Genomic DNA, 72089 nt, shown 5'->3' with positions numbered 1-72089 from the left:
TGTTTCTATAAATATATTATTACAAAAAACAAAATTTATCTATAATGAAAATATTTAAGGAAACTTTAATTAATTGCAATATTTGGTATTTATCATTAAAAATTACTTATTATATGAAAAACTTGCAAATAATTTTAAAAAATTAAATTATTTTCTTTCCCTTTCTCCTATGTAAGATAAGCTCTTGGTCAAAACTTAAACAAATGGGATGATCTTACCCCTTCATGGTTCACTGTCAAGGAAGTGATATATATGTACTATTGATAGATTAATTATTATTTTCTTTGGAAAATAAGAATAGCTCTTGATGTTGTACTATGTTTTTGTCTTGTTGCTAACCCATGAATTGATATGAACATTTGGAGTGTTGTGCAACTCAAAATTGATCACTTAAATATGCTTGGTGATACACTTTTAGTATTGGATGTATTCAATTTGATTTAATTATCATCTTAGTAAATAGAGATTAAATATTATTTTTATTTGATATGTCAGCTATTGATTGATTATATGTTCATAATCTTAACATATCATAATTTATTAATAATATATGTCTTTTTTATGAGATTGTATTATTTAAGGGTGTATTATTTAAGGGTATTAATTACTGGTCACGGACCTAAAAGGCTATAATCGTTATATTAAGAGATCCTTATTTTTGTATGTAAAAAAAATATCACTTAAATATTTTATTTAATTATTTTATTAATATTAAAATCATTTTTAAATTTCTGAAATTTAATATTTTAATTAGAATGCAATAAATTCAATCATTTATTTTAAAAACATAATTTCTAAATCAACATCTATTCTTAATTCTTTTTATTTTTTTAACATAATAAAGTTTTATTGAAATAATAATGAATGAGAAAGTATGAGAAAATAACGAGATAAATAAATAAATAAATAAATATATATATATATATATATATATATATATATATATATATATATATATATATATATATATATTCTCAATTTAACTAAATTTTTATCTAAAAAATTTAGAGTCAGCTATATGAATTTTCTTTTTTCACTATAAATGATTTTGGATTAAATTCTCATAAATATATAATGCCTTATTTATTTATATATATATATAAAAGAAAAATTACATGCTTAGAAATTTCCAAAATTTATATGAATTTTCTTTTTTCACTATAAATGATTTTGGATTAAATTCTCATAAATATATAATGCCTTATTTATTTATATATATATATAAAAGAAAAATTACATGCTATAAATTTTGGAAATTTCTTATTATCATAGCAAAACATGGCATGTTCCATGTTCTTGTGATCAATGAATCATGAAGATGATAGCAAAAAGACAAGAAACAAACACCTAATTGATTTGGGTCCATGAACAAGCACCCACTTAAAAAAAAAAAATGCTGCTTAGGCCCAGTAGTTTAGTGAAAAAGTGATTGGACTTGTACATGCTATAGAAATTGGGCTTGCTATGTGTCAGTTCCCCCATTTTCAATCCAACAGCCCACAAGCAAATTACAATTTGCTCCTCTCATGTCATGCTTATTTTATTTTAAATAATGTTTACAATTTCATAAAATTTTTATATTTTATTTCACACATTTTTTATAAAGTGATACTTATTGTTTTTCTAAAGTATTAATTTACAGAAAATATTAGATTAACAACAAAATAATGATATTTTATAAAACACAAAAAATCAAGTTGAGTATATTAAATATTATAATTAATAAGTTTTCTCAAGTGATCATTAGATCAAATAGAGATAGAGATGCTATTTTAATAAACTATTCAATACAGGTAATGAGAATGACTTTACAAACTTTAACATCTCTTTGATAAAGAAAAATCTTCATTATACTTGTAGAATTAAATTTGTTGACATTAAAAAGGTCATGAAAAATTATAAAGATAAAAAAAAAAAAAAAGCATGTGGCCTAGATAGTTTCTCTATAGAAGTATGAAGGTGTCTTTGAGAAGTTGGAACAAAGCTATTGAATTGCTCATTAAAATCTTGAGAGATACTAAATGAGTGGAGGAAAAACACTTTAATTCCTATATTTAAGAATGAAAGAGACATTTAAGTTGTGCAAACTATTGAAGCATTAAACTAATAAGTCACACCATCAATCAATGGGAAAGAATAATTGAATACACACTTAGAAATGTTATTAAAGTATCAAGGGAAAGAGAAAAGTTTTTGTGAATAAGAAAGGAGTCAATTTTAAATATATAAATGCCATTAAAGATATGCATGAAAAAGTGATTATAAGTGTAAAAATAGTAAGAGAAGATATAGACGAACTCATAATAATGATAAATTTACATCAAGGATCGAATTTGAATCTATACTTATTTGTCTTAGTTACAGAAGAGCTGATCATATTGAAAAATTGCTAAATTTTAATATAAACAATGAAAGACAACTAAGTTCGAGTTCGTGTTCTCCTAATCCCTACTAAAAAAATATACATATATAAACTCAACATTTATTATCTTATGTATGTGACATTTGGCCCTTTAATTTAATATTTTAAATTCATAATATTTGGTATACAATATTTAAATATTTAATGGTTTTACCAAAGTATGTGTTATGTCCTTAAATCAAGTGTGTATCTATCTTTAAGAAAAAAATATTTAATTAATATTTTTTTATTAGTACTTTAAATATAAAAAAGGGGAATTTACAATTTGATTTTTAGTTTTCCTTGTATTATATTTAATTTTTGAGTTTTGAGAAATTAATTATTTAGTCCTTAATTTTACACTATATTACATTTTAATTCTTAAATTTTTAAAAATAAATTATTTAGTCCCTGTAATTTCAATGTTTATAATAATTTTATTTATTAACAAAATGATAAAATTATTTTATATATTAAAATTACAAGAATTAAAGTGAGTTATAATATAAATTTGAAAATTAAATAATTAATTTTAAAAAATTTATATATTAAAATATAATATAATGTAAAATTAGATATTAAATAATTAATTTTTTAAAATTTAGGACTAACTATAGTATATAGTAAAATTTAAGGAACAAATTATAAGTTTATCTAAAGAAAAAGGAATACTCATGTGGATTGCACTCATGTCTAACACAATATTTTTATTTAATTTTTTGTTTTTTTACAAATGATAAAGGAGTGAGACAGAGCTACTTTATGGTTGGCACTTGCATACTTTTAAGAAAAAAAAAAAAGAAAAAAGAAAAAGGAGAGAAAACAAAGTGGAATCTCACCTTTCCTTTTTGTCAAAATGCTTTTAAATTTAATAAAAATGTTTTAATTTTATTAAATTTAAATTTATTAATATAAGACAAATATTATCTTCTTGTTATTATAACATGCATGAGTCATATAATATAATATAATATAATATAATATAATATAATATAATATAATATAAAATATCAAAACCTAACCCACAAGGAAAAAAGAAAAAGCTTTGACAAGAGCTCAAAATGATCATTGGATGCCAATGTGATCATGATTTGAGTTGGTATAGTTAGGTGCATTATATATCAATTATGAGTTGTAATTTTGGTGAAAATTGGTTTACAATCAATTAAATTATAGTTTATTTGCACCTGAAATATATAAAATTAAGAACTAATCATGCTCAATAATTAGTGTTATTTTATATGCCAACACTAAAAAAAATTTAAAAAAACTATAAAAGTTAATGACCCAATAATTTTAATTAATAATTACTGACTTTTTAATGTTGAAAAAGAGTGTCAAAATAATTAAAATTTAAATTAATTTTTACCAATTAAAATTCTAATGAAAAATTTTTTATTAACTTATTTAGTAGGTAAAAGTGCCGTAAAAAATTAACGATAAAGGTAATTACGAATGATAAAATATATCGACTAAATATTGTGTTGATAATTATCGATTATACTGCACTTGATAGGTAAAATTAATCAGAAAAGTAAAAAAAATAAAATTTCAAAATATTAAAAATAATACATCAACCACAACATATGGTTAGTAACTACAGACCCTAATGAATTTATTTGATAAAATAATATAAAAAATAGAACTTTAAAATGATATAAAAATATACCGACTACCATAAATGATTGGTAATTTTAATATTTAAATTTTTATTTTTTTAGTGGATAGCATTATAGTGGCAAAATAAATATTTTTCTAAAATTTATTTAGTGAATCATTAATTTTTTTTAAATATTTAATTAAATACACTTTTACATTTTGCTTTTCTTTTAACTGATTTAATATCTTTTGAATATATTTATTTTCTGAAAAATTTTTCATTTTTAGGATTTAGAATTTCTAATATTATTAATCTAAACTCTTTAGTTATTTTAGATTTAATCATATCAACAAAAATTATTTGCTTTCTAATTTGAGGAATTTTCAATTTTTAGCAAATTTTATAGCTTTTTAACTGAAAGCAAATTAAGAAAATTTTTGAGATGAAATTAAGTATGATTGATTTTCTCTATATAGCATTAGAATATATCTTACTTCAATATTAGGTTATCCGTAGATGTGTATGTCCGTAAATTTTACATTCTATCATGTCTGAGTGCAAGGGAGTATATTACCACATATTGGTTTGGAATAAGAGTTTTGTACTAAATATAAAATTTAAGCAACTTGTTCTCTTAAGTTAATTTTTGTGATGGAATTAGGTCGGTTGATTTTCTTAACAAACAAGAAATTTTCAATTATCTAATTTAATTGTTTACAAACAAGAATTTAATAATCTAAAAGAAATAAATGAGGCGATTATGAAATAAGTAGGGCTGAGCAGAATTTGGTTCCAACTGAAAAATCGAACCGAATTGAGTCAATTCGGTTCAATCGGTTTGATTTTAAAATTCAATCAGTTCGGTTTGGTTTGATTTTACATTATAAAAATTTTGGTTATTTCAGTTCGGTTCGGTTTTGAAGAGAAAAAAATCGATTAAATCGAACCGAACCGAATAGTAATTTATATAGTCAAATCGAATCAAATCGAACCGAATTAATTTTTTAATTGATTTATTTTTATGAAAAATTTATGAATTATATTTAATTATATATATATATATATTAATTGTTTAATTTCATTGATTAATGGTTATTAGGTTCAAACCAAAGTTAAAATTAGACCAAATAACTTGAAAATCAAGTCTAAATTAAAAAATAATCAAAAATCAAACAATCGGTTTAAACTGAATCGAACCAAAATAGAGCAGTTCGGTTCGATTCAATTCGATTTTAGCCTAAAGCATTTGAAAGATGAAATCGAGAGGAAAGTCAGAGATGGTACACTAAAGCATTTTACAAGGAGGGATGATCGAGACTTTAGCCTTGAGGAAGGGAAGGGCGTTCGAAAGGAGAGAAGGAAATCTGAAAGACAGCAAGACCAAAGGAGGGAGAGGAATAAGTTTAATGATGAAGACCTAATTGGCATAATAAATGTGATCATTGGCAGTCCATCCATAATTAAAGGAGAGAAAAAGAGAGATCAGGCTCTTAATGGGTTAATAAAAATAATAGCAGTCAAACAATTATGCCAGTCTCCCATCACTTTTGGTCCTGAAGATGACAAGGTTAGTGGCCACATTTCGACCCTTTGGTAATCAAGGCTAGGTTTAACAAATATTAAGTGAGAAGAGTCTTGGTAGACACTGGAAGCTCTGTTAACCTCCTCACTTTAGATGTATATGAAAAGTTAAGGCTCCAAGTAAAAAATCTATCCAAGGTCCCTTACCTTTTAGTTGATTTGGGAGACAAGTCAATACCAGTGGTAAGGACGGCCAACATCATGGTAGTATTGGGAGATGAGAAATACAACCGAGAACTATAAGCTGAGTTTGTTGTGGTAAACATCTCATTCTCTTACCATGCCATCCTCAGGAGACCAATACTAAGTGATTGTGGAATAACAATCAACATGGGAATGTTATGCCTCAAATTACCTGCAGTCAGGGGAATACCAATTTGTAGAGGAAGTCAAAAGTCAGCATAGGAATGCTATAGGCAATCAACTAAGCTAGTTGCCCAAATGACTTTTCCCATCAAGTTGTTAGAGCAACCAAAAAAGGTATCTCTCATACCAGCCGACATAGTAACAATAGTAGAATTAGAAGAAGGGAAAAAGGTCAAGCTGGGAACAACTTTGGAAGGATAAGCCAAAGAAGGTGTGATTTGAACTCTAACTCAGAGAATTCAAACTTTTGCTTGGAGTCCAGAAGAGGTAAAGGGTGTTGATCTATTAGTTATGACACATAAATTAAATGTTGATCCTATTATTAAACTAGTCTAACTGAAGAAGAGGTAATTTGCCCTAGACAGACAAAAGACAATAATAGAAAAAAGTAAAAAAAAAAAACTAAAAGACGCTAATATGATCTTTGAGGTTCAATACCCAACTTGGGTTGCTAATGTTATCCTTGTCAAAAAAGCTAACGACAAGTGGAGGATGTGTGTAGACTTCACTTACCTTACAAGGCATGCGTAGAAGACCACTACCCTCTTCCCACCATTGATCGCCTAGTAGATGCCACAGTAGGACGCGCTATATGCTCACTAGTTGATGTAATTTCTGGGTATCACCAGATATTAATGGAACCAGGGGATGCAGAAAAAACAACTTTCATTACGAATGATGGGTGGTGCTATATAGAGTAATGCTGTTTGGGCTAAAAAATACAGGTGCAACATACAAGCGTCTGGTCAACTTGATGTTTAAGGACTTAATTGGCAAAGTGGTAGAAGTATATATGGATGACATGATCATCAAGAGTGGAAGGGTGAAAGACCATACCATGGACATAGCAAAGGCATTTGATGTCCTAGACAAAGTGGGAATGAAGCTGAACTTGAAAAAAATACACATTCAGGATTAAAGCTAGAAAATTCCTAGGATACATGGTATCAAAAAGAAGAATAGAGGCCAATCCAGAAAAAATAAAAGCCATCATTGACATGCTGCCACCCAGAAGCATCAAAGAGGTATAGAAACTCAATAGGCGAATAACTGCCTTAGGCCATTTCATGTCATGCTCAGCGAAAAGATACCTTCCCTTTTACAAAGCTTTGAAAGCAAGAACATAGTTTAAATGGGGAGAGGATTGCCAGATAGTACGTGATGAATTAAAAAAATTCCTCACCCAGTCCCCACTCCTCGACACGTCCCGCCTAAGTGAAACTTTACACCTTTCTATTACTAATGAAACTGTTAGTTCTGTTTTGGTCAGGGAGGAAGAGGGAGAACAATTTCCCATTTACTACACATGCCAAGTACTGAAAAGGGGAGAATTAAACTACCCTACCTCGGAAAAGCTTGCCTTTGCTGTCCTAACATCCATGAAGAAACTAAGATCCTACTTCAAGGCATACACAATCAAAGTCGAAAGCAACTACCCATTACAAAAAATCTTGTATCACCCAGACACAACTAGAAGAGTAACAGAATGAGCGGTATACCTTGGCTCATATAACATTCGATATAGTACAAGACCGACACTAGAAGCCTAAGCATTGATAGACTTTGTCACAGAACTGACCCCTATAGAATTGGAGAAAGCAGACCACAAGGAAGAGTGGAAAGTTTAGGTAGATGGTGCCTCGAGGACAGAGGGAGCAAGAATAGAAATTATTTTAGAGGGGCCATATAGAATAAAGCTACAATATACAGCTAAGCTAGCCTTCCGTGCCACCAACAATATGGTAGAATAGGAAGCCCTGTTAATGGCACTCGAAATTTTAAGGGAAGTCAAGGCCACTCACGTGACAGTACACTTTGATTCTCAACTTGTTATCAACTAGTGCTAAGGCAATTTTCAAGTCAAATATCAAAACTTGGCAAAGTATGGTACTCGGATAAAGGAATTCATTGCCGAAATTCAACTAACAGGAAGGGAAGTAATAGTCCTCTAAATTCCTTGAGAGGAAAACAATGAAGCTGATGCCTTAGCCAAATTAGCAGCAGCAAGAGAGTAGCACCTGACCAAACTGATTCCTTTTAAGGAAATTAAAAGCCCAATAATTGATGAGGAAGAAAGCCTCCAAATTGAAATAGGAAACACTTGGATGAGTCTAATATTTTACTACTTGACTAACGACACACTACTGGAAGACCCACTTGAGGCAGCCAAACTAGCTCGCAAAGCATCAAGATATGGACTTGTAGATGGATGGCTATACCGAAGATCACACCTATAACCTTGGTTAAAGTGCATCACCTAGCAAAAGGGGATAATGGTTCTAACAGACATCCATGAAGGTATATATGGGAGCAATAAGGAAGCAAGAACAATAGCCAAGAAAGCATTCCTCCAAGGATACATCTGGCCCATTGCCTTGGAAGATGCATGGGGAATAATACGAGCTTGCATTAAGTGCCAAGAACATGACTTCATCCCCATGCCCCAGCTGAGAAACAAGCTACCATTGGGTGCCCTTGGCCCTTCCATTAGTGGGGCATTGACATCATTGGGCCATTCCTAAAAGTAGCATGATAGAAGAGGTATGTGATCGCGGCAATAGACCACTTCACTAAATGGGTAAAGGTTGAAGCAACACCAAAAATCATAGCCGACAGAGAATCTACTTTTGCAAAAGAAGCATTTTTGTCAGATTCGAGATTTCTAACAAAATAATCACTAATAACGATAAATAGTTCGACTGCAAAAAATTTAGAGAATTTTATTCATCTTGAAAGATCAACCTATGATTTAGCTCAGTCTACCATCCCCAAACTAATGGTATGACCGAAGTAACTAACAGGACAATCCCACAGGGCCTCAAGAAGAGATTGGATGATGCAAAAAGAAGATGGCCAGAAGAGTTACCTTGCATAATATGGGCTTACAGAATAACTCCCAAGTCAGCTGCAGGGGAGACACCTTTTTCCTTAACTTATGGGGTAGAGGCTATTATCCAAGTAAAATTCTAAGTACTTAGTGCTGGAACAATAGAGCTAGAGCAAGCAGCCAACCCTGGTGACCTTAGATTCACTCTAGAACAATTGGAAAACCTAAGAGATAAAGCATTCGTTTAGATGGCCAAATATAGACAAAAAATGGTTTCGGCATTCAACGCAAAGTCAAAAGATGTGCATTCATAATGGGAGACCTAATCCTCAGAAGAGCCAATCTAGTCAAGGACAAGGCGGGACCTGGAAAACTTCAGAAAAAGTTGGAATGTCCTTATCTAATCTCTAAAATCATCAGCATTAATGCATACAAACTCACTGAACTAAATAGCAAAGCAGTCTCAAGACCATGGAACATTAGCAATTTGAAGAAATTTTGCGAATAGAAGCATTAGTAGCACAATGTTAATTTTTTAACTTAGACTTATATTTGCTCATTTTAATAAAAGATCCATACATGATTCCTCAATAGAATGAGAACTAACCTAAGGCGTTTATCCTCTTGACTACCGGGCCGAATTTACTTGTCCGGCTACCTAACTAAGGCATTTATCCGCTACCTATCGGGCCGAATTTACTCATTCGGCTACCTAACTAAGGTGTTTATCTGCTGCCTACTAAACCAAATCTAATCGCTCGGCTAACTAAGGTGTTAATCCGCTTGCCTATCAGCCTGAATTTACTCGCTTGCCTTACCTAAGGCATTTATTTACCTAACTATCGGGCCAAATTTACTCGCCTACCCTATTGAAGGCATTTATTGGCCTGCCTATCAAGCCGAATCTACTCACTCGATTACATAACTAAGGTGTTTATCTGCCTACCTACCGAGCTGAATCTACTTGCTCAGTTAACTAAGACATTTATCCGCCTGCCTATAGGGCCAAATTTATTCACCCGCCCTGCCTAAGACATTTATCCGTCTGCCTATCGAGCTGAATCTACATGCCCATCCTAACTAAGGCGTTTATCCACCTATCTATTCTACTTCTCACAGATAAATTTTCACCCCATTTTCAAACTCTTATAGAGCAAAAATGTGAGAGTAATTCCAACTCGTTTCCCTGCCATTCCTATTCATACAGCAATGTAAAAAGAAATTTCCATCCGACATTATTGAAAGTTGATGAGGTGGCCTTGGGTCTCCTGTAAAGAGTGAAGCTAGGACATTTGTCAAAGGTTGACAGCCAAAAGCTGATTAGATAAGTTAATATATATTAAAAAAGAAACCACTAGCACGTGCGGCTTGGTTTTTATTGTCTATATCCCTCTGCACATAGCCTTTGTTAGGTCTTCCCTTTTATGGAAAACAACTAGTTATGATAAATTATTGGTGAAAATATATTTTTCTTTTTATATTTATAAATAATTCTATACACTTCTCAATTAATTTATTTTTTTTTTTACTAATTTACAGACAGCTCCATATTCAGTTTGTGAATTAAATTGAATTTAGGGCGATAGATTAAAAAATAAACTTAGCTACTACTTCAACTAATGTTAGTGAGTAAATAATTAAATTTTTAAAATGAGAATATGCAATATTATCTTAAAATTTTTTAAAGGGTATAAAAAATATTTTATATTTTCTTTTTTTAGTAGAAAATTAGAAAGTAAAGACTTAAACCTAACTCTACCAAGTAAATGATATGTATTCAACTACTTTAAAATTAATCTATTTTTCACATAAATTAAAAAAAAAATAGATATGTTCCTGTTATTTGCAAAATTTTGTTAAGAGGGCTCACAACTTTTTTTAACACTTTAATACTCTATGCTAAATTTACAAAATTTTTTCACCTAATTTTTTTAATTTTTTAAATTATAATTAAAAATTATAAATATACACTAGTTTTTATGAATATAAAATATATAGTTTAAATATTATTATTTATAAAGTGTACTTTTACTATTATAGCCCCATCACGTTGCTTTGGTGTCAAAGGTATATTCGTGCGGTTCATTTAGTTGGGAGTAACTTAGTTAGGGTAGTTTAAATTTTTTAAAAGTGTAAAAAATTAATCGATACAATTTAATATAAGTTTAAATTCGTACAAGAATGAGTTTAATTATTATTAGATTAAATATTTATATTAAAATATATATAAAATTAATTAAAAAATATATATATATAATACATAAATTTATATGTAAAAATTTAATTTAATAATAAATATAATTATCCTAATATTAGCCCCAACTCTTCACAAACCCACTCAAATTAATTTGTTTGATTGCTAACTTTCTAAAGAGATAATGAGTTGCACTATCCTTTCCGCAAAGAGAGTGAATTCCCCTTCTTAACCCCAGAAATTTCAACTTACTTGACATCAAATTCTCTTTTAATTCTACACCTCTGACTTTTCTCTATAATTGTTGGAAGAAAAAAAATTCAATAGTATTATTTTATATTCATTGTGTATTATTCACATAAAGAAAAAAAATTTAATTTAATTAAATTAAACTCGAGAATTTTTATATATTTTCTCAAAATTTTTTATTATATTTTGCATAATATTATGTCATAAACAAACTATATGTTGGTTAGTATATGAGCTGAGTGTTTAAGCAGTATAAAGTGTGTTTTATTAAATTGAATTAAATATTTCAAATATTATAAAATAATATAATTAATATTATTGAACAGGTAAAATAGATAAATTATTTTTTAGAAAATAAAAAAAATACAAATCCATGAGGAAAGGAAGGAAAATTAAAATCCCCACAAAACCCATTTTCATTTCTCACTCACAAAACAGTCTTCCTTTTCACAGTTGCTCACTCACTCACTCAGTCTCCATAAACTTCTCCTCTCTGGTCTCTATCCAAAGCCCACAACCCCTTTTCTCCTCCGAGAACGCCGTTTCTGGCAAATACTTTTTGTGCATTTCTAATCTTCTTGTTTGTTTCTTGGAAAAAAGTTTTCGGGAAAAAGAAAAAGAAAAATCACTACTTGGAACATTCTTCAGTCTATTCGTTTGCTTATTTTTCTTGGAAATATTTTACTCGGAAACAGTCAGATCTTTGGCTTCTCTCACTCTAGAAGCCCAATTCATTAAATCTGTGATTTATGTGTGTGACTGTGTGGCATGTTCCTTCTAGATTTATCATTTGTTTCAGTTTTGGTTTTTCTTCTCCTCTTGTTCTTCCTTCCTTTATTTATTAATTAATTTTTGTTTTAATTTTGACTTTCTTCCCCAGTATCATTGTCTAGACTTGACCCTGAAAATGATTGCAGAACTGGTAAGTGGTAACACGTTGGCCTAATTTTGGGTCCCATGTGTGCTAACAGTTTCAATATCAGAACCCATTTTTCTCTTATCTACCACCATTAAAATATGCAGATAGTCTATGCCATCCAATTTCCCATTTTTGGTTACTTAGATATTCATTAATCTTCTTTGCCTGGTCAAATATGTTGGATGCCCTCATGCCTATTTTGTTTACTGGCCCAATAGAGAACATTTGATATTTTGGTTGTGGTCAAGTTGGTACTCTATACTGGCTTTTTGAATTTCTGGCTTCTTCACTGCCCCTTTCAGGTACCAAACTCTGAATATTTAGTTCCCTCTTGAATTGTATCTGATTCATAGTCATAGTCATTGTTTTCTGCTTGATTATATCATACTGCCCTTCAAATTCCTGTATTTAGACCAGATTTTTCCTAATAATTTTTGAAGTGTGATTCATTAGCCTTGAATTTTTATCAGTGATTAACTACCCCTTGAATGATTCCTGGTCTTGAATCTTTCTTATTTTGTTCTTTACATTCTCAGTTTTGAACATCATGAAATGCACCTATCTTTTCCCTTTGTCTTTCCCTCATAATTTGCAAATTTGAAGTTCAATGGCCTTAATATTTACTGATTATTTGGTGGCTTTGTAAGCTTCTTGTTTTTTTTGCATAGCTAAGCATATGAAATATGCTTAAACGGAACAAATTCTTCCATATTTCACCTTTTCTGCTATTTGTCTCTACTGGGTTCTTTCTATTTCATGTTGTCCTCTCAACAATTCCCTTAGGTTCGAAACTTTCTACAGAGGAAAATAACTCATGGGTTTCTTCCAATGGCGATTTTGCTATTGGGTTCTTTAACCGTGCTGATGAGCCTAATCATTATAGTGTTGGAATTCACTTTAATTCAGAATCCATTCCTGTTAGTGAACAAACTATGGTTTGGGTTGCTGGAGCTGAAATCACAGTTGGTAACAAGTCCTATTTCCAGCTTTCTCAAACTGGGGAACTGGTTTTGGTTGATTCCTTGAAGGGAGTCATTGTGTGGACCAGTAAGACAAGCCAATCTGCTGTTGTTTCAGCTCTTCTTCGTGATGATGGCAATCTTGTTCTACTGGATAAAATGGGGACTGTTGTTTGGCAAAGCTTTGACAATCCTTCTGACACACTTCTTCCGGGCCAGAATTTATCTGCTCATAAAACACTTAGAGCTGCAAGCAAAAATTCTGTGTCAAGTTACTACAGTCTTTACATGAATGCTTCAGGCCAGTTACAGTTAAAGTGGGAAAGTGATGTAATATACTGGACTGGTGGAAATCCATCATCATCCAACCTCAGTGCTGTCTTTACCTCCGGTGGAATTCTGCAACTTGTGGACCAAATTTTGGAGCCCATATGGTCCGTCTTTGGAGAAGATCACAATGACACCGTAAATTTTCGATTGCTAAGGCTAGATGTTGATGGTAATCTGCGGATGTACTCTTGGGAAGATGCTTCAAAGTCATGGAGATCAGTCTGGCAAGCTGTTGAGAATCAGTGCAATGTCTTTGCAACATGTGGCCTGCATGGCATCTGTGTTTTCAATGCATCAGGATCCCCTGAATGCCATTGCCCATTTAAGATGACATCTGATCCTAATTCAAAATGTTTTGCACATGATTGTAAATCTGCTTTCAGTATGGTTAAATATGAGCACACGTTTCTTTATGAGATTTATCCGCCTAGTGATTCAGTCATCATAACTAGTCTACAGCAATGCAAAAACTTGTGCATGAAGAACTCAGTTTGTACAGCTGCAACCTTCACAAATGATGGAACTGCTGAATGCCGAATGAAGACAACTCCTTACTTCTCAGGGTATTCAGGCCCTTCTTTAAGTCCAGTATCTTTTGTTAAGACCTGTGCAGACCCAGTAGCTGTTGATCCCCATGCTGCAAGTTCTTCTTCAGCAAAATCTCCAGCCAAGAATTCTTATAGATTGTGTATTCCTTGTCTAGTTGGAGCTGCCTCAGGTACATTTGTTATATTTGCTGTGATGCAGTTAGCACTTGGCTGCTACATCTATACAAGAAGAAATTTGATTTGGAAGAAAGCTGCCTTGGCCTATGCGGGCAGTAATTCAAAGGGTTTGATGATGTTATCCTTTGCTGAAATCAAGGAAATCACAGGAAATTTCAAGCATCAAATTGGGCCAAGGATGTATAGAGGTGTGCTTCCAAACCACCAGCCAGTAGCAGTTAAGGACTTGGAAACAACTATAGAAGAAAGGAAGTTTCGAGCTGCTGCTTCAAAAATAGGAAGCATACATCACCGAAACTTGGTGAAGCTTAATGGCTATTGTTGTGAGTTAGGTCAAAGAATTTTGGTCTATGAGTATGTCAAAAATGATTCTGTGGAGAAATATATGTTAGATGAGGAGTTGAGCAAGAAACTGACTTGGAGAAGGAGAGTTGACATATTCTTAGGTGTGGCAAGAGCTATTTGTTATTTACACACAGGATGTAGGGAGTTTGTAAGCCATGGAAATTTGAAGTGTGAAAATGTAGTCTTGGACAAAAATTTCGAGGCCAAGGTGAGTGAATTTGGGTTGGGGATGGTTCATCCTGACACATCACGTATTCGAGAGAAAGATGTGGAGGATTTTGGCAAGATATTGTTGACATTGGTAACTGGGTGTCTTCAGGTGGAGGAGGTTTGTGAGTGGGCTTATAAGGAATGGATCCAGGGTCACCCAGAGAGGGCTGTGGATAACAGAATTGATGATGGTATTGATTTACAGGAGTTGGAGCGAACATTGAGAACTGCATTTTGGTGCCTTCAAACAGATGAACGAATGATACCTTCAATGAGTGAGGTAGTGAAGGTACTGGAGGGCACATTGACAGTTGATCCCCCACCGCCTCCTTTCACTAGCCGGAGATTACCAGCAGAAGAAGAGTCATTGGAGTCAGGCTCAGAACCATAAGTCCAACTGAACTATGATGATCTATTTTATTTGCTTTCTCATTTTCAATGTGTATAGTGGGACTAACTGTGCATGGCAGTGACAATTTGGCACCATTTTTGAGAAAGGCATACCATTTTTTACCCAAATGGGCTTGATTCTGTAGAGTAGTCTGAGAAGAATATTCCAATGAGATGTCCCTAAAGTGAAATGTTCACCTCCTTCTGCATTCTGGGTTTGGATGTTTGTTGCAGAAATTTATAATGGGTACATTGGCAAGCAAAATTTGCTTTCTTCTCACTCTTTTAGTCAGTAAGTCAGTAAAAGACATATTTTTTACTTGTCTTGTTCAATAGATTTTTTTTTTCAATTTATTGATTAATATTTATGTGATTCTTGATGCTGAGTATGAGCTTACAGTGGAAGCATGATTGCTAAGATGCAGGCAGCATTAGTGGGGCTTAACTTTTCACTAATGAGAACTTGTATGCATTAATCTTTCTGTAGTTTCCAATTAGTTATAGAATCTGCAAAAGGCAGTAATTTTAAGACATCCTAGAAGGCTAGAACCATATTTCCTGAGCAGATGGTAGTTTTCATGTTCTTGCATGGCAAATTACTTGTCAAAATCAGCTAACCAGGCTTCAATTCCAGTGGCAGAAAAGAATATTGGATGGTGATTTTAATTTTTTGTCCCCTGTCTCTCACTGAATCAAGGAGAAAGGCTTCTTATTAGGTTGGAAATAATTATTTGGAGTGTTTGCTCTGTGCCTACATTTACATTAAAATATCATTTGGCTGATGTTATTGTATCACCACCTTTTCTCTTTCCTACCAAAATCTTGTGTTAATCATTGATTGAGAAGGGAAATGAATTTGGGATTTAAATCATAGAAAGAGACTTAGTCTTGCTTTAATTTTTCATGGATGCAACTTAACAAATTCCAATGTTTCTTCTGTAACAGAACAAAGGTTCATCGTTCATTATATTTGTTTCACCTAAACTTATATTTTTGGTCATTTGGTTACTTATTACAAATGGGTGTATGAAAGGTCTGGAAAGTGGTAGTAAAATTAGTTGAGAGGCTCTTTAATTTGTTTCAATAAAATCACTCATTTTTTATTTTTTGTTTACTAGCAGCTACTTAGGTCATAATTCGATAAAATTTCTGATAAAATACCTATGTGGTGTATCTTATGTGGCTTTAAATTATAAAATAAATTATATTTTTACCAGATTTAATTGAAATTTATTTCTTTCTTTGACTTTTTGGATCTAAATCAGAGATTAATAAATGCAATAAGATAAAAATAAGGAGATAATTTTTTTTATGATTTAAAGGCATATAAGGCACGTCATATAGAAGTTTCATTAGAGATTTAACTGAATTATGATACGAGTGATTGCTAATGAAAAAAAAAAAGAGTGATTTTATTGAAATAAATTAAAGTATAATAACTAAAATGAAAAATTAACAAAGTCGAGCGATTGTTGGGAAAATTTATCCTTAAATTGCACTAATTAATGTTCAAAGATGACTCAATTTCCAACAGAACAGACATTGGTCACATTAAAAATTAGCTACCAAATGCATAAAACAGCCATACAATAGCATTGGAAGCTAAAAAGGCTGAAATGTTGTTGCTGAAGTGTACATAAGCTGGAATCATGGATCCAAGAATGGATTGCCAATTGCAGTCTCTGAAATTTAATTTCCATGTATATAGGTTTGCAGAGATGAGAATGTTAAGGTGGATGAGTGGCCATACTAGACTAGATAAAGTCTGTAATGAAAGTATTAGAGAAAAGGTAGGAGTGGTGCATAAGTTGAGAGAAGGGAGATTAAGGTGGTTTTTAGACAAGTAGAGCACATTAGGTTAGAGGATAGAAAGAAAAAAAGGGGTAGAAATAAATTGACTTGGAGGAGAGTAGTACAACATGACTTAGAAGTATTACACATTTCTGAGTATTTAACCCAAAATCGTTCAGAGTGGAAAAAGCGGATCCATATAGCCGACCCCAAATTTTTGGGATAAAGGCTTAGTTGAGTTGAGTTGAGTATAGGTTTGCATATAGCTGTTTCTCTTCCAAAAAGGGCCAATCCTATCAGGATTTGGTAGAGTTTTTGAGTAAAATTCCTCTTCTAGTGGTAGCAGTTGCTCATGCTGGTGTAATATTATTTTGGAATTACAGGATGCCTGGCAGAAAATTTTTCATGATTTCAAATAGTTATTAAATGGGTATCTTGGAATGTTCCTGTTGCTTTGTTCCAATAAAGGTTTTTGAGGGTTCAAACTTTCATATCAAGGATTATTTAATGCACCCGGTCTATATGCACATATATTCTCTAAATACGTAAGTTTATTTTTTAAAAATTAAAGAAAAATTAAATTTTTATATTTAAGGAAGTTTTTTTTTTAAGTATTCCTAATGTATATAATAATTTTTCCTTGCTGCTAGAAGATGTCTACATTTTTTAAATTTCCGCATGAAACCAATGAGTTTTTTAATTAGTACCGGAGTTGTCTCCGGAACTGTGAGGTTTCAAGTTTGAATCCCGTTGAAGCCCTTTGTTTTAAAAAAAAAAAACCCCGTATATAGGAAAGTGCATTACAAGTTTTTAACTCTTTTTCTTTGGATAAAATTAGAACAAGACTGATCAACCTCTCAACAAATGGCACCATCAAATCCAAGAAGAACAAGATACAAGCAACAGAAACAACAAGAACCAGTTGTGTCAACAAGCAAAGGAACATCATCGGATCTGCCTTGTGGTTTCAGTATTATTACTTGATCTTCTTGGAGCTCCAAAGACCAAGATCATGATGATGATGACAGTGGCTCTTCTCCTTCTTGTTCTACACACAGAAAGCTCAAAGATTCAAAATACCTGAGATCTTGTCATGTCCACCAGCTCCAATGAAGAAAAGGGTAGCTCTAAAATACTCTTCAAAAGGATCTCCCTTCACCTTTTTTGCTCCTCCTGATATAGAGCTCTCCTTCTTCTTTGCATTTAGCAATATCAATACAGCTTTCTGTACTCGTCAAAAATAATGATGCCAAGAGGTGACTTCTATATAAATTTTAGTATATACAGTAGTGTGAGAATTAATCAGAAGTAGGGTTTCAAAGGAATAATCAATCCTAGAAGCAGCTTGATCTCATTAAAGTTAATCTTGTTAGGATGTGCTTATTGTTGATTATATGCATGCTAAAAAGTTTAGTTTGCTTGATATTTCAGTTGTTTGCACCTTGCAGAACCATTTTGCTTATTATTGCACTTCTTTGTTTTGTAATTTGAGTCAACCTGAGAAAGCAGAACTAAATGTAAGTATGATAGAAGAGTAGAAAGCTACTTTATAGTGTCATCTTGATTATTGATGACTCTTCTTTCTTTTGAACTTTCACCCAACTTTTTAATGATACTGAAAGTGATCCATTGTAATTTAATGTTGAAAATTCCTATTAATTTCTCTCATCTTACGTTAATTCCCTAGCTACTTTATGAAGCTAATTCAAGGGTAAAAATCAAACCAAAAGATAAAAGGATTTGTTTGGAAAGTTTAAAAATGAAAGAATTTAATTTAATTGATTTTTTTAAAATTAATTTTTATGTTTGAAAAGTTTAAAATCAGTAAAATTCGATTATTTTAATTAAAAAAAAGTTATTTTATGAGAATTCAATTTATTTAATAAAATTTTCTATTAAATACCAAGAAAACACCTATTGAAGTTATATTTATTTCTTTGTAAATAAGGACAAAATATAAATATTAATACATTCATTTCACTTATCAATTATTCTAAATAATAGAATTCAAATAAATTCTATTATTTTAAAAATATTCTGAACACATTAATTTTCTTACAAACTCATTTAAATTGAATTCTTTTAATAGAATAAAATTGAATCCTATCATAAAAATCATTCCAGATGGATGATATGAAAAAAAAAAAAAGAATACTACAAAAAATAATAAGTTTCGCAATCAATTATTGTAATTGACTAAAAATGATTGCTATTAGTAACTAATTTTATAATGGATTTGTGATTTTATTTTTTTAGTAAAATAGTTAATTTTTAAAAATTTAGCAATTTATTTAAGAATCAGTTGCTAAATCGATTGTTATTAATGACTAATTTATAATTGGTTGTTAAAATCGATTGCTATTAGCAACCGATTTATAATTAGTTGCCAAATTAATTGATAATTGATATTAGAAAAATTTTAAATATATAATTAGTAACCGATTTTAAAATCAGTTACTATTAGCAACTGATTAAGAAATCAATTGCTAAAATCTGTTGCTAATAGCAATTAATTTTAAAATTGGTTGCTAAAAATAACCAATTTAGAGAATCGATTGCTAAATTAAAAAATTATTTTAATTGGCTCCAAAGTTAGTAACCGATTTATAATCGATTACAAAAATCGATTGCTAATAGCAACTTATTTGCAATCGGTTGTTATTTGCAACCAATTTCTTGTCAGTTGCTAATAGAAATTGATTTTTACTATCAATTACAAATCGGTCGCTAAATTTTTCCTACCCAAAAATTCCTATCCAATTTTTTTTTATTTGCAACTAATTTATAAATTGATTGTTAATAGCAACCAATTTTTGCAACTCATTGAAATCGATTGCTATTAGCAATCAATTTTTTCCTCCAAAAATTTCCGTTCAATTTTTTTATTTGCAACCAATTTTTGAAACTAATTAAAAACAATTACTATCAGCATCTGATTTTTTGCTCCTTAAAAATTTTTGCCCATTTTTTTTATTTTGATTGCAATCGATTTGTGAATCGATTGCTAATAACAATCTATCTTTGAAATCACTTTTTTTCTTTCAAAATTTTTTTGCCCATTTTATTGTTTTCTTATTTTAATTTATAACTGATTTGCGAATCGTTTGCTAATAATAATCGATTTTTATAACTGATTGTAACCAATTGTCAATCGGTTGTAAAATTCCTCCCCCCCAAAAAAAAAAGAAATTCCCTCCAATTTTTTAAAAGAAATTAGCAACCGATAATTGATTGCTAAAATCGGTTGTTAATTCACTTATGTAAACCAATACTCATTTTTATGTAAACCACTACTCATTTTCTTTCTCAGCTACTCTTTTTTGTCTCTTTCTCTTTCTTCTCTTTTCTTTCATTTTCTTTTATCATTTTTTTCATTCTCATATATTTTATTCATTAATTTTTTCTTTTTCATCTATTTCCTTCATCATTTTTACTCATCCATTTTCTTCATCTTTTTTTTTCTCATATATTTTTTTTATTCATCATCTTTTTTTCTCATCTATTTTCTTCATAATTTTTTTCTTTATCATCCTTTTTTTTCTTCATCATTTTTTTCTCATTTTTTTATTTAATTTAATTTTTTGGCATAAAATAAAAATTTTTATATAAATATATTTTTGTTAGTAAATTATTTGTAGTATTAATTTTTAGTAATTTTTTGGTTATAATATATATATGGTAATTTTTTTAGTAATTTATCTTATAAATATCTTTTTATGTTTAATTTTTTTTATCATAGTTATTATTAATAATTTTTTATAATATTTTTATATTAATTTTTAGAACTAATTTTTCAATAATAATTTATTATTTTAGTAATTTTTGAAAAATTTATTTATTTGGATTTATTTATTTATTATTTGCAAATTTTATTTTTTTAATAATTTTTTAAATTAGCAATCAACTTTCTGGTTGCTAAATTAGTTGTAAATAACAACTGATTTATTAAATGGTTACAAATTAAAGACACTAAATTTTTTGTAGCAATTGATTTTAGTTGCTAGTAGCAACCGATATCTTTTTACAAAAGTATTATTTTTTTTTCAAGTTTACGTAATTTAGCAATCAATTTGATTGTCGGTTACTATTTATCACCGATTCGATTATAACTTACTATTTACAACCAGTTTCATTACAATCGACTGAATCAGTTGCTAAATTGGTTGTTAAATCGATTAGCAACCGATTCAATCAGTTGTTAATCTTTTTTTTTTTAGTGGAATATGTGAATATATGATTTTAGTTTTCATTTTATTAAGTATGACAATATCAAACAACAAATATTTTGGTACATATAGAAATTTGAGAAACAAGAATCATAGGGCTCTAAGTGTCCAAATTGGCAATACCTTAAAATTTTGAATATGATCTATTTTGATTTGGATTGATGTGCCATCATAATCAAAGATTATAGCTTGTCAAAATAATAGAAAATTGATAAGTGAAAATGGATAAGGTGATAAGGATAGATATTAATTTGATATTAATATATTGTGTATATCTACCATGTATATCCTCTGTTTACATCTCCTATTATAACTATACTTGTATATAGATAGACTTGCAATTCCAACCAACTACATTTTACTCTTGTATATATATTGGTTATGCAATATACAATGAGCAGCTTTTCAACCCTACATGGTATCAGAGCTGCAAGGCTTATGCTTATATGGAAGTCATGTCATATTCACAAATTGTTCCAGCAAACACATTTTCTTCTTCTTCTACCATCCCAAACGTATCTTAGTTTTTGCCCATTAAGTTAACTTCCTCCAACTATATCTTATGGAAAGTACAATTGCTTCCTCTACTTCAAGGATATAATTTGGCAAGTCATGTTGCAGATGACTCAACTCCACCTGCACAATACCTTGAAAACAACATGCCAAATCCAACCTATCTCTCTTAGTTTTGATAAGATCAACTTGTGTTGAGCTAGTTCTTTGCTTCTATCTCTGAAAACATCCTACCACGGATCATAGGTGTTACCTCTATAAAGGCAGCATGGCAAAAGCTTGCCAGTATTTACTGTTCTTGTTCACGAATCCAGATCCAATAGCTGCGAAAGCAGCTCAAATACTTAACCAAAGGGCTTGATTCGATTGAAGTTTACATGTAAAAAGCCAAGACAATTTTTGATCAGTTAGTTGCTCTACAGTCGCCCATCACTGAAGAGTCCTTAGTAAGTGACATCTTAGAAGGATTGGGACCTGAGTACATGCCCTTTACAAGGGCTATAGAAGCACATAATATGCCAATTATGTTTAATGATATCTATGCTTTATTATTGAGTAAAGAACAACAACTCAAAATGGATAACAAGGTAGCAAAACCTGCTATACCACTGACAGCCCAAATTGCTACACCTAATTCAAATGCACGTGATCATGGATGAGGACGTGGAAGGGGTCATTCCAATCAATATTATGGGACTAGTTTTATCAGGCAATCAAGCATTACCCCGCCTTCACAGCAAACCATCAATATAATTTGTCATAACTGTCGTGGCCAAGGCCACATTGCAAGATAATGCCCATCACTTAAACTGAATATCAATAATGCTTTTCATCCACCAAGCACCAATCTTGCCATGACTAATGTTTCTCCAGTGCAGAATTGGATAGTGGACTTTGGTGCAAACTACCATCTCACAACACAAGAAGGCAACATCTCTCAAAAGTCAAATTATCATGGCACTGACGAAGTTATAATTGGCAATGATAATACTCTTTTAATTTTTTATGTTGGTAAATCTCTAGTCTCTCTTAATAATATTCCTTTTACTCTTGACAATATCTTATGCTCTCCTTCCATACATTCTAATCTCTCATCTGTGCATTCTTTCACTAAGCAGAATAATGTATCTATTGAATTTTTTTCCTAACTTTTATGTTGTGAAGGATATCCTCACGAAACAGATTTTGTTTCAAGCCCGAGTGAAGGAGGTCTCTACACCATGCCACTTCAAATCAATTCCTTGCCGCCACTGCAAGCCAACACTGCTACTTTGAGTACTTGGCATGCTTGATTGCGTCATGCCAACAATAGAGTTCTTCACAAAGTTCTTTCTCATTATAATTTATCATCTATTAGGAATAAAAGTTGTGATGTCCCTTGCAATGCATGCAGCATTAGCAAAACACATAAACTTCTTTTTTTTTAATCTAGTAATAAAGTTACTATACCTCTTGAATTAATTTGTTCTAATGTTTGGGGACCTTCCCCTATTCCATCTGTTGATGGCTTTCATTTCTATGTTATATTCTATGATCATTTTAGTAAATATTGCTGGATTTATTTTCTTAAGTAGAAATTTGATGTCCTGACTATGCTCATTCAATTTTGAACATTGGTTGAAAAGTATTTTTCGTTGCCAATTAAAAGTTTCCAGGCTGATTAGGTTGGGAAGTTCACGCATTAACTACTTATCTAAGAGAGAATGAGATAACCCAACGTGTATCCTCCTGAACAAAATGATTGCGCTGAGTGAAAACACAGGCATATAATAGAAACTGATCGAGCTCTATTACACCATGATTCAGTACCTCAAAAATACTGGACCCTTGCTTTTGAAATTGTTGTCTACACTATAAATAGGATCTCTTCTACCCACACAACCCCATCCACCCCATATGAAATTCTCTTCAACACCACGCCAAATTACAATGACTTTTGTATTTTCGACTGTCTTTGTTATCCATGGTTAGAACCACATGCCAAATAAATTGGATGCTTGTTCCACCAAATGTGCATTTTTGGGCTATAGTAAATTGCATAAAGGCTATAACTTTTTGAATTTATTAATTGGAAAACTTTATGTATCACGCCTTGTTATTTTTCATGAACAAATGTTTCCTTTCCACTGTGATGAGGATAGTTCTCACCATACCATGACACCACTCTACATGGTATGGAGCACCAAGTTCCTTCGACAATTATACCTCCCCACCACTCATACCCGAGCCACCTTGCATCCTTGGGCCCCCACCATTAAAATAATCATCAACAATTGCATGTCCCATGCAACCCACTTCCCCCACTAGCCTTCCATCAATACCTGTCCATCGAATAACTTGCTCAAGCCCATCCACCACATCACCAAATCAACTATCTGACCGCATTATATCCCACTCATGCACTTCTCGTCATTCCCCACCATCACCAACTGAAGGATTATCATTAGTTGTTGACCTAAAAGATCATCCACCTAATGCTTCTCAACAATACAAAACCCACCACATGGTGAGAAGGTCACAAACTAGCAACCTAAAACCCAAAACATTCTTTACTACTGTGACCTCTCCATTGATACCCATTTGTTACACTAAAGCTATGAAGGAAAAGCAATGGCGAGAAGCCATGCAATAAGAACTGAACACCTTACTTCAAACACAAACATGCAAGCTAGTTTCTCAGTAAGAAGCTTCCAATATCATTGGGTGCAAATGGGTGTTCTGAATAAAACAAAAGCCGAATGGCTGTAATGGCCCGGCCCACTAGTGATATTGTCCACTCTGTGCCGAAGCCCTCACGGTTTTAAAATGCGTCATTAGGGTTACGAACCGCCAACTTATAAACCCAGCATCTCTCCCGTGTTTTGTCGATGTGGGATTTGCTTAGGGTGTTACAATCCACCCCCCTTATGGGACTTAGCGTTCTCGCTGAGGTTTGCCCCACCATCGCCCAAGGTTGCACGCGGAGCGGCTCTGATACCACAAATGTAATGGCCCAGCCCACTAGTGATATTGTTCGCTCTGGGCCGAAGCCCTCACAGTTTTAAAACGCATCATTAGGGGTTACGAACCTCCAACTTATAAACCTAGCATCTCTCCCGTGTTTTGCCGATGTAGGATTTGCGTAGGGTGTTACAATGGGTCTATCGATCTTTATGAAGCAAGACTTGTAGCAAATGGCTTTCATCAATGCCCTGGCATTGACTTTACGGGGACCTTTTCCCCAGTTGTTAAGCTGACAATAATAAGGGTCATCTTATCTCTTGCAGTGGTGCATGGTTAGAACATCAAGCAATTGCATGTCTCCAATACATTCCTACATGGTGAGCTGGATGATTAAGTTTTTCTTGGAACAACCACCAGGCTTCACGGATCTAGATAAGCCAAATTTTGTTTGCAAGCTGAAACACTCCTTGTATGGTTTTCGTTAAACACCTAGACTGAAAGATTAATGCACCTAAGGATGCAAAGTTAGCAATTTTAAAATTTTCACACTTAGGGTTTCATGCATCACATAGACTATTTATGCTATTGCAAAAACACATGGAAACACTTAATTTTGGTCATAACAAATTATGTTTTAATTGCTAACACGTCTAATTGCCATTAGGAAATAAAAATCCCAAATTTAACAAAGTAAAGTTTAGGAAAATTTACCCCTTAGGCACAGAATCAAATCCAACACCAAATCTGGGGAGTGGAGACCACCAATTGTTGGTCCTCTAGCTTGTCCACACAAGCAAAGTGATCAAAGCTTCTCGAAAGAGCCCAAAAACCCCTTCTTGTTCTTCCTTTGGACAAGTATGGAAGCAAGGTGAGGTTTAGGTTTTCTAGGTTTTACTTTTATGGGAGTAATGAGACACTTTCTCAACCTTTAATTCAAGAGTTATAACACTTAACCTCTTGAATTAATTAAGAAAGGAAGAAAGATTGGTTATGGAGGAGAGAGAGAGTGGACGGCCAAGCTAAGAAGAAGAAAAAGAAGATAATTCTTTTGTTTCATCTTTATCTCCTTTTATTAATTTTAATTTCCTAAATTATATATAAGCTTACAAGTGTTTAAATTTGATTTAATTTCAAAATGAGTTTTCTAACACTAATTTGATTGCTTGTCAAACTTAGATTGTAACACCCCTATTTGTATAGCCTGGTATATTTCACTGTTCCGGTGACCGGTGTCGGTCCGGACAATTAAGGAGATTAGAACCACACTTAAGACAACTAGAGAAACCATAAACACAAATAATTAGTAATATTCAATTAGTTAAGTATAAATAAGAAAAACAGAACATAAGAAGTTAAACGAGCCGAGAGTCACAGCGATGGGTGACCTCCTCGGGAACGACTGCGAAGTCATTTTAAACTCAAATTTCGAACCATAAAAAGTGACGCTGCGGTCCTTAGGACCCTTATGAACACAGTGGAAAAGAGAAAATCACGAAAAAGAACTGTTAAGCTACCAAATAATTAGGTCGTGAGCCTAAGAAATATGGAATTAATTGTAAACCGGTTGAACGGTGAAGGGCAATTTGGTCAATTGACCCCGAGAGTGACTCGACCTAATCACAAATAAAAACGGAGAAAAGAAAATTTCGGAATCGAGAATTAAATTAAAGAACTAATAGAAAAAAAAAAGAAGAAAAATGAAAAAGTTAAAAAGGTAATGACATCATGTGGTGACACATGCATGATGCCATAAGTAATTTAATTAAAATTTTATTTAATTAAAATTATGGTCTTCCTAAGACATATAATAACAAAAAGAAAAGAAAAAAAAATGATTTCTTCTCCCCTTTCCCGTCACCTCTCATCTCCTCTCTCATTTCTCTCATTTTCTTAACTTCCTCCATTGAAGCTCACTAAAAAGCTTCTTAAACCCAAGATTTGAGCCATAAAATTTATAAGTTTCTTAATTAAAACTTGAAGTTGAGTTTTGTTAAGAAGATTGGAAGAGAAAAATTGAAAGAAGTTTGAAGAATCAAGAAGTTGGAAAGCTCCATTTGAGCTAAGCTCTCTTCCTTAATTTTAATTGAATTATAAGTATAGAAGTAAGATGAAAGTGGTTGGAAATACATGAAAACATGCAAAATCATGTCTATCTAGAACCCTAGGAATTTTGGCAGCAGCAAATTAATATTGAAATGGGTAATTTTGATGCAAATAATGAAGTGGTTAAGTGTAATTGAGGGTATGAGTACTAAAAATGCATTTAGAATTCAACAAGTGAGTAAGATATGAAAGTTAGGGTTTGAGACCTAGGGTTTTGAGGTAAATTTTGGAGAAATGTATAAATGATATCTTTGACCAATTGTGAACTGAAAAATGGTCAATAATGACCAAAAGAGATGTGTGGAAATTGTGAGAATGGAAGTTAAATTCGTAGGGCAAATGGTTATGCTGCTGGCAGCATGACCAAGCCAACTTTGAAGGACCAAAACAGAAATTTTACAAGTCCAATTAATATGCCATCAATTGGGGATGAAAATAGACGTATAATGGCACAATTTTCATTAAGGAACCATGGCCAAAAACTGACCAAAATTTAGTGAACCAATTGACCAAAGTGAAATGAGAGTAGGCTGCCATTGCACAAACTGTCCAAATGAACAGTAATTGTTCATTTAGTCATAACTCGAGCTAGGAAGGTCAAAATGACCTGAAATTTTACCATTAATTAGATAAGATATATATCTAAAACTTTCATGAAGAACACCAATCCAAATTATGCTATTAACCTAATCAAATGATTGAGCAAAGTTGAGTTGCTGAACCTGCAAAACTGCAGATTTCCATTTGAGCAGTAAAGTTCCAATGGCTATAACTCTCTCTAGAAAACTCCGATTTAGGCGATTCTTGAACCGATGGAAACCTAAGACATAGTAGAACATTTCGTATGAAGGAAATTAGATCAAATTATGGACTTAACTTGGTCAAATTATTGAATGAAGTTGGATCAAAAATCTGCCAGAACCTAAATTGCAGCATGAACAGTGTACGTGAACAGTAATTGTATTTTGGCTATAACTTGAGCTACAAAACTCTAATTGGGGTGATGCAAAAATGAGAATACACTTAAGACAATAAGGAACATTTTCTATGAAGGAAGTTTTGTCAAATTCCAACAGTAGATTGACCAATGGAATAGTGCAACTTAGAACTCCAAAACCGTAAATTGGCAATTTTGCCAAAATGACCTAAGCTTTGAGAAAACGACCAAAACCAACAAGTTAATGACCAAAATGTGGTATGTGGGTGAAGTTGGAGTTCCCATACCTATTAAGCCTTAGAAAGTCAACTATTTGACTTGAATAGTACAGTGAATAGTAACCCGAAACACAAAATTTCAAGAACGTCGAAATTAGCACGTTAGAGCTAGGTATAAGTGAAGTTAAATTTATTTTTGGATTTATGTTAAGTTCTAGTACTGAAACATTATAAAATTGTGTGTTTCAGTTGAAAAGAATATCGGGAAGGAACCCGAGGAGTCGAGTTAAGGCCAAAAGGCGACTCATTTGAGGTTTGTGCACAACATCTCCATGCTTTAAAACTCATTGATAAAGTGAACGAAATATGTATTTTTACTTGTGCTTTGGAATTGTTGAAAGTTATTTGTGACATTATTTATGATGTTTTGATTAAACTGTGAAAGTTATTGTGTATATTTGAAATAGCAATGTTTAGCAAATTGTTAAGATAAGTTTTGAAACCACAGTGTCATGACCATATATTTGAACACCTCACTAGCACGACTAGTGGGGGTAATTAGTTTCGAATTTTGATTCCTTCTCTGGAGAAGTGTTGAGGTGTGCCAGTAGAAGAGGATGTGAATGGATATCCATATATTTGAGCTAGCTAGCCTTGTGATATGATTTCTCTTTAGCCTCTGGCTATTGAGATTCTATTTGTTTCGAATGGCATGATCTAACTGTGGGTTTTATGAAATGTGTTTTGATACTTTGAAATGAACTTGGTTTGCATTAAAATCTCATAATTCATGTTTTGTGTTTAATGCTCATGTTCAGTCAAATTTTTGAATAAATGTGATTTTATTTTTGCATAAAGATTATTTTAGTATGTTGTGTACCACTGAGTCCTAGTACTCAGCGATAGCTTCTATTGTTGTCGCAGATACAGAGACTACAAGAGCAGCAAGCTGAGTTGCTGAGGTGTGAGGAGCATCAGCTTAAAGTTTTCGGGTATAATTTATACCCCAATTGTAAATATTTCTTTTGATGTATATATTGCACATAAATGTATGAACACGTAAAAATGGGTCTTGAGCAGCTTGTACAAAAATTTGTATGAAGTTTGTAATAAAGTTTAGTTATATTTCTTTTGATGTAAATTTTGTAAGAATGTATATAAATTGTGTTGTCACTAATGAAATGTATTGCTAGTATGTTGAGAAATTTATTGAGTTTGATTGTGAAATTTGAAGTAGTGGTTGAGAAAATTTTTAGAAGTGCTTTTTACAGGTATTTGAAGAACGGTTTTCTCAAAATACAGAGGAAACTCTGTCAAAATTTTTATAGAATTTGCGGAAAACTAAAATGGACCAAAATATTAACTAGTTTTAATTTCAACTAAATGTTTTAAGTACTTACTAGAAAATGCTCACCACTTGTCAAAAATAAGAAAATTGTTTTAAAATCCCTTGTAGGGTACTTAATGAGTTATCGGTAGGTGAAGTTCGGTAGTTCATTCGGTATTCTACGGGATCATGTTATGCCTTACAGAGGGGTAAGGTGTGACATAGATAATTAAGAAATTAAAATTTCAATTAATTAGTATAAAAAAATACTTACTAACATACAATCTCTCTCTCCTTTGACCAAGTCAAACTAAGTCAAATTAACCAAAATTAATTTCCTATCTTATGCTTAATTAATTAAGTTTATATTTGAACACTTTAAATAGTAACTTGAATGCTTCCATAAATAAATTTAGTTTCAAGTCATGCTAGGGACTTTACAATCTAATTGCAAACTAAATATATTAATTTAATTAATTAAATAAATAAATAAATAAATAAATTTTACTTTGATTATATTGCTCTTTTGTGTGTGACTTATTAGGTTCATCACTAATTGGCAATGAGAATAATATTAACTCTTAAATATTATTGGAACTATTTCATACTTAAAATGAAAATTTTCTTTTCATTTAAGTTCTCATAAATCATGGTTGACATCTAGCATAATGTACCATTACTACCTAATTAGTTATGAATTATTCTTTAATTCATGAACCTTGATCATACATACCATGCACTAAAATCTCTCTGTTACAAAATCTCAATTCTAGCTAGAGTCATGATTTATATCAAACTCTAATTACTTAGAATCATATGTCCTCATTTTAATTCTAATTATTAATTAATAAGACTTTCCAGTCAGAAATTCTTTTCTTACCAAGTCTATCTGTCCTGATCAGAAATCAGACTTAACAAGAATAATTTAAATAGACATAGGATTTTATCCCTATTTACTTAGGATAACGGATCCCATTTTGACTTAACATCTATCTCCATATATAACTAGCTGGAGCCAACACATGCCCATATACTCATACCTAGTATAAGTATAAAAGCAGTATCAAACTTAAACCATCTATATATAAGATAACTGTGTTATCTCAGGTCAAGGGATTATATGCACTATTATGATCTATATGACAATATATTGATAAGAGTAAACTACATGTACATGTCATATTTGTATCACTGGTTCATCCTTATCTCATAAGTGCCCACCATATTTGTCATATGTCATGAGACTCACTATTTCTATGGATTAGTATCTCACTAATCCATAGAAACAAATAAAAGTGACAATCTATCCGGATAAATCATACCCAATGAGGTATCCTAAATTGTGAACCTAAATTTATAACATTTGTACTAGAATGTTTTGTTACTCATATTCTTAACACCTTAAGAATGAGATATCTAACAACCTGTTAAAGAATATTTTCAATTAAATATAAATAATTTATATTAAAAGAAAAAAATATATGCCATTAAAAATGAAATAAATATTTATAAGATACAATACAATTTTATGATATGCTCTTGGGTGTACTACTAACATAGACAATGGTACAAACGCTTTGCATCTACCTTAGTAAAGCATGGGTTCAAGATGTCAACTGCTGATTTGTCCCTCTTTTATTTGCATAGTGATACATACAAAGCCTTTTGTTTGGTCTATGTGATGATTTATTACTCACTGGCAATTTCGCTCACCATTTACAAAGTCTAGTCGCCTCCTTGCAAAAGGAGTTTATGTTGAAAGATCTTTATTCCCTAGACTACTTTCTAGGCGTGGAAGTGACACCACCTAAAATAGGTATTCATTTATCTCAAACAAAATACATCTTTAATTTATTGACCAAGGCTCGCATAGAAGAATGCAATGGGATTGTAACCCCAATAACTCCTAATGATATACTCTACATGCACGGCGGTGACCTAGTTAAGGATCATAGCTTATATCACACTATTGATGGTGGATGTAGTATTTATCTCTTACAATACTTGACATATCATTTACAGTATATAGGGTGTCTTAGTTTGTTCACAACCCCTCAGGACAGCATTAGTCTACAGTCAAAAGAATTTTGCGTTACCTTCGTGCTACTCCAAATTATGGTTTACATGTAACAAAATCTTCTACCTTGCAAATTCATGCTTATTCAGGTGCTGACTAGGCTTCTAGTCTTGATGACCGCAAGTCCACACAGGTTATGCCATTTTTCTAGGTCTAATATTGTGTCATGGTCCTCAAAGAAACAACGTACAGTGGCAAAATCATCAATAAAAGCAGAGCACCATGCCACTAGAGCAGCTACCAAGGAAATTTCTTGGCTTTAGTCATTACTACATGAAATCTCCATGTCCACAAATGAGACACCTATTATGTGGTGTGACAACATGGGGGCAACATACCTCACTGCCAATCCTATATTTCATGCCCGTATGAAACATGTAGAGATAGATTTCCACTATGTTCGTGACAAAGTATGTAACACCCCTATTTGCATAGCCTGATACATTTTACTGTTCCAGTGACCGGTGTTGGTCCGGACAATTAAGGAGATTAGAACCATGTTTAAGACACTTAGAAAAGCCTAGAATGAAAATAATTAGTGACCATCTGATAGTTAAGTATAAATAAAAAAAACAGAACATAAAAGGTTAAATGAGCCGGGAGTCACAGCGATGGGTGACCTTCCCGGGAAGTGACTGCGAAGGCCATCGTAACCCGAATTCTGAATCGAAAAATGTGATGCCGCAGTCCTTAGGACTATTGCGAACACAGTGGAAAAGAGAAAATCATAGAAAATAATTGTTAAGTAGGTCAAATAATTAGGTTAGAGATCCGGAAGAAATATCAAATAACTTACAAACTGGATCAGACCGGCGATGGGCAATTTAGTCAATTCACCCCTAGAGCTGACTCTTGACCTAACTGTCTAATAAAATAGGAGAAATGAAAAATTCAGAATAGAGAATTAAATTAAAGAAGAATAGAAAAATGGAGGAAATAGAAAAAGAAAAGAAAAAGAATGCTTATATCACTTTAATGACATCATCAATGATGTCATAATAAATTTTTAATTTTGCCCCTTTTTTTTACCAAGTCAAAATTTGTTTAAATAAGACAAATACATAAAAAATTAAACAAAAAAATTTACTCTTCTCCCTCATTAGAATCGGCAGCCCATCCTCTCTCTCTCACCACCATTGTTTCTCCATGGAAGCTTGATAGAAGCTTCAAATCCCCCACTAAACCCTACTTTCTTCTCCAATTAATTGATAAAAGCTTGTTCTCCTCACTTGAAGTGGCATTTGAAGAAAGAAAGAATGGGAAAAAGGAAGTAAAATTAAAGAATTGAAATTCAAGTAGAGGTAAGCTATTTACTTTGAAACTTTGATTTTATTACTTGTGTGTTTAGCTCAATTAACTTAGAAATTCACTTAAAAATCAAAGAAAATAATTATTGGGGGACTTTTAGGGAATTCGGCCACCCATCAAGGGAGTTTGAATTGAGTGATTTTGATGAAATTAAATGGTTAATTTAGGTGAATTAGAGGTGTAGACAATGAATATGTAAGTTAATTGCATTAAATTCCAAGATTTGGTAATTAGTTTTTTTGAACATTTTGAAAATTTGGGAAAAATTGGAGAAATTGGTCAATTGAGGCAATTGACCTTAGTTGAGTTGATAAATGGTGAATTGTGACTATTTGTGGTGTGTGTGAATTGGTAGAACCAAATTGTAATTCGGATTGGTTAGTGTTCATATTCGGACAGCTTGACCTAGGTCTCTTTTAGGGACCAAAACTGAAAATTTACCAACCCAATTGGTGTGAGACCATTTGAGAATGAAAATAGACACATAATGGCACATTTTTTATTTAGGAATTATGCCTAGAAAATGACCATAACATAATGAACAATTAGGTCAAACCCGGGTGTAGTGCACTGCCACTGTACCAAAATGACCAAATAAACAGTCATTTGGCCATAACTTAGGTTACAAAACTCCAAATGGAGTGATTCAAAAAAATGAATTAAAGTTAAGACAATAAGAAACAAGTTTTATGAAGAACACTTTACCAAATTTTCACAGCAACATGACCAATGGATTAGTACAAAATAGGACATCAAATCTGAAAATTTTGAAATTGTACCTAAGAGACCTAAAATTTGAATAAACAATTAAAACCAACAAATTTGGCACCCAAAATGTGGTATGTGGGTATAAGTGGATTTCCCATACCTATTAAGCATAAGAAAGTCAACATATTGACATGAATAGTAACATCGAAATGAAAATTTCCAAGAATATTAGTTTAAGCATATTGGGGCTAGAATTGAGCATATATGAATTAATTATTGGATTTATTGTAAGATAAGATACTGAAATACTGTCAATTGTGTGTTTCAACTGAAAAAGACCCGGAAGGGATGAAGAACTGAGTCAAGGCCTAGAGGTGACTCATATCAGGTCTGTACACAATAATTCTTGTTTAAATATTTTATTCTTGAAAATTTGACTTCTGTGTTAATTATGAATTGTGTTGCCATTTTATGATCGCAAATATGACTTTAGGAATTGATCAGATTTCTCACAAATTATTTGAGTAAATTGTTTTAAATTGATTTTGTGTTCACACTTAGCATAACAGTACCACATTATTTCTCCTCCATTTATGGGGTTGAGATCATTTATTTTCCTCCCTCTCTGGCTTACCAGTTGAGGTCGAGATCGGATGAATACTCATTAGCTAGCTAGCCACCTCCTTTATTGATTTCGATTAGTAAGGTTGTAGATTACTTTATCATGGTGTACAACACGGTATTGATTGAAAATTTTGTGTCATGGCTTAAGTTTTGTATGGATTGACAACACTATGTCTATTAAATTGTTTGATCAAAATTGTGTCATAATGAGTTTTGAAAAATTGTGAAATGTGATTGTGAAATAATTGAACTGTGAATTGATAACAAATGTTTTATATTATGCATTTTATATTTTATTGTGCACCACTGAGTATTTTTATACTCAGTGATAGCTTTTTTTGCTATCGCAGATAGAGACAAGGAAAAAGCAGCAGAGTGAGCTACTGATTGTGGGACTACCCAGAGACTTTATACGGGTATTTGATTAAACCCTTGTAATTTCTTGATGTAAATAATTTTGTAGTCATATGTACTTTTGTAACTGAGCAGTTGTACAGTCATATGTAATAATATGGTCTTTTGACTTTTTATGTCTGTAAACTAAATTGTGAATGTAATCAAATATTTTAAATGCAATGTGAATGGATTTACTTAATTGTCTTGCAAATATTATAAATTGGGGAGATTGGATGGATTTGTGCTGATTGAGTAATTTGGTGGTTGAGATTTGATGAAGTGCTATTATTGGAAGTGTTTTTCCTACAGGCAAAATTTTCGATTTTTGCAAATACTGCCGGCACTCTGTAGAAATTTTTCCAAAATTTGCGGAAAAATAAAAATGGACAAAAATTTTAACTAGCTTTTAATATTCAACTAAATGTTTTTAATTCCTACAAAAAATATTCACCACTTCTAAAATGTAAGTAAATGGTTTTAAAATCTCTTATAGTGTACTTAGTAAGTTATCGATAGGTGAAGTTCGGTATTTCATTAGGTATTCTATGGGATCATGTTATACCCTACAGAGGAGTAAGGTGTGAGAAAGTAACAAAGAAGGAACTGCAAGTCAAGTATCTCTTCTCTTAAGACCAATTTGCTGATGTGCTAACCAAGCCATTGCCAAGACAACAGTTCAATGCCTTAAGACAATAGTTGACAAGTCTACCTTTGGCAGGTTAGAAATGAGGGGGCATGATAAGGTGATAAGGATAGATATTAATATGATATTTATATATTGTGTATATCTGCCATGTGTATCCTCTATTTACATCTCCTATTATAACTATCCTTGTAAATAGATAGACTTGCAATTTCAACCAACTATGTTGTGCTCTTGTATATATATTGGTCATGCAATGCACAATGAGCAACTTTTCAACCTTACAAAAACTCTGATTGATAGTATGAAAACAAACTCATAATGAGTAGAAAAATCTTAATTAAGCAGATAAAATCAGCTAATAATCTTGTTTTAAATATTTGGTTGGAGATGAAATATATTTGAAAATGTTAATTAAATAGATAAAATCAATTAATAATATTTTTTTCAATATTTGTTTAGAGATGAAGCAGATGAAGATGCAATTAGGGATGATCACGGGTAGAATTCCATAATGAGTTTATGAATCAACAAGGATAAGACAATAATTGGAGAAATTTAATTTTCTTCTAATTTATATTTTTAGTGGATAGAAAATGATGCAATTGATAAAATGTTACATAGTCAATTATAAAGCACTTATTCAAGCTAATTCTCAAGTTAAGAGAGTTAGTAAAGTAAGACTTCGGTCCTGTTCGATAACAGTTTTTAAAGTAGTGTATTTTGATCATAATTAAAACACTATCTCTTTTATTTATACTATTCTATGGCATAGCATTTATATTAATATTTAGAGATTGAGAAAATAGTTTATGAAAAGTTAATCCTCTTAGTTTTTAGATATTGAGAGATTATTTTGATTATGATCAATAAAATGATATAGTTTTTTTCTTTTATACATTTAATAGCTAATCCAATAACTATTTTTATCAAACAATTTTACTTTAAATTACTATTTTTACATTTTTACTAACAGTTAATAGCTAATATCTAACAGTTAACGATTAATAAAATAGCTGACAACTGTTAAAATAACAACTACTAGAATAAGTTATATTGTCTGTCTAGACTGAAACTCCAATACAAGTGGATGATGGACGAATTGTGTTAAAGTAAAATCCAACTATTATTTTCAAATATTCAAATTTACGGAAAGGCGACAGATATGACCCATTTAGGTAGCATTTGTAAAAATATGTATTTGTCCGAGGTGAGAATCAACATAATACAAATACCAAATTAGTCGATTTAAGTCTTCTTAAATTTTTAAATATCCTGACTCAACAAATAAAGAAAAGCTAACAAGGTGAGTATCCACTGAACACTTTTTTTTTTTTATAAGAAAATTTTAATTTTAAAATTAGTCTAAATACTTATAAATCCAAAATTTTAGAAGTTACTAGAAATATTTTGAAATGTAATTATTATTTATTTATTTAAAATTTTAATCATTTATATATATATATAACCCAATATTAATCATTTTATTATAATATTCTTATAAAATTATTTTACAACAATTAAATTTTCAGATATAAAATATTAAAATTATTTTTTTCTAACAAAAAATTAATTACTTTTATGCAATTTCTATAAAATTATTTAATAATTTATTTGTAAAATTTAATAAATTTATTAATTTTGAAATAATTTAATATATTATTATTAATTTAAAAATATTATTAATTATAATATATATTTAATATTTATTAAATAATATATCAACTAAATTTTGATTCAATTTAAAATAAACTTTAAATTTTGTAATCTTCATTTTCATTGACCAGATCCAATCTCAAGGGCATGGTTACAACTTTTGCAGGGAAAGTGGGAAACAAAAACGAATGGGTAAAATATGGATGATAATATGCTCTAATCACCATTATAATATTTATGAGGTCTTGGCGTTAGCAAATAGGGAATTTTTTGCTAGATTCTTATTCTAAATCAATATCAAAATCAATTTACAAAGCAAAAATCTTTTCTTAATTTAATTAAGAGATTTAATATGAATATGACTAAATGAAAAAATAAAACTTTTATTAAATTATAATTTTAACTAAAAGTTTTAATTTCATCAATTTAATATAAACCTTTTAATTATTTTCAATTTTAGTAATAAATTTAATTAAAAACAATTGAACAAAAATAGGCAAAAGGACTTTTTAAGCCCTTATAAAATAGTCTAATAGCCACATAAGCTCCAGTCAATCAATTTGGTCTGTTTAAGCTCTTGAGATTTAAAAAAATAGTAATAAGCCTAATTTTTTTTCTTAAACTAACCGAATAAATAAAAAATAGATCACGTGCACATCACATGACAAACGAACGTTTACAACTCTATCATTTCTCATGCTTATCTTGAATTCCTTTCATTTCTCACTCTAGGGATGAGTTAGGCATTCCTGCTTAGAAGCAAATTTGTGCATCTTTACAAGTCTGAAATGAGTTCCTTTCCTATTCTTTCCTTTTCTTCCTCTTCTATTATGGAAAAAGGAACAGAGTTATTTCTAAACCCATCACACAGGAGTTGGTCTCTTTTGGTTGGGCTTTCCCTTTTTTACAACCATATTTTTTACTGTAGCCATAATTAAAGGCTCACGCAAAATTCAAGTCATTGGTGAAAAGAATTAAACAGAAATTCTTACTTTTAAGTAAGGTAAATAGTCAAAATTTTATGAGTAGCAACTGAAAACAAGTTGATGTAAAAGAGTAAATTGAAAATTCGATCGATTGGAAATTTGGGAGAATAAATTTCAAAACCATGAGCAACTGATTTTTGAATTTTAGAAAATGACAATTGAGAGTAATGAAAGAATTGATCAACTGTTGATCAATTGAGAAGAAAGAAATAGACAAATGGGTTTTGGAAATTTCTTAATACCTACACGTATTGTTACTGGTTTCATGGCAAATGACAGTGGCGAACCAGAAAAATTTTGAGAAAAAAATGATTGTGAGAGAGAGATAAATGGGTCTTTTACGATTTTTAAAGAAATTTCAAAAACCATAAAGATAAAAAGAATATGTTAAATAGGCAATTAAGAACCAAGGATTTCTGTAATAATGGAGAGGAAAGAATAGATTTAAGGTCACTTGATAACTGAAAATCACAAATCAAATGAAAGAGGAGAAAAATGAATTATGAAAATCATAAAAGATGGAAGAGATACAAACATTAAATTTCAAGTTTGTTGATGAATTTGCCTGGGTATCACAAGGCTTGAAAGGAATGAATGAAATTGATTTTCGATGAGGGAAAAATTCTCTAGGTGAAGAATAATAAAAAATTGATAAAATTTTAGAAAGTGGTGCCTTTATATTATTAAATAAAGTGTCAATTTTAATAGATTATTAACAGTGTTAATTTTGAGTTTTTTATATGATTTTTTGATTTTAAAGGGCTTAAACGGATCAAATGGATTAATCATGATTTATGTGACTATTAAATTATTTTATAGGAGTTTAAAAAGGCCTTTTGCCACAAAAATAATTCAAAATTTTAGCCATTCCTCTTAATTTTATTAATTTATTTAATAATTTTAATATTTTTATTAATTTTAACAAACTTTATATTAATAAAAAGAATAATGTATATAATATTTTTAACTTAATTTATTTTTTTATTTTTTCCTCTCTTTTTACTTATACTTTTAATTTATATTTTTCTTATTATTTCATTTCAAATTTAAGGCAAAAAAAATTAAATATTTAAGTATAAAATATGAACAAATAATATAACCAAAATAAATGTAATTATAACTTTCAAAATCATAGAAAAATTAAAATAATATTTTATCAATTTAAAAAAAATACTAAAATTAATTAAAAAATAAAATGATTGACTAATATTAATAATGTAGATAAATACTTAAATTATTTTTATTAATTAAATAATCCAATTAAACTAATTGCTAAAATTAAAACTAATATAAAAAATTAACTAAAATTAAAAAAATTTATACAAATTTTATTTTTTTAATCATTTAGCCTATAATTATTGACTGAATTTACTTCTCAGTTCACTATTATTTTAAATTTAATTTGCACTAATTAAGGATAGTGAAAATATTTCATATTGTTGAAACTCTATTACCTAAATTAATTGCGAATCATGACAAAAAAAAAAACAAAATAATAATACAAAACATCAAAATGTTAGTTATATTTCTCAAATTACTAATTAATTTATTTATTTATTTTAATAAAATTAATTAATTAATTTTTTATATTTTAAAATAATAATATTTAATCTCTTTATTTTAATAAAATTAATAAATTAGTTTATATATTTTAAAAATATAATATTTTAGAAAATATATTTTTATATAAAAATAAAAATTTTATTATGTAAAAAATAAATCTAAATTTACAATTTTTTTGAAAATGTTTAAATAGTTTCATTTAATTCTCTGGGGAATGCATATTTTTGTGTTCTATTTGTTGAAAAATAATTTTTTTAAAATTATCACCTTAATTATTTAAAATTTAGGAGAATTGATTAAGTTTTTTATACATAAAATTTGCATAAATTTCTTTCAAAAGATGAAAAATAAAGAAAGAGAATGATGGAAAAGGAATATGAGAAGAGAAAAAAAAAAAAAAAGGAAAGAGGGGAAAGGATGTTTGAGTATGGAAAATAACAAAATGATTAAAAAAATAAAGAAATCAAATGGTAAGAATTAATTAATTAATTTTATAAAAATAAAAAATTAAATAATAATTTAATTAATATTTAAATTTTTTGATTAATAAAAAATTTAATTAAAAAATTAAATAATTTAATAAAAATAAAATAATATATTTTTAAAATATATAAATTAAATATTTAATTTTATTAAAATATACAAATTAAATATTAATTTTTTTACTGTCCCATAATTTTATCTTTATTTTTTCTTTTAATTTTTTTTTTGAAAGATTTCTTTTATTTATTTACCAAAAAGAACATAACTGTTCTATGAGCTGTCCTCTTTTACCTTCCGAAAGCTTCGCCACACTACCACGTGGCTCCGTTTCAGAGCCTATCGAGGCGGCTGTATAATTTTATCCTTGTCTGCGGAGACACGTGGACGTCAAGTCGTCAACCTGGAGATCCGTGCTTGTCGTATGACGCCAAGACAAAAGTGGACTATTCCGTTTGCTACCTAACGTCACGACAGCTTAACGGCGGAACACCGTTACTTCGACGTTAACCCGTCACCAACGCGGAGTATGTTTGCGTCGATGTCCGTTCAATGAGAAACGAATCATCAATTATGATACTCTATTAACCACGTGGCGTTTCTCTCTTGTTCTTCTGACTTTTGTTGGGGCCCGCACGGAAATGTAATTGTATTTTTCTGGTAGGATGGGGTCCACTGTGGACACGTTGCTATGTGAAATAGAAGGATGGAAAGGGACTTCCTACATGCAAACTTAAAGTTGACGATCAGAAGATCTAAGTCATGGGCTGGTTTTCCATTTGGACGAATTTGTCCCTGCATTTCTTTCTACCATATTATCCATTTAAAGATTTCTCACTTTTTTTTACATTAACTAAAAATTTTGTGAAATAAAAGTATAAAAATAAAATTTCAACAAATAATTAATTATAAGTGAAAATTAAAAATAAATTTATGCATACATACTATACATAAAAATTAATTTTAATTTTTAGTTCATTAAAGTTAGTTCAATTATAATTAAAAAAGTTTTGAGTAAATAAAATAATTTAAAAATTAACTTATGATTATTTATTTTTACAATATTTTAAGAGCTCACCCTTATATATCAATCTGGTAAATTTAGAATAAATAATTTTAAAATAATTTTCAATGGAGTCAAACTCAAATTGATAAAAATAAAAAAAAATTATTTTTTATAAATTAGACTAATAGAGTGTTTAGTTTAACTTATAAAAATTATTTTATAAATTAATTTAAATTTATAAGTATTTAAAATTTTAAGTACTTATATATTTTATTAAAATATTTATAAGTGATTAATAAATAATTAATATATTTAATAAAAAATAATTTATAAATATATTTATTATTAAAATAATTAAAAAATATTAAATAAGATTTATGATAAAATTTTAAAAATTAAATAAAAATAATATAATAAAATATTTAATATAATTTATAAGTATTAAAATGAAAAATTAAATTTTTGAGCTTATTTTTTAAAAAATTATAAGATAAAAAATATTATAAATGAATAAATATATTTATTTTTGAAACTTATAAATTAATTTAATTAATTTATAAATTAAAATAAATATCTTCTAATTTTGTTAAGTCAATTATAATTAATTATTTATTTCAAAAATTTTTATTTTTTAAAAGATAAACTTTTCCTTTACAGGTGAAGTTTTTAGCAAACGTTGTGGGATTTGAAATTCTAAAATTTAAATTTGGTAAAAGAAAATTAAATGAGCAGGGGTAATTTGGTAATTGTAAATAGCAAGGACATTGACGAGATTGGGAAGAAAACAAGATCCGTCAGTGTCAGCTAGCGGCGTCACTATCTTTTGCTTTTTAAATTCCCTCATCACATAGCTCTGGCTTTTTGTAATCCATACAATACAGTACTTGGCATTCTCATTTCGCAGACGATTCCCAATTTCACCAATACCGAACTAATTACAGTAAGAATTCTTCGTCTTCTTCTTCTTCTTCTTCTTTTTCTTGGTCTTCTTTTTAAATTTTTGAAATATTGTTTAGTAAAAAAAATTGCTTCATCTTCGTTCTGTTCTGTTTTCCTGTTGGTTTCTTCAAAACGGTAACTTCTCTGGTTTTTGTAGTTTTCTCTTCGTTCTTTTTCTGATTCAAATTTGAATTAGAATTATTACTATTATTGTTGTGGATGATGCTGCTGTATCTGAGTTAGCATGTATGCATTATGTATGTATTTTGATCTGTAGAAGTGTTTATGAGTACTTTGCTTGTTGTAGATTCTCAGTGATTTGAACAGGCTGAGTGGAGATTTTTTTTTGTATTTATTTTATTAATCTTTATATACAATGATGTTGTTTCTTCTTAGAGCTATTATCTTTAGGTGGATTCTGAAGACTGAAGAGCGTGTTATTTATTTATGGTATTATTGTAAGGTAATATATTTGGTTTGATGAATTTCTGAAGTCATTGAGTCCGCCAAATTTATGGATTTTTTTAATGAATTTTTGAAAAAATCTTTTTTGCTCGGTATGAAAGCTAAATCCATGGAACTGAAGGGCAGGTTTGAAATAAAGAAAAAAGATCAAGAAATATTTAGGACCCATTTGGGTAGGATTTGAAATCTAAGAATTTGTTGGATTTTATCAGTTCAAGTTTTATAACTTAATTTTAGATTGGTAAGGGAGGAAGAGGGGATTAAAAGTTTATGTTTGATTCAAGTCTTAGAAATTGCATTTGAGAAGATTAGATTTCTTATGTTTTCAAATTCATAATCTAACAAATTAATTTAGTCCTTATTTTGATGTATTCACCAAAATGTTTTATATATGTATGTATTAAATTCTAATATCTTCATTTGGATTTCACGAATTCCTACCTCACAGGTGAAATTTCAGTGAATGAGAAATTTATTAAAATCTATTTGTTTTCTTCTCATTTTTTTTTTAACTGATTTTCTCCTCATTTGACTATAAGAAATATTGATGTTTTCAAAACCCAAAACTGGTATAATTTATCATACTAAACATTTCTTAAAGTCAATTTAGTGTCTTTGGAATGATTTTCGTTGATAATCTTTGCTAGGTAAGCAAATGTTCATGCTTATATTATTTAATGAGCTTAGGAAGCTCCATTAGTTAGGAGTGAACTAACAAAATGGCATCAAACCATATTTATTAACTTAATTCAGGTTTTTCTTTTAAAAAAAAAAAAACCCTTATTTCAGGTTGGCCCTTAATAAAATTTAGTTGGGCTTTCTTTCTAGGCAAATCATTATGAAATGGTGAACATATTTTTAATAAATAATTATCTGTAAATAATTCTATGTACTCATTACTGATTTTATTTATTTATTTTAATACTTTTCACATATTATGTTAGACATATTTTATAATATTTGGTTTGGAGATTTAATTGAAGGCTTCTAAAATTTATATATTTAGAACATTGCAGTTTTTTTTTTTTTTTGAATGGAAAATTATTAGAACATTGCAGTTTGATTTGGTTTCTTAAACAAATTTTAATTTGGTCTGTAAAATTATTTATCAAAAGGATAATCACTTTGAAAATTTCTTTTAATTAACTGAAAAAAAACCTTGATAGTTTATGATCACTGTCTTGTTGCTCTTAAAATGAAAGTCTCTAATAAATATTGATTCCATTAGTCAATGCTAAATATATAATTTTGACATAAGATAATAAACTCTAAACAAAAAATCACAACAAAAACTTGCCCATATTTTTTTTTTCCATTAAACAAAAGTCAACATTTTAGCAACTTTTGTTTTCCCAATTATCTTTGAATTTCCAATTTTTATTCAAATTTATCTTGGATTATTTAACATTTTTTTAACTGATTCAAATTTTCCCACTTAAAAACTTCAAGTTTTACAAAATTGTTGATCCTTAGATAATTTAGAGAAAAAGGTTGTTAAAAATAATTTTGTCATTTGAGGAAAGAAAATTTGTGATTTTTTTGGTTTGAAATTCCTTATCTTTTCATGTGATTTTAGTAAGCTTTTGAGCTCTTCTTCAAATTGGAGGAAAAAAAAAAATAAAAAGAGTCAGAAAAAAAAAAAGAAAGAAAAAATATTTTAAAAAAATTTATAACTAAAAAGTAAAAACAATGTTATATTTAGTGTTTATGAATGGAGTCTGATCTTAACTAATGACAAGTTGATGAAGAATCGATTTTAGGACTAATGTTTAGTGGTTTCAATTTTTAAAAACATTAGGACTTGATTATTAGAAAAAAGTATTTGGAAATAATTTTAAAAAGTATCAACCTTTTAGTACTACTGCAAATGATTTTTTAGTGCGTCAGCCTAGATCAAACCAAATTCTTGCTTACATCTCATTAACAAATGAGCGCCAGAATTAGATTTTCTCATTTTTTAGGAGTCTAAGCAATTGGAAATAATTTTGTCCAAATTTGGTGTGTCTATACATGGACACTTATGAGTAAATCTAATCTTGTTTAAGATCTGCATTTTCTAGCAAAGTTTCAAAAGTAAATTTGAATCCATTTTAATGTTAATAGATAAACTCAAATGTGGTTACTTTAGAATGTATATGATCTCCTCTGTTTTTGTCATGTTCTGGATTTACTTGTATGTGTGCACACTACTGAATATATGAATCACTACTTAGCTTGCAAAAATTTCTTATACTGTTGCATGCAGGAAATTGATTATTGTGATTATTAGTTTGTCTTAAATCTTATATAGAGTACACTTATATCTGCAATAACCAGTCTATATAAAACACGCACTCTTCAGTATGTTTATTAAGTTGGATTTTTTTTTTTTTTTTGGGTTTATAGGAAAGCAACATATTTGGAAATTGTGGATTTCATTTAGTAAGAAGCATGCAAATGAAATTGGACAACACTAACCATCCACAGTTAGATTCTAATAGTTTAAAGCGTTCATCTAAAGCTTGGTGGCATGCTACGGGGAATAATGTTGTCTTCTCAAATATGTTAGAGGAAAGAACGGAGAATGTGTCTCCATCAAAATACATGGATGGTGGCTTTGGGGGTGAAGCTACAAAATCACAAGCGAAGCATCAGGTTGATGAGGGGATTGATGCTAATAAAGAAATGCAATTCACTGTATTGTCCCAATCAGGTAATTTGCAGTGTTGTTCATGAGACTTGTCCTATTGAAATATTTTTGAAGTTAGCTACCTTTTTGTGCTTTATAAGCATATTTAAATTTAATATTTTATTCATTTAATCAATTGCTTTCTATTTCATTGAGATGAGATAAGTGGTGGAGCACTTAGGAGGGGGCCAAAATATGTTTCACCAATTTTGTCATATGTGCTATAATCTATATATAAATGGAAAATTTATTATTTCTAAAAATATCTTTAAAAAAAATTGAAAAATGAATTTTACTAGTGTAAAATAAAGAAATATTATTTTTAGATGTAATTAATCTAAAGATATTAGAGAAAAATGAGTAATTTGGAAAAAAAATATGTACAAGAAATTATGCTTATAATCTAATACAATTTAGCCCAAAAAAAAAATTATCACGAGATTTCTTGGTCATGTAAAATAATCAGTTTAAAAAAAAATGTAAAATACTTGAAGACGCAAAAAAATAATGCTACATTTGGTAATAATCAAAGCAACCTAATATTTATAAAATATAACCCTAAATAAGCCAAGTTTTTAAGGAAATATGCAATTCTTCAAAGTAAAATAATTATAAGTTATTGAAAGATTATAACAACAACTAAACCTTAATCCCAAACTAGTTGGAGTAAGTCATATGGATTATTTTTCACTATTCAGTTTTGTTTGAAACCAAATTTGCATCAAAATCCAAAAATAGTAAACTTGGTACTTTGAATTATGGAACTTGGAGAATTGTAGGAAGGTAGAAAAAACATATGTAGATGTAGAATGATGGTAGAATCACAAACTTTGGGTAGAAAGCCGTGAAGGTAGACACTTGTAGGTAGACTCCGATCTTGGCGAGGTTAAAAACCCCATTAGGGATGATCCATGAACAAACAGTAGTGCATAACGTGCCCAAAATCACCACCTTGTCAGGTCATTTCAAGGATTATAAAGAAAACTCTTAATTTCTATTGATAAACGTAATCTAATAATTGAATTACAATAGATGGAGGAAGCCCTATTTATAGGCTAAGCCTTGAAACTAACTAGTAATAGAGTAAGGAATCAGTGCATCAAACAATTAAGGAAACACAGAGAATAGAAGCAGAAAATGGCAGCAAGAGAAGGAGAAAGTTTTATTCAATAATACCCAATCAGGTCCAGGTGTACAGGAAACTAATATTTCCCCACACCTCAGCAGTATAAACACTGCCCTCAAGCTATACTTAGCTGGAAAATTACAAAATTCAATTAATGCCCCACCCTCACTCTCTTTGCCTATATATAGTTTTGTAGCTGCTGCCTTCACATGCATTCCGGAATTACCTCCAGTAGAAATGGGCTGAGCTGGCTGCTAACTTTCATTCCTTCTAGAGGCTTCTTGATTCTTGTAGAATGAACTGCCCAATTCTTCCTTTGGGCTCCCCTGGATAATTTTCTGTATCAACTAGGAAACTAGAATTGTACTAATAAAACTACCTAAATAATGAGGACCCTACATAGATATTCTACTATTCCTATACAGAAAATCCATATTAGGAAATTACACAAAAATCTTGTAAATAAATATTATTCATGGAGAACAAGAGCAAACACAAAAAAGGAAATTATTTGAATACAAATAGTACAGATTTGTAGCACACAGATCCATGAAGATGCTACTCATATGTTTGGTGATAAGTGGCATATATATGAAGCACAAGTATCGATGAAAATATTCAGTGTTAGTTGCATATGTAAGACAAATTTGTAGCACAAAGATCCATGCTACTCGTGTACTCTGTAAAGCATATGCATATATGTATATATGTAAGTATGCATGCAAATATATATTCAACACTCACATGCCTGCATGCATGAACTCTCATATTTATGCGTGTGCATATATACCTAGGGAGTTGGAATGAGTTGAATGCAAGAAGAAAGGAAGTATGTTTGCAGTTGAAAGCATGTGAGATTGAAATCCTGAAATGACTTAAATCAGTTTTCTTCTTTTATTCGTTATGCTCATAAATTGAGATATTAAGACCACCAACTTTGTTATATATTTTTTAGAGTACATTTATCATCTAATTACGTAGCATGCCATAGTTCTCTTGGAATTTTACTATATCTCATCTAAGATATTGAGAACTTCTCGCTTTGGTTTAGGTAATCCTTTATGGGGATGTTTTTAACTATTGGCTAAACTACAGTATGATAACATTTTAACGATCCTTATTTATTTTGTTCATTTAATTACACTGTTTCTAATGAATTATTGGTACATTTGATGACCAGTTTCCCAAAACGAAGATGTTTCTTACAACTATAGGAGTTGTTATTTTTCTAAATGATTCAATTGTTTATGGATAGACCATCTTTCCTTGCAAGTGAAAATGTATACTCTGTTTTATGATACTAAAAGCAATATTACTTCGATCGACAGATGGAAAACATGGTGAAGAACATCAACATCCACAACATTTTGTGAACATTACGTCTCCAACAATGGTTGAATACTTTGTATCACCTACCCAACCAAACCTTGTTGGCCACTCATTTGTAAACTCTCTTTTTCCCCCTCTTGCAATTGTGCTTTAACTTATTCATATTTTATCACTTAGATAATCTGTGCTTGCATGTAAAGTGATACTACAATTATCTTTGGCATGGTACATTAGTTGTTGATGCTTTTATTGGTTATTTCTTGGGAGAAATGCTAGATTTGTAAGTGGAAGTTTTTACGCTCTTGAGGTGTATATCATTTCCATTTTTTTTTTATTCATAATTCAACTGTGTGCAGTCATGGACCTTGGGATTTGGAAAGCAATTTTTTGTAAATTTCAATTTATATGACATTGCTTACTGCTTGGTTTGATATGGATCTAAATGCTCATTAGTCTCACTTGGTTCTTCAATGAATGTAAATATTCGTTTTTCTTTGATTGTATTCATTAAGATGATTGGTTGACATAAAGTTATATGAGAATGACACCTTTTTTTAATTTTTATGAAAAAAGAGACTTATTTCATTTCTATAGTGAATATTTTCTTTGTATTTTGTTGAATGAGATACAAGATATTTTATATACAAAGGATCCTATAATTAAGTATTCTGAATCCTATAATTAAGTATTCTAATTGGGGTGATATCCCACTAATTATGCTAACTAATTAGCTAAGTAATTAAGAAAGAATATTATTTACATAATTATAGGATTGACTTCCTATAACACTCCCCCTTAAGTTGGAGCATAGATATTAATTATGCCTAACTTGTTACAAATGTAGTCAACCCGAGCCCTATTCAAAGCCTTTGTGAAGATATCTCCTAACTGCTACCCTGTTTTGACATGTCCTATTGAGATGATCTTTTGTTGAATCTTTTCTAAAAGAAAGTGAATCAATTTGAATATGCTTAGTACGCTTATGAAAAACTGAATTTGAGGCGATATGGAGAGCAGCTTGATTGTTACACTATAGTTTAGCAGGAGATGAGGCCTTAAAACCCACTTCTTCCAATAACTGACGCGTCCACATTACTTCACACACAGCTTGGGCTATAGCTCGATATTCTGATTCAGCACTCGAACAAAAAACTATAGTCTGTTTCTTACTTCTCCAAGATACTAAGTTTTCTCCAACAAAGATACAACATCCCGTAATTGATCTCCTATCAATCTTTGAACCTGCCCAATCTGCATCTAAAAAACACTCAATATTTAAGTGCTCATGATTGCTATATAAGAGACCATGACCTGGAGCACCCTTCAAGTAACATAAAATTTGCCCCAAAGCTTCCCAATGGTTAATAATAGGAGAGGACATAAATTAACTTACAACACTAACTGAATATGCAATATCCGGACGAGTCACTGTGAGATAATTAAGCTTGCCAACCAATCTCCTATACATCTCATGGTCCTCAAATAATTCATCATCTCTTGCTGTGAGTTGAAGATTTGGAGTCATTGGTGCACTGCATGGTTTGGCACCTATTTTTCCCGTTTTCGCCAATAAATCAAGGACATACTTTCTCTGAAATAAGAAGATGCCTTTCTTACACCTTGAAACTTCAATGCCTAAGAAATATTTCAACAAACCAAATCTTTTGTTTGAAATTGAGTCTGAAGGAATGACTTAAGTGATGAAATGCTTGCAGAGTCATTTCTAGTAATAATAATATCATCAACATATACTATAAGTAAGATTTGTCCAGCTTTAGAGTGTCTATAAAACATCGAATGATCAGATTTGCTATTCTTCATACCAAACTGCTGAACCACCTCACTGAATCTGTCAAACCAAACTTGAGGACTCTGTTTCAAGACGTAAAGGGATTTTCGGAGCTTGCAAACTTTGCCTAACTTCCCCTGAGTAACAAAACCTGATGGTTGCTCCATATAAACTTCCTCTTGGAGATCACTATGAAGGAAAGCATTTTTGATATCTAACTGATGTAAAGGCCAATCATATCTAGATGTCAAAGAAACAAACAAGTGAACAGAAGCTAGTTTAGCAGCAGGTGAGAAAATGTCAAAGTAATCAGTGCCATAAGTTTAAGCATATCCTTTAGCAATAAGGCGAGCCTTGAGACGAGCCAGAGCACCATCGGGATTCACTTTGACTGTAAAAACCCATTTACATCCAATAGTTTTCTTATCCGGGGGCAGATGTACCAATTCTCAAGTACCATTAGTATCTAAAGCCACCATTTCCTCTTCCATTGCAACACGCCAGCCAGGATGGGACAATGCCTTAGCAACAGTTTTAGAAATAGAAATAGTATCTAGAGAACTGATAAAACAACGAGATAATGGAGACAAGTGATCATAACATACAAAGGAAGAAATAGGATAAGTACATTGACGTTTACCTTTGCGAAGAGCAATGGGAAGATCTAAGTCAGACTGAGGAGCAGTGGATGGAATTAGATCTTCTGACGAAGAAGCTGGTGGAGGATCTGAGTTAAGAGTCTCCAATCTCCTAGAATAAAATGAACAGGTGGGCGAGGGGGTGGAGTCGGTGCTGGTCAGGAGAGTTCTGAGGACCTGGGTGAGGACTTGACACTGGATGGATGGAATAGACTAAGAGATCATCTTCCTCTTCCGGACTCTCATAAATAGATGAGGGAGGAAAGAATGGAGTAGATTAAAAAAAAGTAATATCAGCAGACGCAATATAACGATTAAGGGTTGGAGAAAAACATCCGTGCCCTTTTTGAAGTCGAGAATATCGAAGGAAGAGGCGTCTAAGAGACTTGGGATCCAGTTTAGTAACCTGTGGACGAACATCTCGCACAAAATAAGTACTATCAAAGATACGAGGTTCAATAGGAAACAAAGATTTAGAAGGAAACAAAATGGTATAAGGAATGTCACCGTTAAGGACAGATGATGGCATATGATTGATTAGGAAACAAGCTGTAGAAATTGCATCAGCCCAAAACTGTTTAGAAACCTTCATTTGAAAAAGGAGTGGCCGTGCTACCTCAAGGAGATGTCTATTTTTCCTTTCAGTAACTCCATTCTGGGATGAGTATCAACACACGATGTCCGATAAATAATATCTTTTTGTGACATATAGGTTTGAAAATTGCCAGAAAGATATTCCTTAACATTGTTGCTTCTCAATATATGAACAGACGTATTAAATTGATTTTGAATCTTAGCCCAGAAGGCACAAAAAATGAAAAACAATTTCGAACGATTCTTCATTGAAAATAACCAAGTAACACCTGAATGATTATCAACAAATGTAACAAAATACTTAAATTCAGAGTTTGAAATAACAGGACATGGACCCCATGCATCAGAATGAACCAACTCAAAAGGGGAAGAAGCCCATTTATTGACTCGAGACACTTTAGGCAAATGATGATGTTTAGCAAACTGACAGGACTTGCAATCTAAAACTGACAAAGACTGAAACTGTGAACATAACTTCTTCAAGACAGATAAAAACGGATGTCCCAACCGACAATGGACTTCAATGGGAGTTGAAATACTGGAACACACAATAGATCTTGGCACCTGTTTGTCAAGGACGCAGAGGCCTCCAGACTCATATCCTCTACCAATAATCCGCTTCATCGTAAGATCCTGGAACAACCAATGATCAGGAAAAAATGAGACTACAATTTAAGACTCCAGTAAGTTTACTGACAGAGAGTAAATTTTAGGCGAATTTGGGTAGACACAAAACAGATGATACAAAAATGGATGGTGTGAGATTTGCAATGCCAGAATCAATGACACAAGAGTTGGACCTATCGGCCAAAACAACAGAGGATGAAGGATGATGAGGTTGAAATGTAGACAAAATATTAGGATTACTTTTCATGTGGTCTGTAGCGCCAGAATCAATGATCCATTTGGAGGAGACAAGGCATGTAGTAGTAGATTTACCTGACTCAGCTATTGCAGTGACCAGGGAACTAGAGGACTTTAGAGAGGCCTGATACTGTGAGAACTGTGCATATTTTTCAGCGGATACTAAAACTACTTTCTCAGAAGGAGCTACTGAAGAGTCATCAACTACCATATTGGTCATCCGAGATCGTGGGTTCTTATTCTGAAGTTTCAGACAATACCCTTTTGTATGACTTGGCTCATGGCAATAGTAACATTCAATTTCTCAAGAGTCAGGATTAGGGGCAACCTCTCCACTACGCTGGTTACCTCTATTGTCATTATACCCTCCTTTACTGCCTCCTTTATGACTTTGCTTGCCACTGTCAGCACGACTAACAAGAGCACTATTAACAAATTGGGAGAATTGGGGAGCTTTAGTACGAAGTACTCTTGAGAAAGTATCATGCAGAGATGAAATTTCATAACCATAAAGAATTTGAGATTTAGCAGTCTCAAACTCTGGGGGAAGACCTGCCAAAAAAACTCATGACAACCATTTGTTCTCGTTGAGCTTGTTGAACTTTCACATTAGGATTAAACGGCATTAAGACATTAAGTTCTTCATAGATCCTTTTAAAATCCATAAAATAGGTTGTGAGGGATCTATCTTGTTTCTCTGCACGATAAAATGCCTTGCATACCTCATAAATACGAGAGATATTTCCTTTATCCGAGTATAAAAATTTTAAATAATCCATCAATTTTTTAACAAACTCACAGTGATTAATTAAGTTAATTACCTCACTGTTAATGGAATTGCAAATTTGCAGGAACAAACGAACATCCTCCCTCATCTAAGTTTGCTTTGTATCATCAGTAGGTGGATCTTGGGTAAGAATAAGATGATCATCCTTGTTGATACTCCGCAAATAAACCCGAATCGTCTTACTCTAATCCAGATAATTAGAACCATTAAGTTTGTGTTCCGTGATTTTAGTCATCACAGGAATCACATCAGCTATTACACTTTTATTTTCTGCCATTAAAAAATTTTCACAACAACAAATCACAGAAATCTCCTTTTCGAAACCAATAAATACAGAGCAAACACACCTTAAGACACAATTTTAAAGCAGCTCAGTGTAATAGATGCCAGAAACATACCCAACAGTAGGTAGACCAAGACAACTCACCTCCACAAAGGCACCCTATGGCTAAACAACTAACAGGGATGCAGTATACACCCAAGGCGACGCCGGCGAGAGCAATCGGAGGGGCAGAGGACGTTAGACTCGCCTCCACGCGCGGGTGAGTGGGACGGCGATAGGAGCTTGTACTGGCACATGAGCCTCACTCACCGGTCTTCTGGTGACCGGATTTTCTGGGTGAGGTCGCCTGTAAGGGACCTTCTTTCCTGGGTGGGCGGTGAGACTTAAATGTCACCTTGAGATGGTGACCTAACTGCACAGTGACGCTTCTGATAGAAAAAAAAAAATCTTTTCTAACAAAGCTCTGATACTATGTAGTGAATATTTTCTGTGTATTTTATTGAATGAGATACAAGGTATTTATATACAAAAGATCCTATAATTAAGTATTTTGAATCATATAATTAAGTATTCTAATTGGGTGATATCCCACTAATTATGCTAACTAATTAAGAAAGAATATTATTTACATAATTATAGGATTGACTTCATATAACAATTTCAAAATAACTGAAACAACATCTAAGTTGAAGAAAAAAAATTGTAATTTTTTTTTTCCTTCTCCTTTCTTATGGAAAAAAATATCACAACTCCATAAGTAGATTAGTAGTAAATGCGACTTATGTTTACCGTATGTTTAGCCACCAAAAACCTTTTGCAGATAGGCAAGAAAGAGGATTCTGGCATTTGGTAATTGCTTTGCTTTCTTATTGAAGCTATTTAGAGGATGAGCCTTGGTGCAGGAGTAAGTGATAGGCACCCAGATGAACATTGCCTGAACATTGCCTAAGGATATAGACATCTAATGGAACCCAAGGATCATCAACACCAAAACAAGTTTTCTTTGAACAAAATAAAATACAATCTCTATGGAAAAAGAAGCACCAGAATATATATTCAAAGAGGAACAGATCAAGTGTCAACACAATAACTCAACTTGTGGGAGATTACATTGATCATCAAGTAAAATAGGCAAGTGATTAAGTTGCCTAAGTTCTAGTTCTTCCAAAAACTAGCAAGAAAGAAAACTCAGACTTTCTCTTTAAAGGAGGCTCTCATGTGCAGCAGAAATGAAAACTGAAGGAAGAAAATGATATTTTCTTCCTTATAAACCTAGGGTTACAGAAACACAAGCTGTAAATGTTAAGACAAAAGTTACAAATAATTGTGTCATGTTGGCTATCCTAACAAGACTAGTAAGTGTATTAATTATAAAGACAAAAGATGGCAGCAGCATTAATTGCAAAAGGGCAGAAGGTGGTAGCAATTGGTCCCTCTTTGTGGTAGAATATTGGGGCTCACTTGATCAAAAAGTAGTTCTCTTTAATTCAAATGAACCAATGAGCTCCCTCCACGTGGTGTGAACCCTACAAACACCTAGGTGGCTGCCAAGTAGACTCCAAGGTGGCGTGAGGCATGTCCAAAGTGGCTGGTGACATGGCAATGGAAGCTGATGTGGTCGCTGACGTGGCTGGTGACGTGGCAATGGAATCTCCAACTTGGCACATGGTGATCCACTTAGATTCTTGGAGCAAGCAAGCTAGGCCTTCCTTATACAGCTCCCCTCCTAAGCCCAAAACCATTTTATGATCCATGAGCATGCTTTGAAGTTGCTTAGCTCTCGCCCTAGTGATTGCCCCTTTGAAGGATGGTGGTGCTCCCCGTTGATCCTCATCAGTAAGGTTGCTCTTTTGTGACTTAGGCTTGGACGTCATTATCCATGGAAATAGTATGGTGCCATGTTGTTTACCATTGAAGCTTTTTTTTTTTTTTTGGGGTTTTGGAGGGGGGATGGTGAGCTTAGGTGCAAGGGTAAGGTTGATTTGTTGCAATTCGGAGGTCGTTAGTTCAATTTACGGAAATTGTATTGTGCAATGTGTTTCCAGAGCTTGCAATGTGGAAGCTTCTTACAGTACGACTCTAGAATAAACCTTCATTGAGTCTTTTCATTTGCTCTTTCAAATAAGGTTTGTTTGGATCACGTAGGATCTGCTGTAGCTTGATTTGTAGGAGATGTTGCTCGAGTTTGTTTGCTGAGAAGCTCTGCCCGAGTGAATCTTTAAATAATAAATGTTCTGTATTATGTACAGTTTGCACATACACACGCATGCACAATCTTGCATATGTGCATTTTATTTGGCCATACATGCGGTGGCTACTGATATTTTTACAATAGTGGCTTGGATATCTAAGCAATGATGATTTCTTACATAAGTGGGGGTTTATGCTTTGAAGCTTCTGTAGTGCACGCCTCATTAGTTTGGTTGGTTGCATAAAGATTATCTAATATAATGTATATTACATTTTGCAATCATCATTTCTTTATCTAATAAAGATTATGTAATCATGATTACTTACCTTATTATAGTTATAACTTATTTTCACCAGCACTGCCATCAAATTAATGAAATATAGTAGTACAAATTGTCATTACATTGTAATACTTTTTATTTTTGCTACCAATAGAAATAAATGGATATTATGTTCCGTTACTTATTTTATTCTGCTATATCCTACCAAACATAACCCGTGTTGTGTTGTAACAAACATGTATGCGATTGATTTAGGTCCATTCTCATTATCCTGGAGCCCACCCCTCTAGAATGGTGTTGCCTCTTGAAATGAAAGAAGAACCTGTTTATGTAAATGCAAAGCAGTATCATGGCATTCTAAGGAGAAGACAATCACGTGCTAAGGCTGAGCTGGAAAAGAAACTTATAAAAGTTAGAAAGGTAAAATTTTGTGTCTTTGGCCATTTGTATGTGAATTTGCTAATTTATATTGTATTATTGTTATTTGAGTGCTTGTTACTTTTAGATGCAACTTTAGCATTAATTGTGTGACATAGTCGAAGAAGCGTTCCTATTATTGGTATGGAGAACCAGGAATACATGATATGAATCAACCACCAGATAGAACAACAAAGTGAATTGGAAGTGACAATTGCTTTACTTTTTTTAGTGAATTGGAACTGACAATTGCTTTACTTTTTTTTAGTGACATCTTTGCTTTTACTAGTGCTATCTATAGAATTTGATGATGATTTTGAAAAAGATTTGGACTAATATGGCCCTACTGATTGTGAAGCTACATGACAAAAAAGAGGAAAATTTGTTATATCTTTCTATCTATAAAGTCTTTTGATAGGCTTTCTCTATTGTCTTAGGAGAATGAAGCATGATTTCCCTTTTAATATCTATTCTCAACCCATTTATAAACCTTTTAATTGTAATAAATGGTCCTCTACCATATCACACCCAAGCAAGAGTTCTTCAAATTTTTGCATGTAGTTAGTCAAACTGGAACTTAATTGTTTAAGATGTAACATTTAGTCCACTAGATGACTCTTATCATAGGTGGGTAAATACTTCTCCTTTAGTTTTTGTTTCATGACCGCCCATAGAGTAATAGGTGGTTCATTCAAACATTCCAAGTTTCATTAAACACTGTGCATATGCATTTTAGCAACTCTTCTGCATCGGCAAAATAAAAATGCTTCAAAATCAGAAATATGTCAATAACCATAATAATACTCTAGTCCTTCTAACCAATCAATAAAAGTAATAGGATCCAATCTTCCATCATGCTCCGGAGCATTAAGGTTATCCCTCTCAGTGATGTCAAACATTTTCATCTAATCATGCCTAGGAGGTTGTCTATATCAGGGGCTCTACCATGAGGACTAACTGTCCTATAATTGTAGTCTTGCCTATAGGGAGTGAGATGTGATTCTTCAAGAAAAGACATACCATATTCTAAATGTTTCCCATCATCTAGAGAGAGATTACCAATAGAGAGAAATCTCACATGCTTTGGTGCTACGTTACTTGCCGTATGGGATGCATGTTGTGTCCCTAGAGTGTAAATTACAGTAGGTGCAAACTCAACAGAATGAGGTGAGACAAGGGGTTGCTTGATCAACTCTTTTCATCTGCAGGATCTTTACCTAAAGATTTGTGAATTTGCCTCGTTTGTGCTGTGAGTTGGGAATCTTTTTGTAAAATGGAGATATTGCGTCTAATGTTGGTCAAGATAAATGAATGATGCTGAATAAGCTAAAATTGCCAAAACTAATGCAAATAAAAAACTTGCAAATTCTTGGACCCAAAACAATTTATTCAACTTCCTAATATATAAATGTAAATCAAGTTGCAAGTAAAAACATAATTCAAAGCTGTTACGGGCCTTAAATATTTGTTTTGCTCAAAACATACATCAAAATCGGAGGAAGCGCGTCGAAATTAACGGGGAAGGTTTCTGCCAAAATTGCTGACGTGGCCGGTGCTGACGCAGCAGGGAGATGATGCGGCATGTGTCAGAGGACATGGTGCTGACATGGCGAGGCAAATCAAGTGTGGGCAAGAGCACAGCAGTAGCGTGAAGTTAGCCGCAATTCTAGGCGGATCTTGATCCGAGCTGATATGTTTGAGGTCTTGGCAGTTCCAACAATGGGAATGACGTTGCTGGAGGATTGCGAGATGCGAGGGAGCTTCAAACACTGGATTCTGTTGGGTTCCAGTCGGATTGTGATTCGGGTCAAAATCTGATCCAATGGTATCTCATTTTTCGAGCAACTTCTACCGGCTGAACTTACTTCAGGAGGATCTCTCGGTGCCGGGAAAGGGTTTGGCAGTAAGAAGGCAAGGGACGGGCTTGCAATGGACAATGATGAGGCAAGACGAAAAACAATGGCAATGGTTAGAATGGTAGGCTATGGGAAAACACTTTTTGAAGGAAATAAAGAAACTCATATTGGGTAAATTAATGTTAAACATTTAAAACGATAGGAATAGGAAAGGGGGGAAGAGACATTCTCGAGTTTATTAGTTCTCAAGTCAATTTTCAATCAGAGGAAAGGTCTCTCCAGAATACGTAGAAGATATGTATTATTAGAGCATTTTTAATCCTACTAGTATTAGGGTTGGGAATCCTAAACAATAAGATGCTAATTAAGAATCCAAACCAACAAAAACTTCTTAAATAAATAAAATGCTTCCTATATTTCTTCCTAAAATAAGTAGTCCTAAAATCTGTAGAAGATCTTGCATCAATGAGTTTTATGAAAACATTGATTAATTAAAAAAGGCTTTTAAAGTTGGTAGTTGGAATGGTTGATTGTATAGCCGTTGTTGCTATCATGAAGTTTACTAAAATGTGGCAGACAAATGTTTCTGGAGATCGTCTAGGTGCTACATATGGTAAATGTATATGAATGCTTGAGCATACCAAGTTAGGGATGAGTTAGCAATTATGTTTAGAGATTGTTAGGTCATAACAGTTAGTCAAATGCAGACTAAAACATCCTTTGATTGTTGGCGCTTGTCATAGGCAAGCCATGTCAATGGACCTTTCTATTAGCTAGGCACCTGAGTAGTCTCTAAAATGATTAAATAAATGTAAAACAATATAATTTTAGGAGAAAAAAAATGGAGTAAAAGAGAGATTGTCAATCAAGCCATAAAATGAAAATATTACATTAAAGAAAAGAATGGGTGAACAGTCATGTAAAATTTCTCCTCTTATGGGGGTAGCTTTAAGTCCATATATTTAGTTAAATTGAAATCACTATTTCAACTAGAAATTCTAGCAAGTCAAGTAAAAAAGCGATACAGCTGACTAAGAAGTTGCTTAACCTTTGTCTAGTTGCATAGGCGGGCTCATTCTTTTCAATTGAATGTTGGGAGCTGCTGGGGTTTCCATGTCCTGTAACAGAGGGAGTTTCTATGATGACTTTTTTTTTTATAAAGTAAATTTTATTTTCTTAATATCTACCTTTGGATAATCTAATGATGAAAAGAACAAAGTAAAAACTAAGTAACCATAAAAAACACCTTAACAAGATGCGGGTTAATCTTTAGGTTATAAGTAATATACATTGTATTTACAAGGTATTAATTGATTATTCTACAATTTCATAAATTTGATGTTAACATAAGAAAGTTTTCTAACTTGAATGAAGTATAGTTCTCTTCATTTGAGAATTCAGCTATAAACATTCTGTTTTTTTGGAGTCCTAGCTCTATCTGAAAGTTGTGTGATTTTTCTTTTGTTACTTCTTATAGCCTTATCTTCATGAATCTCGTCATTTACATGCTATGAGAAGGGCAAGAGGTTGTGGAGGCCGCTTTGTGAACACTAAGAAGCTTGATAATAGTGCTGCTAACACCACACCTGATATCGTCAGCAACTTTAGTGAAACTGTTCCAAAACCTCCCACCTGCTCATCACTGGCTCACTCTTCTAAGGATTCTCATCCATCATCAGCAGGTAATGATGCGGTAATAGAACCCCATTTACATAAAAAGGAACAGACCTATACTAGTGATAATGGTAATGACAATGGATGCTACCAATACTTTCTTGGATTTCAATTGTCTTCATATCACTCTCAATCAGATAGGATGGTGGAAAAAAGGGACTGTAACATGAAAGAAATATGGTGATTCTGGTGTCACGCATAGGCATCACCAGCACTAAACCTTCCTTGGAATCCAAAGGTTTTCGATGATTGCTTTATGTGCTAAATCTCCGTTTTACCTTTCAGTTTGTTGGGCACATACTACTGGTGCTACTTCATGCTCGTTTGCTTCCTGTAGAAGATGTTTTCTTTCTTACTGATTGGGGATTGTTTATGGTTGGCAAAGGTGGAAGTATCAACCTTGGTCATATGTAGAGGATCCAGGGTATATGTATTTGGATTTATATATTTGTGCTTGCAGGCAACTCATCCTTGGCTTATAGAAAGGTATATTTCTAGTTTTGCTTGTGTTTTCTTTTACCTGTATATATGGTGGAGGCTGTAGAAGAAGGTGAGGACATGTAGTTATATATTGAAACTTTTTGGTACAGATGTAATCAAAGTAAGTGAACCGAGTATGGCTTGAACTTAATTACCTAAGTTTAGAAAGAGGAGAATTAGTTTTACTCTAATTCTTTTTTTATTTTTTTTATGGTTTAAATCATCAATTAGTTATGAATTTATATTTTCAATTTAAAAAAATAATTAAATTAGGTAAATAAAACATTTCAAATATATACATGCTTAAAATAAATATAACAAGAATATATGACAAATGAAATAAAATACAAAATTCGTGATTTTTAAGAGTGATGCACAATTTTTTTTTACATGAATTGATCATGCAACTGTGGATGAATTTGTAATGATAAAAATTATATTCATTGCATGTGATTAGGCTGTGTTTGTCCAACAATGATAATTTTTTAATTGAAATACTAAGATTTTGCGTAGTTTTCAGTGTTTTAATTTATTTATATTGTATAGTTGTATAAATATTTATTCTAATATTTAGAGGTTAAATGAATAAATCATGAAATTTTATCCCTCATAATTAATAGCTTTTTAAGGTAGTGTATTGAAATCTTGTAGCCTTGCTGTCAATGCATAGCTAGGTAATTGAATCAATTTAGAGAAATTTCTTATACCTTAAGCGAATGGGAAAGCTAGGTTAAGAACTCGGCCTTGGTGGATCTTAGGGCTTTGGTCAATGAATTTCTAGAACATGAAACTAACCCGAAGAACAAAATTCCTGTTGGGGAGAGTGGCGGCTTTCTTTTGTTTGTTTACATGTTAGAAAAAAAAAAAAAAAAAAAGAAGAAGAAGAGAGAGAGAGAGAGAGAGAAGAAGAAGAAGAAGAAGAAGAAGAAGAAGAAGAAGAAAGAGGAAAGAGGAAGAAGAAGCAGCTTAAAACTCAATTTCATCTGTGTGAGAAAGTTAAATTTAGATAGTCTTTAATTTTTTTTTTTTTAAACTAAATTAGTTTGGAAGTTCCCATTTAAGTTTATTTAACTAAAAAAAAAAAAAAATTAAACTTCTTAATTTTTAAAGTTAAATATGAAAATAAAAAAGTAAAGAATTTAATTTTAGTTAATATTTTTTTAACTAAATTAAAGATTAAATGAAAAATTTTAAATTAATTTAAATAAGAAGTTAAATGTTCTTAAATTGAACAACTTACATAATAAAAAGAGAAGCGAAATTCAACTTTTCGCCGAATTAAAAAAAAAAAAAATTACTTGTCATGATAATTAGGATTGAGCACATTTCATTTAAATTTAATTTTAATTTTAAATAAAATTTTCATAATTTTGATTGATTTTATTAAAATTAAAACACTGAATCAAATCGAGAAAACACGAATTTTTTGAGATAATTAGGCTAACTCTAGAATGGTACATTTTCATTCATTCATTGATCATTGAAGCATGCTGCCAAAAAGAAAAAAGGGACCAAACTGGTCCAATACCATCACACGCACACCTGAGTTTTGGGTACCTCAATGAGCTTGCACAGCCCATAATGCTCCTCTTGTTCTTGTGTTGTCAGTAGTCCAGCCATCATAAAAGAAGCTTCCAACACATCACCATATGGCATCTTTAATTTACACTTGGAACATTTCGAACCTTTAAAAAAAAAAAATAAAAAATCTCACTATCTGCTCTTCAGGCCTTACCTCAGCCCTCCAATATTGCCAATGCCAGCTAGGGATTTAAAGTGGTTATTTTCACAACTGAGAGCCGCTTTAACGGTTCATCAATTTCTATTTTGGGAAATATCTTTGGAGAAATTTGATTTTAATAATATAAGGCATGCATGCAGTTCTATTTCTAGTTTATATAGATTTCTCTTTATACAAAATTGTGGATCAGACCACTTCTCCTATAAACTCAAATGGATTCTTTTCCAAGTGAGAGTATTTCAATTAATAATGAAACGAATTTTAATTGTCATAGAAATGCAACCTGTAGTGAATCCATATAATACTTTTGGTGCCAACAAGAGTAACATAAACATTGTCAAGATAATTTATCAATCTCAATCACGACAATCTAGTCGTGTACATGTTTCCTGTTGTTGTTTTGAAATCAAAGGGGAATTATTTATACTGACTCTACAAGATAAAGAAAAGACGTCATTATAAGTACATTCCTCACGTGCCCTATCAAGGATGAATGAATTAAGGCAATAGAAGAAAATATGGATTCTATGAAATTAAATCAAGTGTGGAATTTGGTTGATTTACTAAAAAGGGAGCAAATGGGAAAGGTCCATTATGCTCATACCTACTATGTTGTTTGGTTGGTCAGTAGATGCCAATCTGATTAAAGACATCAACATTGAAAAATAGTTAAAAGGATACAAAGGTTTCTAAAAGCTTATTAATATTAAATACAATTATTGGAGACGTGGTTGTGAGATAAGAGATGAATATAAAGTACACATCTATGTTTAATATGGTAAACTATTGTAAAAAGATATTTACAATATGCATGTTAAATCATAGGCCTACCAATTATGTCTATATTTGTGATATAAATATAATTATAAACTCAATATATGTGAATGAGATCGAAAGATATTAGAATGTGATAAATGATCTAGGGTGCTGCATACTATATCTATTATAAACTTCATCATTCGAGATGCTATATTATCCTAATAGATATATAGCAATCGAGTTCTCTAAGTATGCACTGATTACACGGTCTATTTGTGAAGTATGAAATTGTAGAATTTGAAATAAAAGTTGACCCATCATATGTGAGTGAGAGATGTTAGAAATATGGTTTGAATCACCCATGTGGATTAATCTGGATTCATTCACTTAAAATCCAAAGGTCATGGAAATTGCCAAAAGGTGACAAAATTCAAAAGTTATGTACATTGATCAAAAAATGTAATTACATAAAGAGATACAACTCTTCTTAATAGTTATATATATATGAAGTGATGCAACTATTGGCCAAAAGACACCATGATTTTATAAATAGCTAAGTTTTTATTTTCATTAGGTATAGAAGAACATAGACAAGAAAATCACATTAAGAACATAGGCGTGTTAGTTTTTTTTTTTCTTGGCATTATTGAAAGGCTTTCGGTTGATTCATTTATAGAGCATTAATTATTCTGTGAATAAAGTACACATCTTTTATATAGTTTATGTTATTCATGTGATTAAATGGTAGATTAATAAAACAAATATGATGGAGATATTAAGGTTGTATGAACATAATGTTTAGGCTTTTTTATCATATCATGTGGTGAAATGTAAATAAAAAATTTCAAGATTCTTAAGCCAAGTTAGCAAATTTGAATACTAGCGAATCAACAAGTATCAAGAGAATGTAAAAATCAACAAACTGCGGATCTCCCAAATCCAATCAATTCAATTTCTTAAAAGCATCAATTAACACACAAATATAATACTTAATTTTGCAATAATAATTCAAAATGAATATAATACTTAATTTTGCAATTATATTTCAAAATGAAGCTAAATGTAAGAAAAAAAATCCAAAAGAAACACATGTAATTTCACCCTAAGTTCATATAATTCACATGCAAAGTCACCTTTTTCATATCTTTTAATGTCTTTGGCTATATTTGGTGTTGTTAGCTAGTTTAGTAGCTACCAACTCTTTTACCACTAGTTAACCATATTAACTGTTAATAGTTAGTTGTTTATATAGTAATTTAAACTAAAAGTGCTCTATAAAAATAGTTATTGGGTTAACTGTTAAATGTAAAAATAATAGTGTCACCTTGTTAACTCTAGTCATAATCATCCTTCAAGTTATGATGGATAATTTTTTATGAACTACTTTCTCAACTTTTAAACACTAGTATAAACGCTATGCCATCAAACAATGTAAATAAGAGATGTAATCTTTTTATTAGAGTTAAAATACTAAACGTTATTTTGACAGTTATTACGAAACAATGCTTTTATTTTGCCTCTGTAATGCCTTAGTTCTCTTCCACGAGTTCATTTATCACATACTTAGCTCTTACTAGCATTTCAAGAAATTTACACCTACCCTCCTATACTTAAAACAAATTCATGCTCCCATTTATTTTCATAAGATTTTATATACATATATATTGAATTCCTTTGTGATAAATTATTTATAAGAAAAAAAAAATTTAAACGAATTCTCACAAAGTAATACTTGATTTCTATTTCTTTTAAAACGTAGAATTTCTTTTTAAGTTAAAAAAATTAAATTGTTTTCAATTAAATTAAATTTTTGTAAAATTCAAGTTTCTAACCAGAAGGACTGGGTATTTTTGTTATCAGAAAACTTTGGCCTTGCACTTGTTGGCTTCCATGATGTCCATCTCGAAGCTTCTGTTTCACAAAATAATTTTAGTAGAGTGGAAGACCCTCATGATTAAGCTCCTTTCATCCTCTACTAACCATGGAGGAAGAGGGAGAAGCGGTTGATCTTTGAGCGAGGCTTTGTCCTAGTTGAGCTTTGGCCTTTGCTTGCCTTGGTCAAGGTCTAATAATATGCTTGGAAATTGGATTTAGATTATGGATTAGGCCCACCTAATTTACTAAATTGAATGTGTTTTAAATAATAATAAAAAATTTCATATTTAAAAATTGAATTAATTAGAAGCTGAAAAAAGATAATGTATATTTTTTATATTTAATAAGAAATAAAAGAATGATAGATTTGAAGTATGTAAGAAGTAAAACAATATACAGTTTTCATTCCTCTCCTTTCTTGCTTCGCATCACAAATTAGAATGTAAAAGAAAAAAAGAGATTTAAAGGGTAAGAAAAATAGAACTTATCTTACTTTGAAATTTGAAGGATGAGTAAAATTTAGTTTAAATTAAAAATAAAATCATAAATTAAAAATTAAATCAAACTGAATAGACTGAATTTTTTAAATAAAAATACATTAAATTTCATAATTAAATCAATTTCATAATTTATTTTTAATTTAAACTGAATTTTACTCACCTTTAATTCTATCAACTTACTAGGTAAATAAATTACATACCTTTTCTTATATTTATTTATCCTTCTTTACCTCTACCTAAACATGACATTGGATGCTCAAACTATATAATATAGATCGGTTATCTAGAGTTAATGACCAAAATATTTAGAATTAAGGGTGAGCAAAATTCAGTTTAAATTAAAAATAAATCATGAAATTGATTTAATTATGAAATTTAATGTATTTTTATTTTAAGAAATTTAGTCTATTCGGTTTGATTTAATTTTTTAAGGAAAAGTGATAAAATCAAACTAAACTAAATCATTTTTAATTAATTATTAGCAGACCTCAAATTAAAGTTAAAAATAGAAACTGAAATTGAGTCTAAAATAAGTTAAAAAAATAAATTTAAAATTAATAAATCAAATCAAATTGATTTAATTCAATTTGGTTTGCTAAAAATTAAATTTCACTCTAATTGATTAACATTAATGCAAAATGTTATATTTATATCCAAAAATCATAATTAAAACGTTATATAAATCAAAGGAATAATGAAAAAAAAATAATAAATTTCAAAAATCAATAAAACTCAAATTATCCAATAATGACATTTATGAATTAGAATTAAAAGAATTTTAATTTAAAAATTAACGAAAGTTTAGAGCTTTTTTGGCCTAAATCAAAATATCACATTAAATTTTTAATTAAAAAAAATTCTTTGATCCACTAGCCACAAAACCGAGTTCCCCATTGAAACGACACGCCCACCCTAATTGAACAATCTAGGCCAACCAGAAACGTGAATGGGCGTCCCACGTACAATAGACAAGAGTCTGTACTTTGAATTTTAATTTGGAAGAATCTTTCCTTCCATTTTCATACCTTCACCTCCACGCAAACGTAATCTTGAAGGGGGACGTAAAGATCTCACCTTTTCTATACGTTTGAAAAAGCAAATCCTTTTTCACTGCTTCTACAGATTAATGTTGACTAAAAGCTTAAAAGATTACCATAAAGCGCAGAAAGTGTTGCCTGGAAGCATTTGGTAATGCCCTATGAAGACCTGCATATAAACACATGGAAGCTGACCGATGATCACTTTATTTTGCCGCACAAATTATAAATCATCTCTCAATGCTCAGTAAGACAAATGACATTTGTTCAAATGCTAATCCAAGTCATCTCCTTTTTTCTAAAAAGAGGCAAAGAATGATTGAAAAAATAGAAACAACAAGAACCCAGAAACAAGATATGCGATTATTACGCCAAGTCCAATCTAGAGCTTTTTGTCACCTTTCCCTTTCTTAGTTATATAAGCAAAGATTGAAGAAAATTATGAACTTGAGAAACCAAGTTAGAATCAATGAGGGAGGGCTCAAGTTTTTAGCTAGGCTGATAGATCCCATTCAATCCATCTGAAAATGAGTCGATCCCATTCAATCCATCTGAAAATGAGTCAATGGCATACACGTCAAGCCCTCTTGTCCGTCCAGGTGCCCCTCCCTTGAGTGAGGATACATCCAAAACAATCCTGCTCAATCCAATTATCATAGTTGCTAAGTCAAGAATCACACCATTTAAGCACTCAATTGGATATCACATAATAAATTAGCACTCACAAGCTTTTTGATGCTTTCTCTAGTTCTGGAGTTCCACAATTTATGATGATCTTATTATCAGTCTTGGATACTGAATGGTCCCAAGGCAGATTAAGCCCTTCAGATGCTGGATTGACAAGATACACTAATTTGTTTAGGCATGAAAATAATTGCATGTATACACAATAGCACATGGAACAAGAGAAGAAATCTTACATGATTTCTGGGTGGCTACTGTATTTCCATCAAGCCCCAAGAGTTTCTGTAACAATGAAAAAACATTATTAGAATATAAAGCATGCATTTCAAACCAAATGGTGCTCTGGTAAAATGTCAAGTGCTCGAGTAACGGAATTTACCTTGAGGTTCTCATAGCACTCTTCAAGTTTATCGTTATACAAAATGTGATCAAAGATGCCTGATGAATTTCCTTGTTCCACCTCTGCCTCTGAATTTCGAAGTCGCTTAAGGATCTGCTCCTCCAACTCAGTCCCCCTATTGATAGAATTTAAATCAGATACAATGCAGAAACATATATGAATTGAAGGGTCTCCAATGGAGAGTCTCGGCTCACCTTGCACGAAGTCTCTTCTCAAGCTCCTCCATTGAGGGTGGACAGATGAAGATGAAAATTGCTTCCAAAGAGCTAGCTCTCACAGATCTCGCCCCTTGAACATCAATGTCAAGAATACATCTCTGCCACCCAAATAAAATGGCATGAATCAAACTGATCAGATTCTTAAAAAAAGAATAAGATACTTCAAGTTTGCAGGTAAAAATAACTTAAGAAGCCCTTTCTAGTGAGAAAGCACCCTTTTAAGAACACAACACTAGTCCTAAGAGTCACAGAAAACCCCAGTTAGATGGAAGCACAAGATAGATATTTACATAGTTCAAGAAGAAATGTGCATCATAAAAATCCTGAATTTACTTGATCATTATAGATATTAAAGAGAGAGAGAAGTAGGGTGTTGAAGGGGGAAGAGTTTTTACCTTCCCTGCATCTGCCACTGCCTCAACAGCTTCAATACTGGTTCCATAGAGATTTCCATGAACAGAAGCAAACTCGAGAAATTTCCCATCTTTTATATCCTTCTCCATAACACTTCTCTCAGTGAAATGGTAGTGCACTCCATCTTTCTCCATGGCCCTTGGAGCACGTGTCGTGTGGCTTACGGAAAATCCAAACATGGATGGGAATTCCCTCATGAGCATTGATATTAATGTTCCCTTACCTACACCTGAAGGACCACTTATGACAACTGGCTTATCAACATTGCCCCTCACCCCCTTACTCCAGGCCACAAGCTGTGTCCCCAAATTTTTTTTCTGCTCCCTAACATATTGAGTGTCCACCTGAAAATATTGAAGTTCAGGTAGTGTAAATGAAAATTCCATTTCGAGTTTCATAAAAAATACAGATCAAACTCATCTTCTTCTTCATAACATTTGCAATAAGTTTGTTTCACAATTTTGGACAACAAAAATTATTAAGAAAAACAAGAGTAAACTAAATTTCCCTTATTAAATCTCAAGAAGTTCAAGCTCTGAAATACGAACCTCAAGAAACCAAATGCAGTCATCTGGTGAGGATCCCTTCTTAATGATCAAAATTCGATCATCACTCAATGATACAGCTGAGTGACTTTTACATGGTTTAGGTTTTGTTCCCAGCACAGTTGGAATTTCCCTAAAAAGTAAACTCCACCACAAATTAGCAATCCCAGCTATAAACACTCTGACCCAACTAATGTAACAATAGGAAAAGCTATCTATAAGCTCACCAATTCCCAGTAGCTTTGTCATAAATTCGAACTCCAATAGATGATGAAGATTCATCATCACTACCACCAATCACATACTGCCCAAAAATGCAATTTCACAATCAGCAAGATGATTGACCAGATTAAATGATTAATAACTATGGTGTAAAATTAAACTTTAGGGAAACCAAGTTAATGCATCAAGTATTCTTACCGTCTTATCGTGGATGGTAATGGCTGTTTCATAGTCCTTATATTTTAAGCCAAATCCATTCTGATATCCATTCTGCAGATCATCAACAACAAATGCCGGGGCCTCTCCCTAATGACCAGAACAACATCAAAAAATAAAAATCACAATAAGACCTTGTTGATCCACTTTTGCATATCATTGTTTTACTGCACTTCGTCAGCTTGGTTCACAATTCTTTTGACCAATTATAATTCAATGAGAGAAGAAAAAAAATTACTAATAATAAGAGTAATAATAATTAAGAGCTCACCATGGAGAAACTATGCCTCCAATACAAGTTTCACCCTGATCAATAAACATGGAAAGAAAATAGATCAAACCAAAAGATCCATATTCCTTGATCTACCAGCACAGTTAAAAGTATCTTGGATGGACAAACTTCAGAAAGCAAAATGAAAATAGACCCCACACGCTATATACCACAAAATGGAAGAAAAATTCAAAAATGAGAAGAAGAAAAACGAAAATTAACTCCAGAAAATACAAACCCAGATGCCAATTTAGCATTCCAAATGAAAAAACAAAAAAAAAAAATCAGTTAAAACTACCCCCCGCCAACAACACCACAGAAAATAAGAAAAAAAGGAAGAAAACGGAATTATGGAATAACAGAACATTTATGTCGCTTTTCCCTGAAATCTCTGATAATAAATGTGTAAAAATAAAAAATAAAAACAGAACAGTAATACAAAAGCAAAGGGGAAAATATTCAACTAACAAAGAGATTCAAAGATTAAAAGAGAAAAAAAAAAAAAAAAAAAAAAAGCCCATCTGAACAAAGCTAAAATCTATAGATCAAGCCATTGATAGAAACAAAAAACCAATGAAAAATGCAAAATAAAGCCAAAAAGAATAGCAGAAAAAAGAAAAACAGATTGAGACCCATGTATATACCTGTGTATATGAGCAGAAAATTGTCCGCAAAATTCAAGCTTTGATGGTTGGAGGTGGTGGTAATATGTATAAGAGGAAGAATCAATTTGTGTTCTTTACAAAGGGTAAGCTATGTGTGGATATTTTGTCAAATCAAAACCAACTTAGGATACAGGAAGAAGCTGGAAGACAAGAAGAGAATCCTTCTCCTATTTGGAGCTGGAGGCTATAGAGCGCCAGAGAGAAGGTGCTAAGGGTGGTGGCTTTTGGGTCGCATTCATTTAACGAAACAATAAGACTGGCTCTGGACTCTTTGTTTGTGAGGTATCCACGAAGCTTCTTCCTCTTATTTATTTTACATTTTTTATTATTTATATTATAATTATTATTTTTTATAAAAAAATAAATAAATCAACCTATTATCTATATAATTTATAAATACATGAAAAGAGATATTATTTTTCTTATTTATAATATTTAATTATATGTTTTATTATTTAATTTAATTTAAAATTTTATTTAAATAATTTTAGAGTTTATATAAATATAAAATTTTTATTTTTATTTATATTTAAATTCTATCTAATTAAATTTTTATTGTAATGTAATTTAAAATAAAATTTTATAAAAATATTTTAATATTTATATTATTTATAAAATAAAAAAAATATTTTAATTTTATAAATATTTTTTAATAAATTTCTATTGTTATCTTATAATTATTTATGTAAAAATAATTTAATATAATTTTATTTAAATTTATATGAAAAATTATTTTTTATCAACCATACATTTGAATTTTGAAATTTTCTTTTAAATATATATAAACTTGAAAATTAAATTAAATAATAAAAAATATAATTATAAATACTATAATAATAAAGGGTATTTTAGATAAAACAAACATCTTTCTCCCTTTCATATATTTATGTATATTATAAATAAATAATCATTTCAATTAAAAATAATAATATACTAACGTCACTATTTTCTATTTTATTAATATTTATTTTTTTATTTTTTATATAAAAAATTTTTTGTTATTAATTTATTATTTATAAATAATTTATTATTATTATTATTATTATTAATGTATTTATTAATTTTATTTTTAAATTTTTTCTCTATTATTAAAATATAAAATTTTGTAAAATATTATATATTAAATAAAAATTAATAATATTGATACTTATTAATATGATTGTGTATAGTTAATTTTATCAAATAAAATTAAAAAATTAAATTAAAAATAACTAAAAATAAAAAAAATTAATATTATATAAAACATACCAAACTGAATTTATTTTACTATTATATGTATAAACTCTTAAATGGACGCTAATTATTACATATATAATTTTTTATTTTTATTTATATATTTTTATTTTTATTAACTTAATATAAAAATGATAAGTACTTATACAACGTACGTATCTTGAAAAATAAAAAATTATTATATTATCATAATAATAATTAATATATTATAATAATATTATATTTTATAAAAATGCTTTAAATTATATATAAAAATATAAAATTACGAATATATATAATGAGTACAGAAAACGTATAATGTATGTTAAATAAAAAAACTAGTTTACATAAATTTATGAATAAGAAACATTTGCGTTACTCAAAATGCCCTTAATTGTTTATATTAATTAAAAATCATAAATTAACATTTTCTTTAAAAAAAATTTATAAGCTTTACTTTTAAAAAAAAAATATAAATATCTAATTTGAGTCGAAAACTAAAAGTGTTATAGGGATTTTTTAATTAATTAAAATTTATTACTTTACTATAATGTATAAAATATATAAATTTTAATTTTAACTTTATTAAAATTTTATTCTAAAAAAATTTCATATATATAAGAAATCCTATTAATAACACACTAATTTGCAAGTCATGATTATGATATGTTATTCGTGTTTATTTATATTTTTTTTAATTTTTCATTGAATCGATCTCAATTCAAGAATTTAGAACAACTACTTTTCTCTGCATAAATATGTTATTGCTATTACTATTGTTAGTATTTACTTTTTTTTCAGTATCCTTTAACTTGGGAATTTTTGTATTACATTAATACAATATTCTTTCTATTTATTTGATCTATCATATGATCAAACACTTGGGAGGGACTCCTCTAGATGTTGTGCAAGTATAGCTCAAGGAGAACAACATATGGATGGAGTGGTAGAGGCCTACATATAGGGGAAGCATTCGGTCAGAATCGAACTGAACTCTAAAAACCGAAAAATCAAATCACTTAAAAAAGTAAACCGAACCAAATCGATTATTTAGGAATAATCAAACAAAAAAATAACGGTTCGGTTCGGTTTCATTGTATTAAACTGAAAATATTTTAAGTTAATTTCTATTCTCTGGACTTGGCTTGAACGGATAATTGGACTAGATAAAGGTGTAACGCCCTCACTTTAGGTAGTCCGTACATTCTACTATTCTGATGATTAACGTCTGTTCGGACAGCCAAGATGTCTGAAACTACAATTAAACTAGAGTGAGGAGGCATAAATTGATTAAATTAAGACAAAGAAAAATATAAGAAATGAAATGTTAATAAGTTAAAAGAGCCAAAACTCCGGCGTTGGGTGATCTTAATGGGAAGTAACTGTGAAGATAATTGCTGAACCCAAACCTGCGAGGAACCCTATGAAATAAATATTTTGGATCAAATTGAAGGTTTTATGAGGATAAAATGACATTAAAAATGTCAAAGAAAATTTAAAAAAATTAAGTCAATCGGTATAGACAAGTATAACTCCATAAGCACAATGGATGACATTTTGGTCATTTCACCCCAGTGATGAATTTTAACCTAAATGTCAATTAAAATGAGAGAGATTAAAACACATAAAAATAAATTAAATTGTGAATTTATGTATAGAAATGGAAAAAGAAAAGAAAAAGAAATAAAATAATTACCTAAGCATGATGTCATAATGACATCATTAACAAAATTGTGACCAATGGAAATTTAACAACTAATTTAAAAGGGATAAGAAGAGATGTAAAAGAGACAAATTGCATTAAAAAGAAAACATTTCGCTTCTTCTTCCTTATGTAGCCGAAACTCCATTGGGGTTGCTTCCAAGCTTTTCCTCACTTCTAAGTTCAAATTCTCTCCCTTTTCTCACCCTAAAACCCTAAGTCATCTTCATTAAAAATTAATCCCACACTATAAGGAAGATAGTGGCAGCCAAGAAGTGAAGCAAAATTTAAAGTTTAGCAAGTCCAAGTTGGACACAAACAAGGTTAGTGCACTATAAGCTTTTCTTTCACTTCTAGGTGTAGTAAGCATGCTATATTAGGTTGGAATTTCATGAAATTGAAAGAAATTAATAAGGAATTAAATACCCCTAATTTCAGTAGCCATGAGATTAATTGGAGTTTGATGTTTTTAATTGATGTAAATTAGTTCAATGATGATGCTTGATAAGATTATATGCATTAGAAGTTGTAGGGATTGAATTTGATTGAACTATGAAATTGAAATTAGGGTTTTGACCATAAATTGGGGATTTTGTGCTATGGCTGGAATTTGACTTTGTTGAGATGAATTGTTGATCATTAGAAGT

The 72089-nt window shown here is 31.0% G+C and overlaps 3 protein-coding genes across 6 annotated transcripts; 2 read left to right on the top strand and 1 right to left on the bottom strand.

Annotated features, from left to right (window-relative positions):
- The first annotated feature begins 11652 nt into the window (after positions 1 to 11652).
- On the top strand, positions 11653 to 15414 carry LOC110653881 (G-type lectin S-receptor-like serine/threonine-protein kinase SD3-1). 2 transcript variants are annotated; one of them, XM_021809690.2, is made up of 2 exons: positions 11654 to 12439; positions 12921 to 15414. In XM_021809690.2, exon 2 carries the CDS (start codon positions 13070 to 13072, stop codon positions 15095 to 15097), a length of 2028 nt encoding a protein of 675 aa, XP_021665382.2. In that variant the 5' UTR covers positions 11654 to 12439; positions 12921 to 13069; the 3' UTR covers positions 15098 to 15414. The 2 variants fall into 2 exon arrangements, with proteins under 2 accessions (XP_021665375.2, XP_021665382.2); XM_021809683.2 differs by having other exon boundaries at positions 11653 to 15414.
- A 26007-nt stretch (positions 15415 to 41421) lies between these two features.
- LOC110650299 (nuclear transcription factor Y subunit A-9) lies at positions 41422 to 59132 on the top strand. 3 transcript variants are annotated; one of them, XM_021805208.2, is made up of 5 exons: positions 41422 to 41541; positions 44391 to 44697; positions 47128 to 47243; positions 54810 to 54974; positions 58305 to 59132. In XM_021805208.2, exons 2-5 carry the CDS (start codon positions 44436 to 44438, stop codon positions 58683 to 58685), a joined length of 924 nt encoding a protein of 307 aa, XP_021660900.2. In that variant the 5' UTR covers positions 41422 to 41541; positions 44391 to 44435; the 3' UTR covers positions 58686 to 59132. The 3 variants fall into 3 exon arrangements, with proteins under 3 accessions (XP_021660900.2, XP_058003272.1, XP_058003271.1); XM_058147289.1 differs by having other exon boundaries at positions 41431 to 41541; positions 44506 to 44697; XM_058147288.1 differs by lacking the exon at positions 41422 to 41541 and adding an exon at positions 41551 to 41675.
- Positions 59133 to 65069: 5937 nt separating this feature from the next.
- LOC110650298 (guanylate kinase 2) lies at positions 65070 to 68802 on the bottom strand. The gene is made up of 11 exons (XM_021805207.2): positions 68508 to 68802; positions 67864 to 67898; positions 67575 to 67682; positions 67382 to 67458; positions 67158 to 67287; positions 66591 to 66953; positions 66172 to 66293; positions 65957 to 66092; positions 65814 to 65859; positions 65619 to 65724; positions 65070 to 65530 (listed from the first exon to the last, which is right to left on the bottom strand). The coding sequence occupies exons 2-11, from the start codon at positions 67864 to 67866 to the stop codon at positions 65383 to 65385; spliced, it is 1239 nt and encodes a 412-aa protein (XP_021660899.2). The 5' UTR covers positions 67867 to 67898; positions 68508 to 68802; the 3' UTR covers positions 65070 to 65382.
- Positions 68803 to 72089: the final 3287 nt, after the last annotated feature.

This window comes from Hevea brasiliensis, chromosome 5, assembly GCF_030052815.1.
Source record: "Hevea brasiliensis isolate MT/VB/25A 57/8 chromosome 5, ASM3005281v1, whole genome shotgun sequence".
NCBI classification, from domain to species: domain Eukaryota; kingdom Viridiplantae; phylum Streptophyta; class Magnoliopsida; order Malpighiales; family Euphorbiaceae; genus Hevea; species Hevea brasiliensis.
This window is presented reverse-complemented; position numbering and strand designations above follow the sequence as displayed.

Bases quoted from the DNA above. Each gene is read 5' to 3' on its own strand.
- LOC110653881 (XM_021809683.2), top strand. From the start codon at position 12,821: ATGCTTAAACGGAACAAATTCTTCCATATTTCACCTTTTCTGCTATTT.
- LOC110650299 (XM_021805208.2), top strand. From the start codon at position 44,436: ATGCAAATGAAATTGGACAACACTAACCATCCACAGTTAGATTCTAAT. The intron at 44,698-47,127 runs GTAATTTGCAGT...TTCGATCGACAG, and splicing joins CACTGTATTGTCCCAATCAG to ATGGAAAACATGGTGAAGAA. The intron at 47,244-54,809 runs GTAAACTCTCTT...CGATTGATTTAG, and splicing joins ACCTTGTTGGCCACTCATTT to GTCCATTCTCATTATCCTGG.
- LOC110650298 (XM_021805207.2), bottom strand. The intron at 66,954-67,157 runs GTTCGTATTTCA...CAATATTTTCAG, and splicing joins ACTGCATTTGGTTTCTTGAG to GTGGACACTCAATATGTTAG. The intron at 65,725-65,813 runs GTAAGATTTCTT...TTGTCAATCCAG, and splicing joins AGTAGCCACCCAGAAATCAT to CATCTGAAGGGCTTAATCTG.